We start from the raw sequence: 72,089 nt of genomic DNA on the forward strand, positions 1-72,089 counted from the left end.
TAGTGGCACAAATTGCTGGACCATTCCTTACATAATGCAATCGAACTCTTCCTAAATTCACGAATATTTTGGCCTTTCTGCCTTGTTGTTACATTCAAGATTTGCCAACAAAAACAAAAATAATATCAATTCTTTCTTCATTTAAAGGACTGTTGTAGAGGAAAGGATAAATTTGGCTTAAGTGTTGCAGGAATCCATGAGAGCTTCTGGTTGTGAACTGAATTCATTTTTACCGGCAGCCTAAACACTATCATATGTCTCTATTGCTTGTTTCTATAATCTCTAAATTGAAGCTCTGTGTGTTTAACAATATTTGTTATACAAGAGACAAAATATTTACAGATCAATAGCTGCATTCTTGAAGTTATGTCGACTTTGAATAATGCAGAGTTAAGACAAAAGTTTCTAGGTTTTATTCTTGGAATACATTGCCATAATACCTTAGCTGGACAAGCCTTCGTGCATATGTTATATATTATTGATTGATCATTGTGTCTAAAATGTTATCCTACTGTTATAAAACCTATGGTTTATTGCTTAAATTGGCCTATAAATGTAAACATGTCTGTGAAATTAATCTTAGGGTATTGTAATAAAAAGTATTTTCTTACCAAAATTTGGAATACAGTGAGAAATTCTCTTCATCCACAGTGCTGTAGAATTTCAGCCTAAGATATGCCAAATATGACAAATTATTTTAGAGTGGAGCTTTGTCCTCTCTCATCCCTATTGTTTTGGGAGTGATAAACAATTAATTGTAAACAATTGCTGAATAATCCAGTCCCTACTCAATTCTTCTGTTAAGTAATTTTCTTGCAACTTCTCTTCAATTATTTAAGGTAAAAAGCACTTTCAAGCTATGCACAGTGAGGGCAGGTACTTGCTCACTGACTGTTACTGAACTGCAATAATTTTGCTCAGATGGTGGCCATAACTCCTGCTAATTCCTGCTCCCACCAGAATAAGACTGTTGACTTCAGCAGATTCAAATGCTGCTCCCATTGCTCTTCTTATTGTTATCTCAAGGGGAAAGATATGTTTTTAACATGATTCATGGTAACAAAGAACATAAGGGAGTGAATTCAAACTGTATCCAGGAAAATCCCCAACTGTTTGACACTACATCATGTACCAAATAAATGGGTGTTCCAGTGATTTATTATTGCTTTTTCATTATTATTCCTTTGCTTGAGTCCTAAGGGACACGTTTTTTTAATGTGAACTTTTTTCTCTGTTCCAAACTTCTAGTACTTCCTACATGAAGAGAGAGAATTTAAAATTAAATTGGAAGTCATAGTCAATGTCAACACAACAGGCACAACTCAGTTAAGTTTGCTATTAAAATTTCTGACTGTAAATCAAGTATTTTGCTAAGTGAGATTTTATTGAAAATGAATCCTGCAAAGGAGTCACTAACTAGGGATGATGAGAGTCTGAATTTATTGACTTTATTTCCAAAGTTGAACCAGAACATAAAAAGTATAATTTTTCTTTATAAAACCTGTGCAACTAAGGTGTTGACGGTCCCACAGGCTTATGATACGACAAACTTAATCAAACTGATAATTAATTTAAGAGCCAGATTCTTCACTCAATTCATAATATAAATTAAGTGACTGCATGAATAGTCTCATTGAAACCCACAGGGGTTCTAGAGTAGGGAAGCACGGGTAACTTGTCAACAGTATGACTGCCTGATTTCAGTGTTTCATCTAGAGCACATGTGGATTGCCACCAGCCAGCCTGGAAAATCAAAAATCTCCCTTCTCATTACCAAACTTCTGTGGTAATACTGTCACTGTATTATCTTGTGTTAAATGAGTTGGATGTGGGATCAGATATGTTAGTTATTTAGATCACTTTTAGCTATTTAAACTTCATTCATTTTCTTCACAAATGAAACTCCTCTGTGAGTACAGGCGAAAATTTTCCATTCCAGCTGCAATAATATCTGTAAAGACTTTAAATATGGCACGTGCAATCAGCAAATGAGCAGCTGCATTAAGAAAGAAGCATTTGTGAATATATCAGGATAGCTGAGAAATATAAATTGAGAAGTCTGTATAACTCTTAATTCTCATTTATTTTAGTTTATTTATTCAGCAAGAATAAAAATTCTGGTCATGCATGGACTAATTCCTGATCTCATCAAATTCTGAGAAACCAAAATAATTCTTTTTTTTTTTTTTCCTTGATAGGGTGATGTAATTGGAAGCTGGGATTAATCCAGTCTTAGTATTGCTTTAGATATTTTTTTTTTCTTAGGATGGCAAGACTTTGCAGCCATTAGTAAATGAATGCAACAGCCCAGATACCCTAACAAATTATGCTGTTATTTCATGTCAGCTGTGGTGATTTTTCATGAATATTCATATATATTCATAGTTCTCAGAATCTGCAAGGCTTAGCTTAGTGTGCAATAAAAGAGGGTTAAATAAAACTATAATACTCTGTATCCTGTCAGGATAAGATCGTGGCTATGCACAGTTATCAAACGTCTGCTGATGCACACTAAGTCATTACTTGCTCGTGTGTTTCAGTTGCTCTGGGAGTTATGTCTTCTATTTTTGCTTCCTTCCTGAAGGCAACACAGTTAACTACATACTATATATGAAAAAATACTCTGAATTCCATTCCTTTTGTATGTACGAATGCTTCCAGGGAATGCTGAATATTAGAATGAACTTTCAGTGACTGTAGACACTACAGTAATACCTTTTTATGCTCCAAAGAATGGTCCCCAATTTTTATGCTTTGTCTTAATCAGCCCTCAGTTGTGCAGTCAGAAGGAATACTGCTACAACATTGATTTGTTACATTTTGCTCAAGTAAAATCAAACAATTCACTGAGATAATCCAATATTTGCCTCAGATGATGCCAAAATGATGAGACTGGTGTGTTCCATTTATCACAGATAAGAAGAGAGGAGTGTTCCTCTTCTCTGCAGAGATACGATTCAGGATGAATGGAAATAATACCTTTGCTCAAGTTAAAGTGTTGAAGGGACACATATGTGTATGTAGGGATGTGACATTAAGCTGATGAATATTTATAACTGTTCTTTTTTGTTCAAAAAAATATCTTCATGGAAGGTCATGCCTTTGAAATGTTACTTTGCAGTTTGAATGTGTTTTTAATTGGCTATGTAGTTTGCAGGGATTAAAAAAATATTTGGAAAATTTAATTCAAATTAAAAATGATAAAAACTACACTTTTTGTGGAGTTCTGCTGGTGTTTTCAAATTTAAATATTCTTGATATATAAATATAATACCAAAGCCAAATTGAAACAAGCTAATAAAGAGTGCAAAAATGTGAGCTCATTTTAGATTGTTCTGTTCAGATATTTCTGGTTTTGATTAAAGATGTTTCTGTTCTCCTCATTAAAACCCTAGCAAAGTAAGCTAAGAATTTCACATACTCAGCAGACTTGACTGATCCTACCTAGTCGAATTCAATCTATACCAGAGGTTTAGCCTACCAGACTGAAAGAATACTTTTTTGTCACTTCAAAGATACTATTACATCAGTAAATTTTCTGCCACCTCCCCATGTTTTTACAACTCTCTAAAACAGATCTGAAGATCATATAATTATTTCATGCACCTTTTATCATGACAGCGTTTCAGAGCAGGATTCTTCTTAGGTTTAGACTAATCTTGAAGTTAAGTAGTTCATCTTCACTTGGTACCTACATAGACAAAGAGGACACATTATCTGCGTAAGACTTCTGGTTCACATATGTACTCAGGAGCATACATATACATCAGGTCACTAGAGGCACATTCAGATGCCCTACATTATTTTTTCTCTAACAGACTGACAATCTGAAGTAGTGCAACTGACTAACTTAGACCAGATATCTAACTTCAGGGAAATAAACTAACTTCAGGGAAATAAACTTCCAAGAGCTAAGTCTGACTTTATGTATCTATTTTCAGTCAATAGCTATAAGCAGTAACAGATTCATAAATTTTGCCTTACAGGAATATAGGCAATAGGAATATAGGCAATTTTTCTGTTTAGTATTCCTCATGTATCTTTCCTCAAAGTTAGTTTCTATCTATATTAATTGATTCATACTCAGTCTTATATATAAATCAGCCACTCAGTTTTCTTATTTGGAATTATATTTACTGCTTGTCAGTGTAAGATCTTTTCTGGTGTCCAAATTGTGAGCCATTCTATTTGTTACATTTCTCCTCAGGAATAAAAAAACATGTTGAAAACGCATGAGTATCATCGGAGAATGCTGTCTTTTCTCATTTTGCCTCTTCGATATTAAGTGAAGTTAGGGTCGATTTGTGCCCAGCTTCAGATAGACACATGTTTGGGTTCTTGTACAGGTAGGCATTTTTATATCTGCCAGCTCCAGTTCTCAGTGGCAGACCAAGACTCTGTCTGGAACAACATTCACTCTGATGTAGGAGCTCTGTTAGTCAGTGTCTGGTTGTTGATGCTTTTTTTTTTTTTTTTTGCAATTTGGATTGTCCCAAGTGCTTAGGAGGAACCAGTGTGGTGGCAATTGATCACAACTTAGTTCTTAAAAGAGGCGGATTGAGAACAGCTAGTATTGCTAGCAAGATGTCACTAGGGAGCCACACTCTGACAAAGATGGAAAATACAAAATGTTGGAGCAAAGTTAGACATCCAGCTATATTGATAAGTCAGGAGAATTTTTCCAAATTTTATGTCAGGCTTAGATGTTACTCTGCTACCACAATAAGGAGCCACAGACCCCTTCTTTCCTTCCCCAATTTCTTCTGTCCCCATCTTCTCCTAGCCCTGTGTTGTAAATATAATCACTTTGCTCTCTGGAGCACAAGGACAAAGCAGCGCTGTCAGTCCCAGCTCCCACAGGGGAACTGTGCTACTTACCTTCAAGCAGCCATTAGCTGGAAACTTCAGAGTTCTCTCACCATGTACAAAATAAAAATTGTTTCCCTGAAAAATAAACAAATAAATAGTTTTGTCTATTTACTATGACTGGACAAAGTTGGCATCTTGATTTTTAATACTATAGAATTGATATATATATTACTGCTTCAGTCAGACAATATTTTGAATACATTATGGTACTTACAGTAGTCAGTATACTTACATTTAGCCAGATATTAGTGAATTTTAACTAGAACTGGATCTAAATTAATATGTGAACCTTTACACGTTACAAGGGAGACAATGCTAAGAAAAGAATTTTCAAACTTTAGAATACAAAGGCAAAAAACAAGTTCCCCATTGACCTCCAGTCTTTGCAGTGGAGTAAGCTGAGGTTGCCGATAATGTAAAGCCTGAAAGCTTCAGAATGTGAATCTGAACCTCGTGGCATATCTTTGGAGGGTTTTGTTACAGACACAGGAAGGAAAGAGGTTTGAAGAGTAGGCTTTGTCATGAGTAGGTGGGCTGGAAACATACTTTGTCCCCACTGCAAATGTGGAAACAGCATGTTTTTCACTTACATTGCTGTACTCCTTCCATTAATAAAAGGCATAAAAATCACAGTTTAAGTCTGTTTGTACCAGAAGAATATGTACAAGAGCAGCAATTCTTGAGGTAGCGAGAATTTAAGCACAGCAGAATAGGAATGTAGCACATCACATTGCAAGATTAATTACACTTTTCAGAGCACTTCCACCCATCATACAGTTTGCCAACAGATGGAGGTGAGGGACAGGTTACTTTTCATTTTGGTACCTCACAGTGGAGTACGTACAGCCAAGCAGCCTTCAGAGAGCTCTGAAGCATTGTACTCTGCAGTCATACCTGTGTGCTGGAGCACTACTCTGTGCCACCTCCATTTATAGTTTAATCATATTTAGTGGCACTGTCTAAAAAAAGTTTTTTGTTTGTTTGTTTGTTTGTTGTTTGTTTTTGTTTTTCCCCCACCCAGATAATTACCTCTAATTGATAGATTTGTACATAAGGAACTATAGGTTATTTGTTCTTCAGAATACAAAGATAAAAATAGCCTCTGTAGAAGTCTAAATGATTTTAATGTACGTGTGGTTAACAGACTCATGTAGTCAGAAAATATTTGCGTATAATTATCTTACAAATATACATGTGCACAGATAGAGGTGCAGAGAAAGTCAACCTGGATTTTCAAAAAGGTTTTTGCTATTTTGTCAGGCGATGAAGGAATGTGCTCCTCTCTTCAAGCCTCGTATTGGCTTCCAAAAAGGAAGAGAAGATCCATGGCTTTGCCATTTTTACTGACTCTATAGAAATCATTTGTCTACTCCCAACATCAGGTGGGGAATAGGGAATGACTGAACCTAATGGATTCGGTGTGGTCTGTAGAACAAGTCTAGGGAAAACATTATGTCCCTTCTTCATTCAGAAGAGCTTAAAAAGAGAAGGTGCTTCTTTTATTGGCTCCCCAGAGGTTTAACAAGGCTGTTCCACAAGGCTCCTGAGAGCTTAGATGGAGCAACACTTCTGGGATTAATGCCAGTAAGGCACTTACAATAGGGCCAGAGTACAAATACAGGGCTGTGTTCCTCCTGCCAGAGCAGAGTGAACCATTGCAACCTGTATGGCCAGCTCATCCAGCAATCCCTTTATAGAGAAACAAATGCTTGATTTTGAGTAAAAATATCTGAAGGGAACAGCAGTGAAATGCTCTCTTTTTGTGTGTGTGTGTTTTAGTGCAGTAACAAAGACTCTCCCCTTCTTGAATTTTGTAATGTATTGTTTCTTATAAAATATCTGCATAATAATTCTTAACAACCCAAGAGTGAGTACCTCCTTCAAGATGAATTAGTATGAGAAGGAAGCAGCACAGAGTTGAAAATATTAAGCTGTATGGAGAGTAGTTAGCCTGATAAAAACTTCCGAGAAGAGAAGTTGTGTTCAGATTTTTTACGTCATCTTCAGTTTTAATTTTGACTAATAAATTAAGTGCTGATTTTTATTTTTATTTTTTTCCCTTAAGCCAACCAAACCTGGCTGTGTTCTTTTCACTTATTAAGATGAGAAAAGTCTTACGTCATTTTTCTGAGATTTTCTTTATCTTTTACCCAAAGAAGGAAAAACAAAAAATATGTTGTTATGTCAATTTTGGCCAAAAAATAATCCTCAGTCCTAGCAAATTTATCAGGTCCTGTACATGAATTTACTAGATATTACCATTCCATTAAAAAAACGTACATGTTAAGAAGCAAAGAGGACTATTTAGGTCCATTATAATTGTGTAGTGCTATTTAGGGTACCATAGATCCTTGGAGCAACAGTCCCTGGCAGAAGTGTCAGAGATCCCTGGGGAGATTCCAGCCCTCTGTAAAGTTTTCTGCAGGCTAGGTAACTAGGCCAGGATATTCTAGGGTATCCAGACATCTCCAGTTGGGTGCTTGAGTCCCACCCAAGACATCCTTATCTTTGTGAAGACCATTTAAGAGATGAAGGTTCAGCTTTGCTAGACCAATAAAATAGATGCTAAATTAAATCTATATATTGACATTGGTACATAACCTTAATATTTGGGTTGGAAGAACTGCTGAATCTATAGTGTTTATCACATTTCATAGTAAGCTAAAAAGGTTCATTAACAATGAACATAAGTGCTAATTTTGCTTTAAAGGAAAGCAGTGCCAGCAGAAGATCAAGATTTGTGGTCTTTTCTTGTATTTAGGCTTCTAAGTTTTACCTTTCAAAAGAGAGGTCAGAGCTACTCTGCTTTGACAAAAGAGTGAGGACATTCTCCCTTGTATTCAGTAAATCACTGGGTATCTCATTTACTCGGGATGAATTTTTATACTTCAGGATGGTTTGCATACTCTCATGGGTTTCATGGTTCTTTAGCCTAAAGAGGATGCAAACTTGTGTTTTCTAACTACCTGAGGCATATGCAGCTGTTTCACAATAAAAGTGCCATTTATTCTGGTAATTCTGCTTTGCAAAAAGAAGCTGAGGTTTACCAGGCTGAGAGCACAAGCATCTGGCAATAACAAATAGCAAGACATGGATTCTAGCTTTTGTCATGAGGGCTACTCTGCTTTTTCTCCCCATATGCTATGCATAAGCAGTCTTTCAAATAGGGATCATAAGCCATAATTCCTTGGTCAGATTTTAAATTACCACACATTGCATTGGCAGGGTTTCTGCTCTGGGCACAGAATGTGTCATAGGATAATTTATTGGAGAATTTAATTGACTGGCCTTAAATTGACTTTAATAATTTTTAGGACTTCCTTTTAAAACTGTCGAGCATTTTTTATTTGGGCTTTTTGTCACATTAATAAATTCTAAAGATAGTCTTAATCTTATGTTGGATTCTACCATAGTATTTCATTTATTATTTCTTTCAAGATTAAAATAGAATAAAGAGTAAATGGACACAAACACATGGTGAAAATTAGACTGTTAATTGGTTTATATGACTCCTAGAAACATTGTAGAATATTGACTCTTAATGAGTTTTGAGGTGTAATTAGTTTTAATTGATGTTAGCTGCTATATATTTGCAGAAGTATAAAAAGATGGATAAAGATATACCACAGCTACAATACACCACTTCTGAATTAAATTATGATGGTTAAACAAATATATTTTTCATTTTATATTTTACGTAATATGTATAAATATATATAGATATATTCTTAAATAATATATTGATTTATTATCATGTATTTTATATATTATTATATTTCTCACTATAAGGGACCAATCTTTAGTCTATAATTCACACTTACTACCTTATCAAATTTCATCCATAAGTCAAGCTCATGAAGTTTTATCTTCATAACAAATGTTTATGGGACAATGTGACAGAGTTAACAAAACAATAAAATGTTTAAGTTAAGGTTATTTTTATGCCCATATAATTTTGTAAGAGTTTTATTTTTGACTTTATGGAACAATCAAGATATTTTAATTCTGTATGTTGTTTTTAAATATATTGCGTACTTGTAACTCTTTCTAACCACCTACTTAAGTTAACCACTCCCTCTGTGTTTGGAAAATTGTCCTCTGTACAAAAGCAGAAGTTAAGCTTAGTTTGGGTTTCCTTTGCTGGATCTTCTACACCTATAAACAAAGCTTTGTTCTGACTGCAGGTGATGGCACTGTTAGTGACGCCTGTACGTAACAGGATAAAACTTAACAGCATTGAAGTTTTCACTAAATTTAAGTTTCTGTGTTTGATTCTGCTTCATTAGAAAATCAGAACTGAGCACAAAGTGAGAAGACAGGAGAATCTTCTTAGTGACTTATGATGGCAATTGGGAGAAGGGGTGTAAAGAAGTATTTCCAGGGCAGTACTCTGAATTCACCTGTTCCCTCCTAAAAGAACACTTAAATGTTGTTTACGTGATTAAAGTTATGTCATACCCTTAGCAGGCAGTATGATGCTGAGCAAATGTCCAGATTTGTGGTCCTCGAACCTCTCACTTGGATGTTACATGATTCCTAGTATTGGAGGAAAAAGAAATCCTATATTGTATTAATTCTTCTAGTGAACTAGAATCATAGAATATCCCAAGTTGGAAGGGACCCACATCGAGTCTAACTCCTGGCTCCACACAGGTCTACCCAAAAATCAGAATTCAGACCATATGACAACAGCACAGTCCAAATGCTTCTTAAACTCTGACAGGCTTGGTGCTGTGACTACATCTCTGGGGAGCCTGTTCCAGAACTAATGCAGTTCTTCCTCTTTTCCGCATTAAATGGTGAATCAGATGTTGTTAATCAGCCAAGTATTGCTGACTTCCACTTAGCACTGCCAATTAACTCTAAGTGTAGATGCGATTTGTATTTTAGACCATTGTAATGTTTCCCTTCTTTAAGAGGGCTTCATTCCTAGTACTGCTATCTTTCGACAGCTGTGCTGAAGAATTACTGTGAGTCTTAAGCACTTGGACATATGCGCTTTCCCTCTTTATTCATATCATTTGGGCTCAACAAAAGCAGAACCAAATGCTGTTTATATCATCTGAGGATCACAGACAGTTTTGTCTTGAATCCTAAATAAAATTAATAAGGAAATACCAGAAATCTGTAAGTATGCTTTCACTTCCTTTTTTATGCTTGCACTTCCTGGAAGAAGAGCATCTCATAAGGGAATTCAGGTGTCCAGCCTAAAAAACCATCGTCAGTGGAGGGTGCTCTTTTGAAATTAATGCTCTCAAATTCGAAGTAGAGATTTCCATAAAGAATGCTGACTACAGCAGACTAATGCATCACAAAAAATAATCCCAATAAATGATTATATATGTACGTGTATATTCACATACAACATTTTCTTTCTTAACTCTGTCAAAATTTGTGTGGAACAAGTGTATTAGAAATCTTGCTCCTTTGCATGTATTTCTAACTTCAGATGAATTATTACCACTTTTTTTTTAAATATGTTTTTTGTTTAGGTGTGTTCCTTTCCAAGGAAATAAATTTGTATCCACAACCAATCTTGAAAAAAGACACCTGAATAAAGTAGATAACTGTAATTTAAATGAATAAGGATGACATTTTACGAGTCTTAGAAACTTAAGGAGAATGAGGATTAAATTTGATATAACTTCATAGAATCACAGAATGGTTGAGGTTGGAAGGGACCTCCAGAGATCATCTAGTCCAACCCCCCTGCTTAAGCAGGGTCACCTAGAGCATATTACACAGGATCACATCTGGAAGGGTTTTGAATATTGAATATCTCCAAAGAAGAGACTCCACAACCTCTCTGGGAAGCCTGTTCCACTGCTCTGTCACCCTCACTGTGAAGTTCTTCCTCATATGGCGACGAAATCTCCTGTGGTTCAATTTATACCCATTACCCCTTGTCCTATCACTGGCCACCACTGAGAGGAGTCTGACCCCATCCACTTTAAGTTGTCCCCTCAGATTGATAAGATCCCCTCTCAATCTCTTCTTCTCTAGGCTAAACAGGCCCAGCTTGCTTAGTCTTTCCTCGTAAGAGAGATGCTCCAATCCCTTTATCGTATTTGTGGCTCTATGCTGGACCCTCTCTAGAAGTTCTACATCCCTCATTTCTTGGCTTTTAATGAAATTTAAATGCAGTTCTATTGTTTAAAGTGACTTCTGCTTTTGATAATAACCATCCTCATAAGGATTTAGTAACACTAAGTCAGAATTTAGGTGGGCGATTAGTCTCTGCCCACATTTTACACCCTTCTCCAAGTTCTCAGCTCTGCATTAAGCTGACATCTGATCTCAGTCACACCAGTATCAAACAGAAATAGTTCCACTGATCTCAGGTGGGAGACACCAACCAACTGTAAACATCAGCTCAGCTTTGTGTGCTATTAGTTTAGATATAAACATCTCCACACCTAGTAACATCACAGAAAAACGTTTTCCACTTGCTTCTTCTCACTCTAGGGATATACCTACAAGTGAGCCAGGATGACTGATCCTGAGCTTGCTTTGCCCATGTTCCAGACCAGGAAGGTTAGCCAGGTCTGCGTGGCTGCATTAGTTCAGTGATGTGTCCATGCTGCTACTGACAGTGCCTGCTCTTACCTGACATGGTATGCTGCTTTCCATGGAGGCTTTCAGACCTAGAGTTTGCATACAGCTACCCCTATGGAAAGCTACTAAGGCTTTTTGAGTGCATCTCCATTCACAAATTAAACAGAGACAGGGCAGAGGTGTAAGAGCAGCAATTGGACCATTGCATTTTAACACTGATAGAGCAGTTCCTGAATAGTTTTGATATGAACAGTCTCCCAAATCACCCCTAGGTTCAACTTGGGAATTGGCAGAGACCAAAGACGATTCCTATAGGCAATTTGTGTTCAGTCACCCTGTCTTGGGGTCCAGAACAGTCAATATATGATCTGACCATGTCAGCTCTGCTCGCAGAATCAGGAAGCATAATCTATCACTTTACAAGAAGAGATTGAACTCTTGATATCACTCTGCCCATGAATTACAAGTCTTGAAGCAGCCAGCCACATTCAGAAGATTTCTCTATCCTTCCAAAGTTGCAACATGGTCCAAGAGTGACTCTGCCATGATCTGCTGGTTTTATGTGTGCTCAATTCACTTTGAGCCTCAGCAGTAGGCTGCTGCACTCAGCTCTGATTTAAGGAGGTGATGTAACACTCACTAACGTCAATGGCAAGATTCTCATGGATTTCTTAACAGTGGAATCATCTCCCAGATAGCACAGCAAGGTGTACAGCTTGAGGAACTCTCCAGAGGAAATACCTTTGCTGCTGATTCCAGCAGGAGAAAGCAAGTCCTAGTAATATATTTATAATAAAACAAGGTCTAAATTCATGCACAATGAATTGGATGCCTCAGGTCGACTTATTGGCAGAAGCTTTTATACCTCTAGTCTAGTTCAGAACATAGCCATAATAAACTTTTTTTTTTTTTTCCATTTTAAACTTTTCTGTCCTAGTCACAAATCATTCCAGCTGAGTAAAATGAACTGATAAATCTGTCTCTTTTGTTATTATACTCAATTGATTAGTTCTGCTTCATCTCACAGGGGATGTATATGAAGAAGTACCTTTTCAGTAACTAGGTGAAATATATTGTAGGTTGGAAATAATATTGAGTGCAAATGTAAATTTATTTTTTTATCGGATTCATTTCAAAAGTAAAATAAATGATATTTTCCAGGTGCAGATATAGTTATTACCATTAGAAAATGACTTCTCATCATTCAACATTTTTTAAATTTTCATGCATTTTCTGCGATGTTAAGGGCTGATTTTTTTTTTTTTTTTTTTTTTAGTGTACATCAAAGCCAATTGACTCATAACCACATTCTGGGTGGGATGATTATTAGGACTCTGCAAGAAACCTTCTGAAAATAATGAATTAAGCAACAGGGCAATTTGTTATCTGTAATAGAGACAAACCTGTGCTTTCCCACGATAACTTCTCACTGGATATTTGAAAAACTGAGGCATATGAGAAGCTGATGTCAGCAAAAACACTCATAGAACAGCTCTGTGGTATATGGCAGAAATTTCCTTGTAGGAATGCCACAGCCTTAGAATTTGCTTCTGTCCATGAAATCGAGTGCTGTGGATGCACTATTCTTCAAGACATGCTACAGAAATCATTTTTTCACCAGACATTTCTGGTGAGGAAGGTTTTGAAGGTACTAGAGAGGACTGTAATCATTAGAGTAAAGAATTACTGTTGGGGTGGGAAAAGGGAATGAGGTTTTTGATGGATTGCCTGAAATTCCTTCACTCTTGAGTATAATTGGATTTTCTTGTGGATGCATGAGCCCTTTAGGGGGCTTTTATAAAATCAAAGCAAACACAGAGAAATAAAACCAGGGATGGGCTAGTATTTTTTGCTCACAATATCATAGATTGCCAGCAGCAAATCTTAGAGAGATTTTCACTTGCAAAGCCAAAGTCCAAGCCAATGTCGTGTGTTGTGATGAATTTCATTCTCAAATTTCCACTTGCACTACTGACAGTACCACTTTTTGAAACCTCCCAAACACACAGTTTCAGAAGTAATTGCTTTTGCCAAACTAAAAGATTTTTAAACCTCAGCTGAAGCCCCTAAAAGAACCACTGAAAAGAAGGAACAAGTTACCAGACAAAGTAGGCCTCACATATTGCTGTCTTGGGGCTGCTCTGAATTACTCCAACCTTTAACCCTTCCAGGGTCCCTAGAAGTCAGAAAGTTTAAACTAATATTGCCAAACACAGGGACATCCCAAGCCTACTTTCTTCAGCAATATGGCTGTGTTTATGACAGACACCCTGTCCCATAATTAACAGTGACTGCTGTGCGGAAACCATAAATCAAGAATTAAATGAGAAATTTCCTTTTTGTCTTTGCTGCCGAAGCAGGGTGGTTGTAATGGACAGGGGAGGAAATCTCACGACAGGACATCATATGACTCTTCTGTAGATAAATGCTGTATCAGCACTGAACACACAAAATGAAATGAGTTTGTTTTGGGGCAGAAATCCTTTTTTTTTTTTCCTTTGTTGAATAAATATCACCACCCTCATGCATGAATCTAACATCTAACTAGGGCTAGAAGGAGGCTGTCAGCAGTGTCTATCTCTGCCCTCATGCACAACAGCAATCCCCATAAACAGTGTGGGGGAACTGACCTCCCAGTCCCAAGCACCACCTCCACTCCCTGCGGCCTGCTGCATGCATGGTCAAGGAGATAGGTGTGCAGCACTGGCACTCTGCTAGCAGCATTTTGTTCAGATCAGGAATGCATTTTTGAATAAAATTTCTCCATCCTCCCCATTTACTCAGAGAGGTTTGAAAGGATACAAGTTGGATTTCTTTCAGATTAAACCAGGCCAAAAAATGAGAAATATATCAAGACTACTCCAGACATGAATGGGCATTCGATGCAGGCAACCAGAGAGGGAGCTAGTCTGAAGGAAACCCAGATGCGCATATCAGCTCACCAGCATCATATCTCTCCAGATATACTCCCATTGCACTGTAATCCTTGACAATACCAGGAAACATTTGTTAGTAATAAGAATACCCCATTTTTTCTGTCCCCCTTTCTTCTCTCCTTATACATACCTACAAAGATAAGCCATAAAACATCCTCCTTTACCCCTTCTGTCATTCACAAAGTACCATTTCTTGTGATGAAATCCACCAATAAACACACATGGACATTTTTACTCTAAAACTGATTTCACCAAAATATATATTACCTCTCAAAATTGTTATGTTTAATAAGAAACATGTTATGTTTTACAAGACAAGCTTAATTCTGGTGATTATTTCTTTTTTTATCATTTGAATGGCAAACTTGAAAAAGTAGAAGGTATTCTGATGTCTTACTTCATTCATTTTTACATACCAAATCCCTATTTTTACAAGTAAGAGTTATGAAGAACACTAATAATAATAGTTTAAAATACACTTTAAAAAATGAAGAGAAATCCCACAGAATTAAAATAAATAAATAAAAACTTTTTAAAGTATTCCTTTCCTATTTTGTATAGGAAGACTTAGTTAAAACTGTATATTTCTTATCCCAAATACTGTATTTTCAGAAAATAGAAATTTGATTCCATTTAGTTAACACTAAATAAAAGCTTTAATATCACCTAATTTAGCCATTAATTTCATTTTATTTTTATTCCAACTACATTTAGAAATTTCAACTCTCACAACCTCTCTAAAGCATTTATTTTATCCTGCACACTTCCTACTGAGCAATTAATGCACCATTCAGTTTCCTTTATTGAGTCCTACAAATCCAACACGTTCATTTCATTCTCTTTTTACTAGTATTATTCAGGGGTACTACTGACACAACATGAAGTGATGTTCAACTGATAAAAAAAGATGAAACATTTAGATCTGAAAGGTAATTTATTTTTTTGAATGTCTAATAAAGATGTTTATTATTGTTTTTATTTTTCTGTCAGAATTATCATCAAACCCAAAGCAATTATACAAGGATAAATATAGTTTTAAACACTTCTTTTCCAAAATAAATTGTGCTTTAATGATAATTTTTCTTTATTCTCCAACCTTATATCAACTTTGTTGACTTTGCAACACTAAGTGAACTTCTCAAAATAAATATTCAAATAGAAGGAGTTCAGAAGACAGAATCCCTCCTATGAAGCAATAAAATAAGCATATGCTGACTGTTTTTGAACATCTGGCTTTTCTACAGCTGCCTGATTGGATGTTGAGACTTTTTGTGGATGCTGAAAAGAGCTGTCAGATAGAGGACAGTTTTATTTGCAACAACTTTCAAGGTTAGAACATTTGTTCTATTCTACATTAAAACTGACTGAAAACTGTTCATGCATTTATTTTTTAAAGTAAAACTGCTATTCAATATCTGTTTCCATGATGGAGATTTCAAATTTCCAGCCTTTTGGTGTTTGCAACTTGGCATTGATAGCACATTGATATTTCGCAGCTGAATGCAGCTAAGGAGCTCATTTTCACTACTAATATTTGGGCTATTACTCAAATATTAATTCTTTGATAATCAAGAAACAGTATCCTCCTTCTAACATGGAAGAAATTTGTCCATTTAAATGATATTTTCCTTTGAGATTCACCCAACTTCCAACAAAGTATTATGTTTGAGAGAGAAGAAACCAGAGTAAGAAATAACACATTTTATATCTCCCCCAAAAGTCTGTGACTCTTACTCATGTTGTCAGATCTAATGTAATTGCTCTCTCCCAGGCTTATTACTATTTTTCCACTGCTGAATCTGACTTTCTGTCATCTATTATCCAATCTTTGTGTTTATGAAAGAAAACAAAATTCCACTCACTAGAAAGACTGATATTTACATTTTGGGAAACTGTAGACATTTATATTGTGCTCAGTTATTAGTTTCTTATTCGTAAGAGTTTTCGGCAGAAACTTTGCCTAGGAGGAGAAATCCATCTAACACAAGGCTTTGAGTTTCATCCAGTGCAAATTTTCTTTGAGTCCTTTTCATTGTCACTCAACCTTATGTAGTGTACTATAACTTTCTAATGGTAAATAGAGATAAACCTGAACATTTGTGAAGACCTCTTAATGACTATTGAGATGTATATCATTGTACGTTAAGACCTTAAGAAGCTCTTTATGTTTTGACTGTATAGGAAATCAAGGGACCTTATTCATTGCCTCTAACTTTGGGCATTTCAAAGATGCACCTAGATCAGAAGCCCTGTCACCCTCAATAAAAGATAAAGAAGTAATACCATAGTATAGTGTAGACTTCAAATGGCCTGATACATGTTTATCAAACTTCACAGTCCTTATAACAATCCTTAAGGCTCCTAAATTAACCTCAAGTTAGGTCTAAACTGGTAGTGATGGTAATTTGCAGCTGGAGCCTTCTGAGAGTCAGTGGCTCAGTGCAGCTGCAGGGAACACACTGAGCAAGGAACTGCCACGGACTTCCCAACAGGAAAAATGTGTCTCAGATACTCCTGAACGGGCTTCCAAATCAGTGGCGGGAATACAGCTATGCTATGTTATGGATACATAATTTTACTGGTCTTAATATTCACAAAACATTGCATTTATATTTTTAGAAACTCGTCACTACCTTCAAGATTGTTCTCTTTCCAAATATCTTACTAGAAGTGAGAGATCTGGGTTCAGCTGGAGACATGTCACCTGTGGAGTTAAAACCAGGTTATTCTGCTATTGGACCGGCATTTTGGAAACAAAACAACAATGTGTGCATTTTTACTACAGTTGTGATTACCAGACCAGGACTCTCTGGGGACACAGGTTGAGTGTGGGTCTCTTTCCACCAAACTCTAGAATGTAGTGGAATTTAGGCAGGTGACTTCTCTCTCTAGGTAAGAGCTGTGCATAGCACACAGTTTTAGGTACAGAGACAAGTTTAAGACTGATAAAGCAGATACCCAACACATGTAGACAGCTGTGAAAGGAGAAGACCAGTAGCAGATGTCTGGCTAGTCTAAATCTAAGCCTCAGATTCAAGCACTTTTAGTACTAAAAGATCTTGTTTCTTTTGTCAACACTGTCCTCTTAAAACATAGATATTTAAACTGACAGGTCTTTAATTAACCTTAAGTCTTGTAGAACAAAATGTTTTGACCTCAGGTTCATTTTTCTTTTAGTTTATATTTTGTTCTGCAGAAAGATTCTTCAAACTGCCTGTTTAGTTCACCTTTTTAACCTTACATTGTGTTTGTCTTGTCATCTGGTCTTTTTCTTTTTCTTCTCCATAATTTCCCCTGCTTCTTTAGAGACTTTTTCTCAGGAGAATTTACAGATGAATATTGGATGGATGGAAGCTTGCATAAAGCCAATGTTCAGTGTTAAAAATTACATGTGAATCTACTCATGTCAGCTGCCTCCTCTTGCTACTGCTATTACTGCTATTTTGATTACTGCTTGTTATTTTGTTTCTTTATTTAATACTTTTTGCAAAAATATCTATACCCATACAATAGAGAAAACAATATGCTTCTTGTAGGCAAGAGTCAAAAAAAAAAAAAATTTATTCTCCAGTGGACTGTGGGTTAAAGACTTCTTCAGGTGGATTCTTTTCATTTGTAAGTGTTGGGAATTTTTAGAGGTGCTGCAGTTACAGTTTTGTGAAGTCAGCAGACCAAAATTTTATTGCAAAATATACAGATTTAATGCTGTTGAAGTAATTCATTATAGTGTTTATTTATATAAACGTTTATTCTATATTTCTGCTTTTATTGTTTGCCTAAGAAAACAGAAGAACACATACAATTCCTCCCCCCTCCTTTTTTTTTTCCCCTAATAATCACCATTGGGATTCAAAATATTTTTTTTGACTGGAAGTTACTTTTCTCTTGGGAAGATTTCCTTGTGCTTAAAAATCCATTGAATGACTAAAATAAAATAATGTAAAATAAAGTAAAATAATGTAAAATAAAATAAAATAAAAATAAATAAAATAAAATAAAATAAAATAATGTAAAATAAAATAAAATAAAATAAAATAATTAAAAAGTCAAATGACTTTTAACTCAGAGCTTGGATCTTTTGCCGTTATTCTCAAGCCTAGGATCAAGAGCCTTCAGTAAATAATGAACAATTATTTACAAAATGTCTTTTCATACTGAGCAGTAATTTGTCTATGCAATCATTTGTCATCATGTTTGCATGACTACTCTTAAGATGCATCCCACTCACAAAAATCAAGTATGCTATGTTATGGATACATAATCTTACTGGTCTTAGCATTCACAAAACATCGCATTTTTTCCTAGACTGGGGTAAATTTAGATTATGGATTTCAAAGGGAAAACAAGCTCGTCAATCATAGGAAAAAAAGCTTTCCTCATGGTGGCAGTTCTGGGTTGAAGTGGTCTCTCCCTTATCTCAGTGTCCTTATTTATTCACAGAATATGGTGGGAAATAACAATCCAAACTGTCACTTATGAATCTGCTCCATCTTTTGTCCCCTGCCAATGAGTCCAACTCTCTGTAACTCACCTCCATCACGTCACTGTTCTGAACTTCTCAATCACCTCCATTGTTTTCTCCACAAACTTACTCTCCCAATGCTTTTTTTTTTGTTTCACCCTCTACCAATCACTTCTTTTATCCATACATTCCTATTATATTTTTTCTTTCCCACATGCAGCATTAGTCTTTTTCCTCTCTGTGTTGTAGTGAGTGCCATTCAATTTTAGGGGAGCCAAACAGAACTTTCTATGAACCTTAGCCACTTTAGAAATCTGCAGTCTTCTGCACTCCACTTAAGCATTTCAGGGAAGACATAAGGGTGTGACAAGAAAGGGAACAAAGCAAAGCTAAAAAGGTGCCTCATATGGTATCCACAAACTTGGCTGTAGCTTTAGCTTTTGAAATGACATGTTTGTATTTGATTTGACTGTTTTTGATCCATCACAGTAATAGTAGAACAATTTTTATGTACTAGTAATTACGGAATTCTCCTTCCTTCCCCTCCCCAGTAGCATAGCTGTAGTTTATAGTCTGTCAGTATTTCCATTACAAACTCCATTTTTCAGAGGTCAATAACTCAGCCATTTAAGTCTGCATCAGCTCAAAACTTGATATACACGTTGTAAAAGACTCTTAATTCACTTTTTATCTCTGTGATGGAAGGGAAACTTTTTTTTTTTTCCCCTTGGGGGTGGTATAATTTATGAGATTTTTTTTTCATATTTGAATCAAAGCTTGGCTTTGTCTCTGAAACTGAAATGTTGCAGATTGTTGTCACTAATATGGGTTAAGCTTTCAAGATTTTTTAAAGTAGAATTAAACAGCCAAAATATCCAGAGAGAAAGCACAGCTACCAAGCAGCCAGTGCAGATAATTTTTATCCTTTTTTAGACTGCATAGTACATTAGTCTCAGCTGCCGACCCGCTAGTAAACAGAGTGTCATGAGTTTTCTAAGAGTGTGTTATGTAAACAAAGCAAAGAAAATAAAAAGCCTCAGATTCTCAGCTTAGGCCACTTGGTTCACTTCAATCCTAGTGCTGGACCTGTGCCAGTTCATGCCACTGGAGATTTAATTCTATGCAGTAAACAGAGGTGAAGATGCTTCTGTCAAATTTTCAACTGCAGCAACTCTTTCCAACTGCATTAATGACCTGCAAAGTCATGAACTCAAACAGAGACGTCATTGAGGCCTAAGCTGTCCTATTGCACAAAGGTGTACTTTGTATTGCCTTGCTTATGTTATTTGGTTTTGTTTTTGTTTTTACCATATCTGGAGAGTGTAGTCACAATTATTAGTTACTGTTATTAGTCACTTTTAATATGGGATTGTTAAGGACTCTCTGCAAGCCAGACTGTCTTGAATAAGCAAACATTTTAATCCAAAAATACTTTCAAACACAAGATGGGGACAGGGGATATAGCACAGAAGGGTGCTCTATGCTGATAAATAAAAACTTGAATACAAACAGACAGTCTTCTGTTTCTATGAAGTAATAACATCGACTGTCAAGTTCTGAAAAATAGGGCAGAAAAGGAGTGACCATCCAGTTTTCATAGCAAGAATAAAGTCTTCGGTCCATGTGAATGGCCCAGGTGGAGTTCTGTTCCCCACAAATCCACACCACAGCCTGACAATGAAAGATGAACAGGCACAGGCAAGGAGAAAACTGACTGAATAAACTACTCCATTTTGTCACAAAGTTGTCCTCAGTAATTAAATGTGTCTGTATACTGTATTTGTTGTTATAATAATGACATTAGACAATAACAAACTACTTAGCACCGTGAAACCATTAAATAGGTAATTATTTTGCATTTACTATTGCTTCCAGAAAAATAAAACTGAAGATAAAGCAACTCCTTGATAAATGAAATATAACAGCATGAAGTGCAAATAAACAGAGAATGCATTCATACTCACTAACTGCTAGGAAAAAGCTCATCTGCTCAATTCATAATCCAGTGTACTGAAGGCACATCTGGTTTTCTTTACCAAAAATTAGCTTGGATATACAAACACTGCAAGACCAGGTATTTCTTTCCCAGCTGATTTTAGCTATTTTGTTCATCCATGAAGGGCCAGTTTGCACATGCACCAATGCACCATTTTCCAGAGGAAGACCAACAAGCATAAGGAAGAGTGTGCATCTGCTTCATGAGCCAACCTGAATGTTTTGTATTCTACACCTCCTAATTGCAGTAATGTGCTGCCATACAAGCGCTATAGGACTTCAAGCAGCTGGCTGCCTTCCTCAGAGTCCAGCTGCATGTTCTGGAATAGAATATATTAATGCACTGTCAGCCAGCCTCACCCTGTGACATATGCTGTAACTCACAGCAGAGATGGAAGTGTATGTGAACAATTCACAACATTGTGCAGTATACAATGAGCAGTTACATTTTACCAAATCTTTGTAACCCCCATAGCAAAAGTAGACTATCAATACCAGATGTGATTTAGCCGTCATACAGCTTGATTTCAGAAACTGTGTAAAAATTTATACTCATGTTTACTTGTGGTTCTCATAAAATTTAACAAGAAATAATCTTTAAAGTGATCTCAGTGTAAATGACTTCACTTTTTTAGCACTTTTTTGGGAGAAAAAAAAAAAAAAAACCTTTCTTATAACACAGAGAAAACAAAATGCCAGTAAAACCAGTGAAACACTCACTTTTACAAAATACTACCAGAAAAATATCCTAACTAGCTAAAATACCATCAAAGTTCACATAAAACCTATAGATTTTGCCACAGAATGCAAACTATCAGTTTGTTCAGTTCAGTTCAGTTGCAAAATCCTAGTGACATGTCAGAGCAAATTTTCAAAACAGAAAATACTCTTTTTGTACAGAGTTAAAGAGGCAATTCATGTTAAAGCATTGTGGGCAAGAATTTCCATTCTTAATGGGATGTTATTAGTCTTTATAGTCCAGATTCATGCTGTGCAGAATATATCATTGTGGAAAGTATGGGCCTCCGCTAAAACTGCTAACCAAAACTATTTTCCACTTACAATAAATTCATCTCACTCATCACTAGCATCTGGAAATGTATCTATTTAATCTTAGGAGTTGTCTAGCCTTTTTATTTACTTCAGTGGACAAAAATTGAAATACTTAAGTGTTCTTTATTTTAGCTGAACAAGACCATTCCCTTATGAAAGAATGCATTTTCCTTTATTGGTATTCATGTTCACTACAATTCACAATTGGTATTCATATTCACTAAGGAGAGAGCTTAGATTCATGCTTAACCGTAAGAGGTGTAGTTAGGTGAAGTTAATCACAAGTGTCTAATTATCTTGGGTTTTCTTCACTTCACTCTTCTGATCACTACCTGGAATGAACCTGAAGAGCAAACACATCCCCCACATTAGCACCATAACACAGACTAGTGGTCAACAGGTAGAGATGTATTACTGCTGCTTCACCACTTTCATACCACCTTCATCACTCATGCAGGTAAACAACCGTATCTTATTTAAAAGCTTGTGGTAGACAAAACTTGAAGATGTCCAATGGCAGTGTCTCAGGTGTATCCCACACTACAGACTTATTCTGCCTGCACAAACAATCCTGTTCATTTGGTTCCTGGCAGTTCATGCTTCCTAGAAGCAAATTATTCTACACATGCAAATAAACAAATTATATATAATAAGTCCCAGACATCCAGGGTATGTTGGACTCACTGAATACAATGCTTTTGAGATGCTTTGCACATGCATTGTACTAATGATACGAAATTTTCATGTATCTAGCCCCAACTGTCAGAAACCAACCTAACAGAATCAACTACCAAAATGATATAGCAGTGATTTTTTTTTTTTTTAATTTTATTTTTTTTATCTCTAACAGAGATATTAACCAGCAGAAAGGACAGGGTGGGCAGTTCCATGTGTATACATATTCATTAGCTATATTTTCTTGCTCAAAAAGTACTAAGCCTATTAAGAATATATTGACTAATGCTGTTGCTCTAACGTGGGCCAAATTTTCATATACAGCTTTAAATAATATTTATTTCAACACAAACAAATTTATGTGACACTAAATATAAAGATTTATAAGATCCACCATTCCTCAAGTTGAAGATCATGTCTCTGAGCATGACCACCAATGTTTAACAAGCCATATGAAAGACAGGTCAATTAGATGGTGTAGCTTCACCATCGTGCTCTCCCACCTTCCAGCAAGTTGTGGCTCAGTGATTTTATCAGAGGCAATATCCCCATCTTTTAATGTACACTTCTTGGTCAAAGCGTGACATAAAAGATTCACAGAAGTTATGTTGGAGGATTGCTTTCTGCACTCACAATCCCTCTGGAGGGTTTTCACATTTTGCAAAACATGTAAGCTGTAGTTTCTGAGAGTTTGATAGCAAAGATCCCATCTGGGGCAAAGAATGCAATAGTGCAGCCTGGCTCCAGGGAGCACTTGCTGACTTATGGCATGTAAAATGCTGTCCCTGGGAGAGTGAGAGCATCCATTTCTGTAAATTCACATGAAACTTATTTCTTCTGTCCTAAGATAAAATATGGTTTCAGACCCCCTGAGACAGCAGAGGGTTTGCATGAACAAGTGTTCTGACCTTTGGGCTATTGGGAAAAAGAAAGAAGAGGATTCTTCCAGATTTTCAGAGAAGGAGAGATGAACGGCTGTGTTTAAGTAGCTGAGCAATACCCAACACTAAGATTAAAGCTTACAAAACAGTAGGAACTTCTTGTATAAATCTGTCAGTCCATTTTCAGCTCGTAATGCATTGTCTCTGCAACTTCAGCAGTCAAGAGCTGCTTTATACATCAGTCAAGGAAAAGCTTTGTTGTGTTTTTGTGGTTAGAGTCCAAGTACAAATTCTTGCTTTCATACTGACGTGCAAAACCCCTGTCAAGATTCTGAACCTATTGTACTCAAATCTATAAAAACACATATCAGGACCTTTCCTGTACCAAGGATATTACAAAACTCTTTGCTTTTGAGACCAAGGTTATATTTCAAGGCTTCTATACGCAAAAACATTCTTTCAAATTAACTCTTTTATGTCTCTCTTTATTCTGTGCTGAGCAGCAATTATCAACTTACCTCAGGTGCTGGCTGTTACTTTGCAAACATCGTGGATGCAGGAGGTACACGGAACAGAAATGAAAGTTTACTGAAATGGTCAATTGCTACTAGGAAGGGTAAGCGACTTGCCCCCTGGTATAGGAATATGGCTACCTATGGAGATCTGCAATATAAATCAAAGCAAGGTAGCAGGGCAAAGGTCAAAGGCCCTGTGTTCCTCAGCCTGTTGCTGCTGCTTCAGATCCTTCCTGAAAGGTCCTTTTTATCCTTAACCCCATTAAAAATTGTTTGCCTGGTGTATGGTAACTGTCATTTCTCATGCTACACATAATGTTCTTCTTGTTGCTTTTTGTCACAGCCATGGTTTCCTGCACTTCCCAAGGCTCAAATTGCAAACTCTGCAATGAGGGCAGTGCTTTTGTTACGAGCTAGTCCCTGTCACAGCAGGGCCCTGATTCTTATTCTGGCTCAGCAAAATCACTGACAGAAAGTTACATTTCGTGTTGGTCTAGCTGTACTTGAAATGCAGGCCTGATTTCACAAAGCAAACAACTTAACGCTACATTTTTTGACCCACACTTCTTTCACATCAGCTGTACCTTCAAATCCTGTTCTAAGGTCTCCGTAAGCCTAAAAGATTGCTTTGGTCCTTCTCCAATATATAACTGAGCAGCAGGCAGAGACAAATGTTCATTGCCTCCTTTTGTACATCTACTTGATATATTGACAGAGTTATCCCTGCATGTACTCGTATTACATAAATATTGATGGCAGCATTCACTGCTTCAGACTTTATTTACACATGTGTAAAAAGGTCTATGACTTCAATTTACTTGTGAGGCTCTTTCTGTTGTGTTTATTTAGTAAACATATAAATGGCAATGTTATAAGCAGGGGAAGATCTGTGCTTTCAAAGTTAAAGAGCAAAGGGAGGCTTGCTGCAGAATTAGCACCCCTGCACTTCACTGAATAGATGAATGTATGTGATAGATATAATAAACATATACATCTTTCTATATTAAAAGGGGATATCAATTCCATTTTAACATAATTTTCAGTACAACAGAACTCTAGCACTTCATCTAAGATAATGATAATATTGATCCCCGTTTTGCAGTAGGTCAGGGTTAAATGTTAAGTATTGATTGCATCCCCCAAGGAAAAAAAAAAAAAGTATAACAGTACTTTTCTTTGAAACATCTAAAGGAAAGAGGCCTTTGTAGTAATAATTATGTATATTTTTACATTTGCATAGTTTTCTAATTGTGCAATACTTGGCACTTTGAGAAAATATGCACTAAATAGTAACAGAGTAGCTGGAAAAATCATTGTGAACCAAACCCAATTAAACAAATAAATTTTAATTGAAAATCTGACATAAAAAAATGGAGATGGGATCAAAGCTGAAAATGAAACCACTTAAATTTCATTTCAAATAAACTTGCTAATTAAGTGCACATTTCAAATGCTTATCATTGTAATCATTTGTAAGGTACTGTAAAATTCATCTAGTGCAAACATTTGTGTTTGATACTTGCATCATATTTTTCTGGAATAATCATCTGGCTTTATGGCCTTTCATATAATATAGTTTTGTCTTTTTGTCAGAAAAAAGACAGAACTATATTATATAGCTATAGTCTACTTGTCCAGACCAGAATAATTATTGCTCAGGTATAATTTCTTGTTTTTAAAATGTACAAATCAGTGTTTGTGAGTAATATGCAGCCACAACATACGTATTTTTAAAAATAGCTATGAATAATAGAAAGAAGTTCTGGAACTCTATCGTTTTTAGTTTTGTGTTCCTTCATTTGATGTAATGAAGAATGGTAGCAGTTTTTCAGCTGTTCCTTTAATATCGATTACAGTCTTTTCTACTAAGAACCATCTTCTCTGTTCTTTTGATCTCTTGCTTCATGCAATGACTTTCTCTCTCTCTCTCTCATGGCCTACTGTACTTCTGATGTCATCCCTGTCTGGTATCTAAACCTTTTATGCTTCATTTTAAATTCTGGTATTGTATATTCAAATTCAAAACACTGTTTATTTTTCTGAACTTCCCTCCCCAGGGTACTTATCCATTCCTCGCTATCAAAAAGCAATATCCACTGAAATCACTGGAATAAAGAGAGATTCTGCAGATTTCTAAGAACTGTTTTACCTTGTAGAGCTAAGCAAGTTATTGATGTCAAACACATAAATGACAATGTCTTTTTATAAAATGACAGTGTTCTTTTAGCCATGTGGGGATCAATGGCAACTATCAATGGTCTTCAGATATTTAGGATTTCAGAAATAGTATTTTTCTTTTTTTGTCTACCATAGTTGCTGCATTTCAAACACCTAGGGCATTGAAAAGTAAATTTCCTACTTCATTATATAGAAAAAATAACCAGTTTTGCCCAAGGTGAGGTCAGAGCTATACTGCCAAAAGTATTTGACTGAAAATGGGGAGAGTCTGTAGATTTGCCATGCAGTCCCAGTCAGGGGCAGGGAGTTCCAGATGGAAAGAACTATTCTCAAAGTTATCCACAGGCAATATGATTCTTAAGATGAGAAGGCAGGAGCCGAAGAGCCAGAGGGCTGGAGACAATTTTTAACAGTGGGTCCAAATCCAATTTTGATTTCAACATCTGATTTTAGCAAAGGAGAAAAAATCACCTCAACTAGTGCTGATCAATAACGTCTTAAATGATATTTGCCAACAGAGAACATTATACTTCTTTTAGGGGAAAAACAAAAAGTATACGTGTGTGTGTATATATACAGATATATATATATGTGTGTATATATTTATATATTAATATTTAGCTGTAAAATGTCTCAGTCTTGATTACAGGCTGTGGTTGCTACTGCAGCGGAGATATCCCACCCTAATCATAATCACTGTTCCACTGGCAGCAGATGAATGCATCTTCAGTTCCTCCTTGATTACCAGACTTTCAGTTCATTGCTTCCTTTTCTAGAAAATACTGAGATACACAACCGGAATATTATTATTCTGCAGTGAATAGGCAAACTTATTATGCAGAGCATGAATGTAGTGAACATGATTTTTGCTGCTGCTCAGCAAACATCCTGTAGGACTATACAACTGGATATTAGAGAAAATGTTAAGTCAGCTCTTAGGAAACAAACTGAGGAATATTTGCAGACTTAGGAAGTTCAGTTTAGCAAGTACTTAGCACCTGCTAATAACAAATATGCTATGATGACCATTAGAAAATTACCAGTTGCCTTAGGGCAGTACCTTTGCTGTACTCAGATCCCAAATTTCAACATAATATTTTCTGCAACTTGTCTTAAAGGAAGACGATTTTTTTTAAATGTTTATTCATAAAGAAATGGAAGATAGCTGTAATTCTCTTCCCCCACATACCCAGAACTGTTAACCTTTGAGAGAGATAGTCATGTCTTAGAGAACTTTATCTACAGAAGAACTTGATAACTGTGTTAGATTTACCCTAACCATCTAGACTGAGAATAACAAAAAGCATTCAGCAGTGTACTATGTTACAGGGGACCCTGAATACTGATTCGGGATTCCGAGCTATACTAAAGTAACATAATTTCATTTTTATTGCTGTTATTACCAGTGCTTACAGAGTAAAACTAGTTCAGATATGTCTATACTAGGTACAGCCACAGCACAGAGTGCAGTACTGAGCAATGCAGAGTACTACATTATAACATATTCCTCTACTACTTTGTACCAGGTTCTGCTCATTGTAGTGGAGACTACAGCACTGATAGTATCTGCAGACATGCTATATTTAATAACACATAAAGGGTATGTAGGGAACTCTTGCCAAGATCACCATATCTTCTTCTAGTAAATAAAAAACACCGACAGTCTGTTCATCTTTCTTTTTCAGCCATGCTGTTAAATAATTATGTGATCCTATCCAACAAGATAGATCAATCTGGAGGGGAAGATGCAGCTGCTCAAACTAAAAAACAACTCATGGCTCCTTTGTGATCATTGTTGAAATTTTACATCCCCCAAAAAAGCTGTACTCATAGTGAAGACTATTCTTTGACGTAAGTGAATCAAGTGTTTGATATAGAAGTAACCTTAGCTTGCACAGACTTTTTTTTCTTTCTTTCTTTCTCCCCAGTAATGCATTTTTGGAGCTCACCTTTTACTTTCTTTCAGCAGAGCTTATTGTCAGTTACTGCACAATCTAGAATTATTTTGGAGGTATCTTCTTAAATGTTTTATATGATGTTGCATTTTTAATAGCATAGAATTTGTTCAGTTATGTACATTAGGAGTGGCATTTGTCTTTCTTGTCTTTAAAATTCCAAAAATGTTGCTAAAACATGTTGATTTGAAGCTTTTATAATATAACCTTCCTAAGGGAGTGTATCTGAAAAATGTGTATAAGATTGATGTGGATGATTTATTCCTGAGTCTGAGCCAGCCATAGCCATGAGAATGTTTTAATGTCAATCATCCTCTGCTTCCCTTGACCTTTAAGAACAGCTTCCACTTGAGCTTAGAGTTCTCTATCCCTCCTTTAGTGAGGCTGCCTAGCAGCAAACCTGCTTACCCACAGCTGCAATGTCAACACACAAGGATGAACCCTGATTATTCCCCTATCTTTTTGTTGGCATTCTCTTTTGCAGGTAAGAAACAAATCCAAAACTATAAATTGCTTGTTAAATTAAAAAAAAAAAACATTAAATACATAAAAGCACAGGCAGTTAAATAAATTATAGCTTGGAATCAATATCTCCAAGAGAAAAATGGCAAATTAAGAATTGCAGAATACGTGGAACCACTCACAGAACAATTACTGTGCACTAGTAGTACTGAACAAAGGAAATTATTTAGATATTTCCTGTAAAAATTCTCAGCCACTGCATTGCAGGAACAACTTTGAGTATTGCTAAAACATAACAACCCCTAATGCTTCCACAAATGAAATCCTGTAAAAGGCTGCTATCATTAATCATTAGCTGTAAAATGCTATCGAGCAATTTAACCTACAGAATCAGCCCACTGTAGCAACCACAGTATAGTTCAATCTCTGTATAATGCATATTCAATTATCTATCTCATCTTCTTCTGTCTTTATTATAATTGATAGTCAGGAACTGCTTAACTGCAGCTAAAAAAAAAAAAAAGAGGAAAATGAAAAGATTGGTACGTGATCGTTCCTGCTGCCCAGAGGGCATATAAAAATGTTAACATGTAATCTATATTTTTCATATCAACTTTGGTTTCAAAGTAGTTCTTAATGCACTGTCTTAGAATGAATCCATATACTTCAGTGGTAGCACCGTATTTCAAATTCCAGCCCTTACCAGATGTAGCAGACCTGCTGATGCCCATGAAACACGTCTGTAGAATTTCATTAAATGGCAACAGAGTACAGATACAAACACTGGAGCTAGCTCCCGGCACTGCCGTGTTGTTGGGTGGGCCTCAGTGTCCTTCTGACCAGGACCACCTATTTTCCTCCAAGCGAAGCTTGGGAACAGGTATGGGTTAGCATGGGCCAGGAATAATTGCCATAGGCAGTCTGAATTCAGCAGCTTTGTTTTGTAGCCCAAATCCGGCCACATCGTGCCAGTCCTGATACTGTTTGCTTTACCAGATGGTATAGAGGTTGCTACAATGCAATGAAATCTTCCAGCATTCATAGAAAGTTTGTGTTTTCAGGGACAGGATCAATATATTAAAAATCATGAGTCTAACTTGGAAGCTCAAAAATATGGGTTATTTTGGGCCCAACTTCACTGTTGGCTTCAGATTTTACAGGAACAATTAGCCCATGTGAAGATATGACCCAGACTTTCATGATTTCTAGACAACATTGATTCTAGATAAATTCTTGAGGTAACAACTCGCTACCAGTGTGCTTTTAACCTGATAGACAGAGGGAAAAAAAAAAAAAAAAAAAAAAACCACACCAAATCTACATGAAATTAACTACTACGATTTCATTGGTCTTGTTTTTTGGGATAAATTCCCAACAATATTACCTTGGCATAGCTAACATAAGAACACAAGAACACAAAACCGCTCTAGAAATCAACATTGAATGTACATCCAACTGAGAATCCTTGTACATCAATAATTTAGGCATGCCTAGACAGTGTAATAGACAATATTAGAGTAAGAACATATAGTAATTCTTCCTTCAATATTTACATTCCAGCTTCTAACAACTGTTTTGCTTTAACAATGGTAGGTAACGAAGCACCCAACTTCCCCTTCTAGAAAGGAAGAGAGGAGAAAATATGATGAAGGAAAAGCTCATGAGTTGAGATAAGGACAGGGAGATCACTCACCAGTTAACATCATGGCAAAATAGACTCAGCAGAGGGAGACTAATGTAATTTATTACCTATCACTAACACAGTAGAATAGTGAAAATTTAAAAGTAAACTAAAACACCCTAACCCCCATCCACCCTCTTCTACCTCCTCCACTGAGAAGCACAGGGGATCGGGGAATGGGGGTTGCATTAAGTCCCTAACACTTAATCTCTGCTGCTCCTTCACGGTCACTCTCTGCCCCTGCTCCACGTGGGGTCCCTCCCACGGGATGCCGTCCTTCCCGAACTGAGCCTGAGGGGGCTGCCCACAGGCAGCAGCTCTTCAAGAACTGCTCCCACACGGCTCCGTACCACGGGGTCCATCCCCCAGGAGCAAACTGCTCCAGCACGGGTCCCCCAGGGGCGGCAGCTCCCCCCAGCCCCCCTGCTCCTGCGTGGGCTCCTCTCCACGGGCTGCAGCTCCGGCCCGGGGCCTGCTCCTGCGGGGGCTCTCCATGGGCCGCAGCCTCCTCCAGGCCACATCCACCTGCTCCACCGGGGGCTCCTCCACGGGCTGCAGCGTGGAGATCTGCTCCGTGTGGGACCCATGGGCTGCAGGGGGACAGCCTGCTCCACCAGGGGCCTCTCCACAGGCCGCAGGGGAACTGCTGCTGCATTCCTGGCGCATCTCCTGCCCTCCTTCTGCACTGACCTTGGGGGCTGCAGGGCTGGCTCTCTCACATTTTCTCACTCCTCTCTCCCAGATGCTGTTGTGCAGCAGTTTTTGTTTGTTTGTTTTCCCCTTTCTTAAATCTGCTCTCCCAGCCAACCAGCACTGATCGCTCCCTGGCTCTGCTCTGGGCATCAGCAGGTCCCTTTTGGAGCCGTCTGGAGCTGGCTCTGATCTGACATGGGGCAGCTGCTGGGCTCTGCTCACAGAGTTTGTTCCAGCAGCCTCACCACTACCAAAAGCTTGTCACATAAACCCAATACTTCAACTGACAATTTAGGGGTTTCCTGAACTGGAGATGACACCAAGTTTGTGTTTGTTTGTTTTCCTCCTCTTTGAGTTCGTTTGATCTTTCTGCAGTGTTACACTTCCAGCTTCCATAAAATCCTACGGTAAACCCACACAATTCAATTTAGCACAGTGTGATAAGGGATGAATGACTAACTTACAAATATGAATTGACAAAGAATTAATGCATTCATTTTCAGTATCTCATGAACATTTGTCAGTGTTCTGGCATTTTAAAAATAAACAGATGACCAAACATTTGAACTCTACAGTTTGATTGTTACAGCTTTTAGATCTCTTTATGCTCTATATACCCAGGCTCAAGAAAATAACAGTATTTGCTGGTTTTGTTCCCTTTTATTATGTACCTATAATAATATCAGTGTTATCAACATGCCAGTAAAATATATTATCTATGCTGACAATTTTAATGTTATTGTTTTGTTCCATTTGTTGATGCAAACTTTTGATGATACTCTCCTGAAGAATTTCCCTCTGGGGATGTGCTGTATGTACTTGATTTATTTTTATGGTATGTTTTCCAATATTGAAAGAAATGTGATTTCTTTTTTATAATTCAGTAAGATGAGGACAATGTATTCATAGAATGCTTCTTGATCAGTTGTGCAAAGAGACAATTTTATTTTTGGATAATATGCTGATTTGTAAGCTTTTTTCCTTTCTCATATTTCTGATGTAAAGGCATCTTGTTGAAAGACAAATAGACTGTAAAAGAAGAAAATTTTAAAAGTGTAGTTGAAAGAGAAATCAGTGTTATTTTCCTGTTAGTGTCCTACAATGAAAAACGTTACATTGGGAAAATGAGCTCTCAGAACAGTTTTTATATCGTGAGTATGTCCTTGGACACTAAAGATTGTAAAATGTGCTTTCTGACATGTTGTATGGAACCTAGCAAGATTTTGGTTAATGAACTATCCCCTCAATGTGTTGTTAAATAGAACTTGACAGAGATCGCCTGATGTATACTTTTCAGGAAGAGCTTCCTGGTGTACTATTCCTAACTATTAACAACGTGCCAATGCTCAATGAAAACATGAACACAGATATCAAGAAAAATTAACTATCCTGAAAAGGCAGCTTCACCACTGAATTTATCCTTTCATGGCACTCAGATCAAATCCATTTGGTATCACAGGAAGAAAGCAAGGCAAGGCAAGGCAGGAAGTGTTCAAAGATATTTGTCTAAAACAGGTGAGATACCTTTTGAATGTGTACATTTTTCTTTACTGAAGATTAAAAAAAAAAAAGTTGATAAAGAGACGTTGTAAATTATATATTTTAGGGACTGTCTTCTGGCTTTGAGACATCCTGGTATAGATAGTTTGTACTTATATCATAGAATGGCTTGGGTTGGAAGGAAAATTAAAGAGCTAGTTCACCCCCCCCCCACCCGCCATGGGCAGGGATGCCACCCACTAGATCAGGTTGCCCAGGGCCTTGTCCAATCTGGCCCTGAATGCCTTCAGGGGGTAGGGCATCCACAGCTTCTCTGGGCAACCTGTTCCAGTGCCTCATCACCCTCTGAGTGAAGAATTTCCTCCTAACTTCTAACCTAAATCTCCCCTCTTTTAGTTTAAAACCTTTCTCCCTTGTCCTATCATTATCTGCCCAAGCAAAAAGTTGCTCTCCATCTTTTTTCTAAACCCCTTTTAAGTACTGAAAAGCTGCAATGAGGTCTCCCTGGAGCTTTTTCTTCCTCAGGCTGAACATCCCCAGCTCATTCAGCCTTTCTTCATAGGCAAGGTGCTCCGGCTCCAGCCCTCTTATATCTTATATATTACTTATATCACTAAACTCTTTTACCTTCTCAAGAAGTTGGCTGAACTGACTACCTTACCCTCAGACCATCCTAATCTCCAGACCGTACAGGAAGATAAGCCAAGGATAAGGCACAGACCAATCTGCTTTGAGCAGCAAATTGGTAAAGATGGCATCCAGAGGCCTCTTCCAACCTAAATAGTTCCACAAACCTGTGTTTGTCTGGAAGACTGCTAGTTCACATGGACCACAGACCTGTTAGTGCCCATGTTAATAGTTTAATACAATGAACTCATGGTATTAACCTCAGGCACTTTGGCTAGTGTAGAGCTACCAATACACTACATATACAACAGGGGAGCAGAATAATGAAAAAAACTTGTTGTTAAAACTGATTCTTTCTTGTTTGTAGTTTTGATTTCAATAATTTAATAATTTCTGATCAAATCTATTGCTCTGAATTTTCTGAGCATCCCTAGTAATAGAGCAATTTTTTTGTTCTTAAGTATTGTGACCATTTCTGACAAATGGAGAAGCTGTGACTCAGGTTTCTGAGTTATAACTGGCAAAAGATATATTATTAATAAAAAAAGTCTATAATCATTGATGTACTTCTGCAAGTTCAAATGAATATTGCACTGCTAATATTGCAGTTCTATGACTTGTACTACATTATGTTGCATAGCTAGGTCTGGCAGTATTCTGTCTGAAAGAAAGAAAGAAAGAAAGAAAGAAAGAAAGAAAGAAAGAAAGAAAGAAAGAAAGAAAAAAACTAAACTAAATGCATGAAAATATGTGAAAAAGTCAAGAATCTAATGTATATGCAGTTTTGCGAGACTGAAGGTGCAGAGACTTGTTCTTGATCTCATCCAAGACAGCTTGAAGCTCAAAATTGAGCCAAATATCACTTCAGGAGTAATTATCTTTATAATTGTGGTAGACTCACAAATATCGCCAATTACTATTTGCTATGAAGTGCAAGAAGTATACATTGTATTCTATGGAAGTTGTGCATGAAAACAAGTCATGATTCCACTCAGGGTAAAAGCAGTTTTTTTCGCTGAAGTTGTAAGTGTAAATTCATCACATGGGGCCATGTCCAGACCATCTAGCATGTTTGGGCTTTGATAGCAGCACATCCATGACAGGATGGATGTGCAAGAGCCATAGCAGACTCTCAAAATTTCAGGTGCGTTTTTGCAGCATATGATATACCTCTGTGGTTCTTCATACCTGAACTGATTATTCAAGTTAGGCATATATGAATGCAGTCACAGAGCTGGTATTAGTCTTGACATCTCTATTATTTTTGGTAGTACAAGATTGTGACCCACGACAAAACTCCATGGCACAGAATAGAAATCAATGCAGTAATGAGTTGTGAAGTGTTGTTGTTGTTGTTTGTTTGTATGTTTTGAGATTGACATCAGAAGAGAAAAATATTATAGGAAAAGTGAGTGCTGAGGCAGAGTTTGAGATGGATATAGGATTAGTTCAGAGAAAAAAAAATGTAAAGATGATCATAGGCTATCTTGGTAGTGTGAATTAATTTTAAAATACTGCTTTCCTAGATACGCACGGGCATTGTTATCTGTTGCTTACTTTTATAGAATTTTTTTTTTTAAGTAACAATAATATGAGCCTGAACAAGTTTTGTTCTCAAAACATCCATGAACTTTTGAGATATTTAACTTTTATTAAATCTTTATTGAAAAACATAGAGCCACAAAGACAATCTGGGGACAGAGCATTTGGCCTGTAAGGGAACTTTGGCCTGAGGGAACTGGGCTTATTCAACTTGGAGACAAGATGTCTTCAGGAGACCTAACTGCAGTTTATCAGTAAATATAATGGGGTTATGGAGGTGTAGCCAGACCAGTTACAGTGGTACACAGCAAAAAATCAAGAGACAGGTTTTCACGAGTTGAAGTTCAAGCTGGATATAAGGGGAAAAAAAATCCCCATGAGGACATCCAGGAGTTGGCATTAAAAATGTTGCTCATCTTTGGAGTTTTCCCAGACCCAGTGGGATAGATACCTGAAAAACAAAACCTGTTTTCACAGCTGACCCTGCTTTGAGAAGAAAGTTGAATTAGAGACCTCCCAAGGTGCCTCTCAATCTGCATTATCCTATATTCATATAATGTTGAAAATCAATTTAAAAAAAAAAATAAAAATATTAAAGGTAAAAAAACAAATGAGCAAACAAACAAACAAACAAAACTTGAAAAATGAAAAATTCTAAATGGCTTTCCACCTGAAACTCCTTACATTGCCACCCCCCTCCACCCCTCACCCCAAGAAGATATCTCAGTAGTTGAAATTACCTTCCTCCTGAAAACATCCTGAAAACACCATGGCACGTCACTTTATTAGAGAAAATGTGGATATGTTTTCCATTGCTTAGATACACTGCACTCCTACATCAAACCTTAAGAAAATCCTTAATTCCCCAATGTGGAAGGGAATTTTAAGGAGAAGATATTTAGTGAAATTAGCTGATAATGATTTCTCTAATTACATCTGTTAAAAGAATCTGATTGAAAATGCAAAACTATCTTAAAGAAGTATCTTGCCTTCTTGCTCTGGCAGCCAAGAAGGAAAACAGCAATTTAGGGTGCATTAAACACAGCATAGCCAGCTGGTCATAAGAGCTGATTCTCCTGCTACATCTACTGTTGGTGCAGCCTCACCTTGAATATTTTGTACAGTTCTGGGCTCCACAATATAAAAAGAATGTTAAGGCACTTGAAAGTTTCCAGAGGAAGGCAATAAAGCTGGTAAAAGGGATGGAAAAGGCATGTCCTATGAGGAGAGTCTGAGGATACTTGGGTTGTCCAGTCTGGAGAAAAGAAGTCTAAGAGGGGATCTCAGTGCTCTCTACAGCTTCCTGAGGAAGGGAAGTGGAGAGAGATTCTGGTCTCTGCTCCCTGGTAAGCAATGGTAGGACACATGGGAATGGCACAAAGCTGTGCCAGGAGAGCTTCAGACGGCGTTAGGAAAAATGTCTTTACCACGAGGAAGGGCAAACACTGGAAAAGGCTTCCTAGTGAGGTGGTTGATGCCCCATGGCTGTCAGTGTTCAAGAGACCTTTGAATAATGCCCTCAGTAACACACTAACTTTTGGCTAGCCCTGGAGTGGTCAGGCAGTTGGACAGGATGAGTCTTTTAGGGCACTTCCAACTGAGGCCCTAAATTCAGTTCTATTCCACTCCGCTGTGAAAAAACCAACTCTGCAGCTGGGCTCATTGTAGGTTTTGACTGGTATTTTTTTGTTTGTTTTCTTTAAATGAATGTTCTTTTATGAAGCCTTAAAACAAAGGCTTTTAACAGGTTTATGACAAAATCATTCCTCTTGAATTTCATAGTGTTTAATTTATAGAAAACTGGAAAGAAGTTTTAAGTTCTGCTGCACAAATAGAACAACTGAACCAGCAACTGTTTTATGCTCTCCATAACAACACAGACAAGAAAACACTCCATTTGACAAAAGAAAGCAAAATGCACAAACTGGTGTTGGGAGTGAGGGAGAATGATTAGAGTCCAAACATAAATAAAGTTAATTTAAAATCTCAATCCAAACAAATGCCCTTACTAGCAAAAATAATGGAAAAGCAACTCAGGTAAATGACACACAAATTGCAAAATGAAAGTTGCAAATGCAAAAGAATCAGAGAAGTTAAATATTTGTTATTATGCCTTTATGATACAGGAGTAGAAAAGTTGAAAGTATAGACATGTAGCTTGTATCAGAAAAGAAATGGATGCAAACATTTGGATACAAGATAAAAATATTGCCTGTGGTCAGCAGTGCCCATTAACAGGAGTCTCAAGACATAGGAAGCCTTTGGCTTACTCAAAGCTCACTCCCAGCCTCCAGCAATTTGTAACCACAGGGACTTACTTACATGGGAACTAGATCTTGAATCCTTATATCTGGTAATTTTCGTAGGCTTTTCTAGCTGTTTCATGAACCCCTGTAAAATTTAGCATCTATAATATCACATGACAATGAATTTTGCTTGTAAACTATACACCATACAAAGCAGTGTCATCTGTTGGTTTCATACCCATCACTGCCTAGCTTTAGCTGAATCTACTAAGCCTTTCTTAGTTTTCTCCATGACAATCAAGATCTATAAAATTTTAAAAGGCTTTATTATATCCTATCATTAAGGCTGACTTCCTTAGATACCTTTTTTCCAGTCTCAGTCTATGCTTTTATTCATCTTTATGGTCCTCTGTGCTTTTTTCTGGTTACACAATGTCTTTTCTGAGACTGGATAACCAGACTGTGTGTAGTATTTAAAAAGTGAGCACATCATGTGTTTACAGTGTTGTTTTCCTATTCTAAAATTCCTACTAATCCATGTATGTTGTTAACTCTTAATGAACATTAAACTGATGGTTTCACAAAGCTGTTATAAATTTTAAAAGTTGTCCTTATTGTTAACATTCAGCTTGCAGACCAAGCTTAGAGACCACCACTCTGTGTGTGTGTGTGTGTGTGTGTATATAAATTTTACAGGTGAATAACTTTTAAATTAAGCTTGGCCCCACTTTGCCTCTCTTATGATGTCTGCTCAACAGAAGTGATTATGAAGAAGCAGTGAAATTTCTTTATGCCAAGTTTAGTCTCAGGTTGTATTGGTAAGATATACTCCTTAGGCCTGTACAAGTAACGTACAAGCAATGTCAGAGAACAGGTTAACAGACAAATTGATTAAGAGCTGAAAGGTTTGAAAAACAGAAGATAGAGTTCAGAAAGTTCCAAGATAATAAAAACATAACCTTGTTTAAATCTGTTGTTATCAGGGAGGACTGGAGAACGGAAAGTGCTGTGATTGTTCTTAAGAATGATGTTGGCAATAAATAAAAACTGGAAACTAGTAAGTTTCAGCATTGAGCAAATTGAAAGGGAAATGGCAATTTGGTTTGAGAGTACGTAGAAGAACATATGATGCTAACAAATTTCCATTGCCTTCTATAAAGAAAACCACACTTCTTATGTATCTGATTTTTTAACGTAAGCCAGCAAAATTTAATTAAAAGAAAACAAGATGATTGGAATTATAATTTTTTTAAAGTTTTTCAGAAAATAATATTATTATTACTGGTATTAAGAAATTGTCTAGTATTTTACCAGAATTACTCAAAAGTTAAAAAATTTAAAAACAGTTATATGAGAGAGAATACAAAACTGATTTTTGTTGGCTTTTGCTCTCACCTGATTTTAGCACCCAAAGTTAGAAATTTAACTTAGTCATCTGCAGTCCCTCTCTACTCAACAGAAAGAAATGTGTACATTCTGGTAATGATTTATCATATCCTAAAACAGATCTCTGGTAGGTCAGAGTCTCTGGAAGTGTGTCTCTCACTATTGATAGTAGTCAGAGTTCAAGGGATTTATTCAGATCAATTAAATAAATTTTAGCTAGTCAAAACAAGAATCTCACTCTTTGTATAGATTCAGAGAAGCCACTGTGTAATACCACTAGCTCTGTACTGTATTTGTATTACATAGTCTCAAATACTGTATAGGGTTGTTAATCTTCTCTTTGTGTTAAACTTAGAATCCCACAAAAACCTATCTTGTCTGAGAAGTACAATTACTTAATGAGACAAGTTTATTTCTATAATCGTGGATTTGATCACTGGATCCATATGACTTTAGCATCTTTGACTATCAGAGCATCTTTTCTGGGATAGACTGACCTTAGCCTTATGAAATAGAAAGGCAGAAAAGGAAATTAGGAGGAAAAAAAAAATAAATCCATCCTGAATTGTGTGATCTTCTGGGGAACTTCTAGGCAATCAGCAGATCCTCTCTCTCAATGAGTTACACACTCACCAGGATTTTTTCTGCTTAGTTTTTGGCTTGGTTTATAAATTATATAACTAAATCAATGACTCTCGTTACTTGTAATGTGAGCTACTGATTTTTCCTTTACCTCTGGTGATTCAAGTGAAGGGATTCCCATAGGGACATGTTGGAGAAGAAGGAGGGGCTGGGGAGAGGGAGAGGGAGAGATGAAAGAAGGTAGAGTGAAGCAAAGGTGGCATACACCTTTTTCTGGCCAGAGTTTAATAATGGATATTGTATACTGACAAATCTAGGGGAAGAAGAACATACTTTTGTGTCATGAAATTGTAAGAAATATCATTTTTTGGATATCTGGATTTGGACTCTTGGGCACTCAGAGCTGTCCCAGGCTCCCTCGTCACCACTCACAAAGCTCAGGTTGGTGAATTTTATGCCAAGAATTGGTTACCTAAAATCTGGTTATTGGGAAGATACAATTCAGTTCCTTTCTGGTTTAAGTATTAAGTTTTTAGTGCTTATAAAACAGGCAGCCAAAAACTGTCTTTAGATTGATATTATAGAGAGAGTCAGCAGTTTACACTGATAGGGTTAATAGTATACCTAAAATAGTCCTTCACTAATATTGATAGGAGAACAACAGAGTCTCTCTAGGGCCTTTTGGCAGCAAGCCTGATGGCAATGACTTGCTTAGAGTAGTAAATTTCTTAGATAAAGATTCAAAAAGAAAAAAAAATCTAATTGTTTTTAACCAGCAAAGAAGGTTCTGTTACCACACAGTATTTAGCATTTAAAACTAAAGCCATCTAAAATATGTATTATACATTTTGTAATTTAGTCAGCAGGTGCTTTTCACTGTGTAATTGTAAATGGAATTAAACGTAACTAGATACATTTCTAGTGCTTTCCCATGAGGAGTGCATCTTGACCTAAGCTCATTACATATTTTCATCAGTAGCCTAGAAGAAATCAAATAATTACTGATAAGGTCTGTGAGATAGAGAGAGAAGTAAATAATGTAAAAGGCAGGTTGGCTGTTTCACAATCAGTTTTCAAAAGAGGCAAGTATAAGGTTGTAGGTGACAGCATCTATAATTAAACTTTGCTAACAGTAAGTATTGGGTGAGCCTTAACCCTTTGCCAGCGATGATAGCAAAAGGTCTAACACAGTCTTGCAAGTAAAAGCAGGAAAATATGAAGTGGAAGTAGCAAGCAGAGCATGTCCTGTTTTAGAGACTGGCACAGCTGTAATGGAAATACTTGCTTTACATCTTATACCTGCAATTTAAACAGAAGGTTGAGAAATCTGAGAATGTTCAAGAACGAGTCATTTATATACATGATTAATGCAAAGTCTAACATCTTTGACATGTAAAAATTCCATGGAAGGAAGCAGAGATGCTTACGGAGCAGCCTCCCTTCCCAAAATGACCTAGCAAAACCTGCTGAAGGTGTTCACCTGAGGCTGGGTAGGTTCAGGCATGATATTTTAGGAATGAGGATATTCAACTCACTCATTACTAGTGGACATGGAAGACTTATTTTACTGAAAATTAAATTAAAAACTGGTACAGTTTCCTAGATAAATTCCACTTCAATCACAGATTTTTATTTTTTAAAAAAAGGTTTTAGTAGATATTATAAAGAACGTGAGAGGTGATGGTCATAAAGTTTCTTTTATGTGTCTAAAACCCTACCATAATCTTCTTGAGGGAGGAGGGAAATATGCTCAGAAAGGAAGGAAGGAAGGAAGGAAGGAAGAGAGAGAGAGAGAGAGAGAGAAAGAAAGAAAGAGAGAAAGAAAGAAAGATAGAAAGAGAGAGAGAGAGAAAGAAAGAAAAGAAAGAAAAAGAAAGAAGAAAAAGAAAGAAAGAAAGAAAGAAAGAAAGAAAGAAAGGAAGACAGAAAGACAGAAAGACAGAAAGACAGACAGAAAGAAAGAAAGAAAGAAAGAAAGAAAGAAAGAAAGAAAGAAAGAAAGAAAGAAAAGAAAGAAAAAGAAAGAAAAGAAAGAAGGAAAGAAAAAGAGAAAGAAAGAAAGAAAGAAAGAAAGAAAGAAAGAAAGAAAGAAAGAAAGAAAGAAAGAAAGAAAGAAAGAAAAAGCAGACAAAGGAAATGGCAGAGAAATTAAATATTTTTAAAAACTCTTTCTGTTTATTACATATGGTTTAATAAAGCAAGTTGTTTTCTTGCAGAAATCATCAGCTAGGTTGCTTTAAAGGCTCACTTCATTTTGAACTGAATCAAGTTCCGGACGCTGAAGCTATTTGGTCCAAGACTCTCACATTCAAAGAGAGCACCTGAGCTGCTGAACCCATGTACCCCTGTTGGCATGACCTTCCCTTTCCTGCAGTACAACCAGATACTGCTGGGATGGGAAGGAAAGATTACACAGCCTCAGGGTCAAGCAGTGCCTTCTGAGTTGATAGCCTAGCAAAGCACAAAGAAAACAGAAAAGCAGAGATTGGTGAAGAAACATTCTGGAAGACTCAATACTTTGTGATGATACTTCTCGTAAGTTAGGAAGTGGGAAAACCCAGCTGAATGTCTGTTTCATCCTCTCCCCAGCAATGATTTTTAAGTCAAGTTTTCCAGCTACTAGGACATACTGGCAGGTGACAGCAGGCTAAATTAGCTGGTTCTGTGAGTTGCATTTACTCTGAAGATATGTATAGTAGCAGACCAAGAAGGTTATGGGGGTGCTGCTCTGGGGATTTCGCTTCAAGGGATTCTGAAGAGCTTTATACCTGAAAGGAAACTTTTGAGTTTTCTCAGCAATTTTTAGGGCTCGTCTGGTAGAAAGGGGCATTTATTGGCTATCTCAGCTATGCACTGGCAAAGTCTTATGCCTAACTGCATCATGTAGATGTTTCTGGTAATTTCCTGAAAATACTGAAGTGCTGAATGGAATATAAGAGCTGTTGGTTTCCACAGTCCAAGTATGTCTATATATTATACCAAAGAGAATAAGGCATGCTTCTTAACTGATTTCCTTTCCACTGAGAAATGCCATTCCTTCTTTGGAAGCTGAGAAGCTATGGTGTGACCTCTTTAGTTTTGGATTTGCAGAGTAACTTCCCTCTCCTATCAAGACAGACCTCAGCCTTGACACTGCCTAAGTAGAACGTTTTCGCCTTTCACTTGCCTTACTGAAATGAGTAACCATTTTGCAGCGTCTCACCTGCCCTTTGACACCAATCTCAAATACAACTGACCAAAACAAAGCTTATGTTCATCCTGCTTTGAACAGTGCATGTCATACATTCTTAGTACAACTGAAATTTCTAAGTAATACAACCTTAAAGCTCAAACAGAACTCACTAAAGCTGATCAGAAATTTATTTCTACACAAGGTATTCATCTTACAGTTATTCCTCATAATCAGTGACAAACAGAATATCAGAGAAATTAGAGGTAAAAAGAATGCATTTCTCTTTGGCATGATTGCAGCCAATAACTGATAACTTCACCTAAATTAGTTTACTGCTGCTTCTTTTTAACACTGGAGCTTCTTTTGTTTCTGCCTTTCATGTTCATTTTGATTGTTATCAGGAACGATTGCAGCATTCAGGATTGGCTTCTGATTATGGCAATTTGATTTTCCCTGTGCTTGGCTAATTGCATCTCTCATTTCTTGCAGATCATTATGAGAACAGATGAGAACGGAAATCAGCTCCTTCAGAAAAAAAAAAAAATGCAGTCCCAAGACTCCATACTCATGAAAATCTCCAACAAATTGCTGCATGCTAAATTGCTGCATGATTCTTTTTTCTTTTTTTTTCTTTTTTCTTTTTCTCTTTTTTTTCTCCAGAAGAATGTTTAAACATACATTTATTTAATTGAAAATTTTATCAAGAAGGGAAATTTTCAACAGGTTTAACAGCACACATCCTCTTAAAAGCATATGTGATTTTAGAAGATGAACATCCTCAAGCTTAAGCAAGCACTGTTCTGAACTGGAAAGCTTTTCTGAGAGGAGAGGAGAGGGAGAGGAGAGGGAGAGGAGAGGAGAGGAGAGGAGAGGAGAGGAGAGGAGAGGAGAGGAGAGGAGAGGAGAGGAGAGGAGAGGAGAGGAGAGGAGAGGAGAGGAGAGGAGAGGAGAGGAGAGGAGAGGAGAGGAGAGGAGAGGAGAGGAGAGGAGAGGAGAGGAAAAAGAAAAGAGAAAGGAAAAAAGAAAAAGAGAAAAGAAAGTCCTTGCTATAGATATACAATTGGTACTTGGAAACTGTCAGATGTAGTGCAATCTGCATTCTACTGAGGGTAATTACTTTGCCATAAGCAAGAAATGAATGATGCAATAGTCTATGTGAATCTTTAGTGAGATAATCATATGAAGGGCCTAAGTCCGCCAAAAGAATAGAAGGTGCTGCAGTTGCGTAATAAAATGTCATTATTCTTAATACATTAGACCACAGAAAGGATCTGCCATATAAAAAAGACACATTCTGTGATACCAAGCACATAGAAATTTTACGGTCCACAGTAAAACCTCACATTCATCCCCTCGCAGGGACAGCATCATTTAATACACTTTACTGACTGTATTGTTCTACATTGCGCAGCTGAAGATACTTATATTTTGCCATGATGTCTAATGCTCTGTGCTGCAGGATATTGGAGCCTAGTGGACCATGCAATTAGAATGCCAGAGAAATAGTAACTTATGTAATTTAGATATGAAATCTTGTATGGAATAACAAAATAATGCACTGTAGTTATGCTCCAGTGCAAAATCCATCACTAGAGGAAGTGTTCTATGAAACAAGATATATATGTGTATATATATATATAAAGTAGAACACAACAAAGTGCTATTATAGTGCTATATTGTTATCTATTGTTATCTATCAGTATCTCCTGATGAAAACGTAAAAATATAATCTTATATAAAAATATAATCTTCTAAAACACCTTTAATGTTCACTAATGACACAGCTACAGAGGAAATATATGCACATCCTCTGTTCATCAAGTGCTAATTTTCAAAAATTATTAGCTGAGGGAAATATATCATGCTCTGACTATATTCAACTTCTTCAGGTTCAGATACGCCCTCCTCCTGAATTCATGCTTACTGCCTTTAGCAAACTTGCCTGAGTCCAATATATCAGGCTGAAGGTGTTCTAGATTGTGCCAGTATCTAGTAACTAAGAATGTGACTCTTGATATTATTGCCTGACTGGCTATCTAACCAAATTTTGTATGCATGCTTTTCACCGGATATTGACTTCAGAGGCCAAGGTTGCACCAATGAAATATTAAAGATTAAATCAGATTGTGTGATTAAATTTAAGGTAGGAAGATAGGATCTCATTTGAGGTTTTCAAAGGAGTGTGCTTTTCTCCCTTTGCATACTATGAATTTACGCTTGTGTTAAATACCTAAACTAGACACCACATCAAATTACTATTTAGAAATTTTAGTTCCATAATTTACTGAAATTAAGGCTAGCTGCTGTGAAGCTGTCTGCATCTTAAAAGATGAAGTGCATCATTTTACATATATGCATTCTAATAATCAGGACTGCCCATCCTTTCCTTTGTTTCCTTCTATATTTGGTGAAAGATTATTTATTAATTGTTCTATACTTTTCAGATTATATTTTTTTCAAACTTTGTTACTTATGAAAACCAGGAAGAGATTCTGTAAAAGTTCCAGTACTATATCATGCAGCAGGACTGCAATTTCAATCTCTGCTAGAAGTTACTCATGTCCATACAAAGGTTCCTTTGATTTCAGACTGGAAAAAAAAAATAAATTCTAACTGGCATGGTGAAATCAATTGCAATATCAACTCTTTAACATTAAAGTTGTAAGTGGGTGGAGTAATAGGTCAAGAAAACACGGACTTTTTTATTTTAACCATTATGATAAATATTCTGGAGGGTTATCCTTTAACAAAAGCACTTATCAGTAGCTGCAGAATTTAATTTTAATTTGCCTAGTCATTAGAGATAGATCTGAAAAGCCAGATGTCAAGGCAGGCGCCATGGTATATTTGATAGCTAGTTAATGGTCCTTGAAATTCAGAAGCAGTATGTCAGCCCTAACAGCTCCCTCCACAACCAACCCCTGATCTTCCAGGCTTATGACTTCTTTTCTGTCTCCACTGCTTTTATTAAGACTAACAACTGAAAGTGGGAATTATGTTGGTTTTTTTTTTGTTTAGATGAGCTAGAATATCATGTTACATCATTTTAATGTTCATCATCTCTTTGACTTCATGACTGTGAAGCTTCAGTTCTATGGATATTTTTTCAAACAGAAAAAAATGATTTCTCTGCAAATAAACTGTATGCACTATAAAGTATAGTTATGCTGCTTCTATTCCTGGTTATAAAAATATTTCATTTATGCCAGATTAGTATAGCCTTCTACCTTTTCTACCTTATGAGATAAAAGGGGCTCTTTGGAATGCTCAAGAGAGCCAATTTACACTGTAGGATGCTGGACTGCGTGCTGGCTTGAACTCACAATATGCAATTGTAGGTGCGACTTGGCTTCTTAGCTTTTAAAACATCACTTTGGGTAAAACAATCATCCTCTTTTCAGACTCCCTCAAGCACTTCATCAGATGGAAGCGGGTTTTTTATAGCAGGTGGTTGAAAGAAATGGCACATACATTACAGGGAATGAAAAAGGTATTAACAAACTAGGCAGGATGTTTGAATTCTGTGCAGAATCATCACTTGCAGTGACATTCCCTTCATATTTGAACAATGAATATCACTGCATGTAGGATGATAGAATAAATCAAATCTTAGCAGAAAACAACAACAAGCAAGCAAGCAAACAAACAGCAACAACAACAACACAAAAACACCGTACATCCTCAGCAAGTAGAAGAACTTAGTTATTCATTGGTTGTTTTTTTTTGCAACCTGAGCATCAGTATTTTTTCATTTGGGGTGAAGGTAAATTAAATTTTGTACTTTTAGTATCTGCTAGAAAAGTTTTGCTTGGTATATATATATCAAACAAATTAAATCTTGGAGATGACCATAATGTAAATGTTTAAAATCTAAAGTCTCACCAAATTTGTGAGGCAATCAGAAATAACTGCTGTAACAAGCAATGTTTCCTACAGATTGCCCTGATGTAGTACTTGTAGACCCAGCTCTGAGACATGCTTGATCAGACTTTCTGCAGGCTGCGCATGATAAGGTCAATGTCTTCTCCAGCCTCTGCCACCTGTTCTTTTTCATTTCATTTTATCAGATTTAACAACTGTGTGAGCATTGACCAAACTAGCCCATTTGTTAGGTGACTTTGGCCATCATAAGGGGATTGTGAATACACGATCTGTGTGCTGAATCAGGCCAGCGTCCATCTAGTCAGAAACACTCTCTATAATGTCAGTAAAGACTGTCTACTACAGAGGAGGAATCATCACATGAAGTCTTTGTGCTCTAATGGTGTAGAATTCACCAGAACATATTTATCCTCCACAGATGTACACGCACATATGCTATTAGTCAAGGCTAAGCCTCCATTTTGAACACAGCCTCTGAGTCTTTCATGAAGGCCCAAAAAATGCAGTATAACACTTCATCTGATAGCATAGGCTTACCAGGTAAGATCTGTTTGTCTATAGAATTTGTGCATGGTTCCTTTTACCAACTCATTAACGTCAGCTGAATGCAATTAACTGTTGGCCCACTCACTAAATATATATATATATTATATATATATATTATATATATATAAGCACTATCATTTCCAGTCCTTTGAAGAGGACAAGGCTCCTGCCATTTATTTACTAATATATTTATTTTGAAAAAATAAATAATAATAATAATAACATATAAACTAAGCTGCTAAGGTGGAGGATTAACATTATAAGGAAAAAAAAAAACTAACAGTATTTTGATAGCATTCTGTACATTTTTCTAAATCCTTGGAACACTCAGAAGATGACGTTAAAGTTCTTGGAATTTGTTTCTTCACCATTTCGGATCACCTTTAAGGAATCTCAGCTGTACTTTAAAATACAACGAGCATCCAACAGCTGGGAGTCACAGGGGATTCCTCAGTGTGCCCAGGGAACTGACAGCAGTGGTCAGATTTTCTTCTAATTATAACTCTTCAATCATCCCCTTGGAAAACTGTTTATATAAACACTCCTCATGAAATTCTGTAATGTAGAAAAGATCTGGAAGTTTTATTTTAATTCAGTTGACTTGGAGTGGAGAATACACAAAGGGCTAAGGCTGGGTAATCCTTATTCATGCCAAAAAATCATTTACCCACATCAGTAATCCAAGCTGTACGTTCTCCAGGTGGAAGAGGTTTTGCACAGTCTGAGTTCATTAGGCACAGGGCTGTACAGCACCAAACTCTGCAGAGGCTCATACTTCAGAAAACTGACTCCACAGAAATCTCCAAAGTTACCTTTTATTCTACATCACAGCAAAAACATAAGAAGTTTAATGTACATTAAAATTTAATTTAAAAGTGTGATATACATATAAAATATTCATCATGGTAAAAAGAAATGAATTGTTCAGATCCAGGAAAAAATCGGTTCACATTTTAGTGGTATTAATTTTGAATGGAAACTCTTTAAAAGTTTAAATAATCTCCTTCATATATTTAAAGTAATTTTTCCCTTTTCACATTTGAACAAAATGAACATGCTTCCACGATAAGTTTAGATTTTGATAAGTTACTTTTTCTCACCAAAATGGTCCATTTGAATGTGTTTTTCCAGCTCTATTGTAATATTTTTAGCTACAGGATGAATCAAAATGACAGCCATAGACTTTCACTGTCATTGAAAGTTTATATAATTTTCCTTGAAGTCTACTCAGAAGGCAAGTGAGAAGAGGTTCATCTAAAAAAAAAATAAAAATCCATGACTGTGCAATATTTCTGCTTAGCAAGACAGAAATAAAAGGGGCCATAAAAATAAAATAAATAAAAGAATAAAATAAAATAAAATAAAATAAAATAAAATAAAGTAAAATAAAATAAAATAAAATAAAATAAAATAAAATAAAATAAAATAAAATAAAATAAAATAAAATAAAAAAGTAAAATAAAATAAAATGCCCTCCCACAACACCAGCCTCCCTATACTGCTTCCTAGTCAAAAATGAAATAAGTATAATATAGAGTGTTTTGGTGCCTGTTAAAAGATCTTTGTAGATTAATGACCTTCTGCTATGACAAGGTAGCAAGCAGAGCAGTTCCTCATCTAGTCCACATGTTACCAGAAGGGCTGGATAGTTCTCTTCTTTGGCAACTTAGAGATTTCAGGATTTGTCTTCCTGGCTGCTCTTTGAAAGACGGAGAAAAGCCCACACTAGTTCAGGCAGCTTATTTTGGAAACATTTGTTTCAGTTGTATTTCAAGTACTATAACACATTATTTTTCAGTCTACTGTGTTCCTAGAATACTTGTAATAACAACCCTTATAGCAATGATCACGATAATAGAACCAGCTCTGGTGGCTGTTCCTGTAGAAAAGCCCAATTGCTGCCTGATCTGAGTAAAACAGAATTATCCCATGCAATATCTGCTTTGGCAGCTATATTAGGGTACAATATATTGGTGTGTGACAGATAAAAGGGGAAATTCTAGAGATTTATTCTCACTTATACAGAGAGAGAACTATAAGTGCTCCCCCTTTTACCTGGCCTCTCCTGCTTTCCTCTTGAAAGTCGTATTTCCTGTGTGGAAAAAAAGTAAAGAAAAAAATTTACTTCAGCTGCTACTATCCTTTAAAGACTGTGTGATCAAGCCACAATACAGTTTCCCAGAATTTCTGTAGTGGCTTCACAAACTGACCCTTGCAAAAGAACAACACCAGGAAAAGCAAAAAAAAAAAAAAAAAAAAAAAAAGACACTATAAAAAGGGCAATAGAATCACATAACCCTTCCCAGAGTATACTAGAAAGGGAAAGAAGTGGCATAAAGAGGCTGGTCTTGGGACACACAAAGAGTTCACATCATGCTACAGTAACCCATCAGACTTGCTGTTACTAATGGGTCTATAATTCAGTGTCATCCTTCAGCAAGCAATTATTATTATTATTTTTAATAATAATATTATTTTTAAAAGTATTACTTAAGCAAGGACAGCCATTTAGGATAACACTACCATAAACATTGTTACTCTTGCAAAGCCTGTCTTCCACTTGTATTTCCAGACAAGGCACATGTGTATGTATTTTAAGTGCTGCATTTCCTTTGGAATTTGGGAGGGAGTTGTCTACCAACCTTGAAGATCTGGACTTAAGTGATATATTTTATTGTGTATGTAGTAGTAAATAAAATGTCATGTGCAGCAAGTCCAGTTGCTGGAACCCAGTAATCTGTATTATGAAATTGCTAGAGCAATCTTGTCACATATTAGGCCTACATCAAGAAACTCTACCCCATATAATTGTGGGAAGTAGTTTGGAAGCTTGCATTCATCAGGAAATATTCCCAAGAGGTAGTCTGGATGGAGCTCTATGCCCTTGGGTCTAGAAGAGCTTAATTATGTGTATGTGATCAAACTGCCAGTTCTCTTCTGTGCCAAAAATAGGCCCTGCTGCTGTTATTTTACAAGAATAGATGCAGCCAAAGAGAAATATGAATAAAATTAGTCTTCAACTACTTGGATAAAGTTGTTATCACTCAGATATCCATAAAAATTATAATCCTTTGAAGAGAAGGAAACGTAATATATACGTTCCACCCGGGATGGGGCAAATGGTCGAAGGTTATAGAATCATAGAATATCCTGAGTTGGAAGGGACCCACAAGGACCATTGAGTCCAACTCCTGGATCCACACAGGACTACCCACAAATCAGACCCTATGTCTGAGAGCGTTGTCCAAAGGCTTCTTGAAATCCAACAGGCTCAGTGATGTGACCACTTCCTTGGGGAGCCTGTCCCACTGCCCGACCACCTTCTCAGTGAAGTACCTTTTCCTAACACCCATCCTGACCCTCCCCTGTCCCAGCTCCATGCTGTTCCCGCAGGTCCTGTCGCTGTCCCCAGAGAGCAGAGCTCAGTGCCTGCCCTTCTCCGGTCCCCTCGTGAGAGAGCTGCAGGCCGCCATGAGGCCTCCCCTCAGGCTCTTCTTTTCTGGGCTGAATAATTCAAGTGACCTCAGCCTCTCCTCACGCACCTTGCCCTCTAAACTCTTCACCATCTTTGCAGCCCTTCTTTGGACACTCTCTAATATATTTATTTCTCTCTTACATTGTGGTGCCCAAAATTGCACATAGTACTTTAGGTGAGGCCACAACTGTGCAGAGCAGAACGGGAAAATCAACTCCCTTGGCCGGCTTGCAATGCCACACTTGATGCACCCCAGGATACAGTTGGACCCCCTGGCTGCCAAGGCACACTTTTGACTAATATTCAACCTACCATCAACAAAACCCCCAGATCCCTTTTTGCTGGGCTGATTTCCATCCTCTATTACCCCAGTCTGTACATATTGCCAGGGTTGCCCTGTCCAAGGTGCAGAATCTGGCACTTGATTTGTTAAATTTCATATTGTTGGGGATTGCCCAGCTCCTCTCAATTTAGTGTTGTCCTCAAACTTAGTATACATTCAAGTCCCTCATTAAGTACCGTGTGCAATTTTGGGCACCACAATGTAAGAAAGAAATAAATATATTAGAGAGTGTCCAAAGAAGGGCTGCAAAGATGGTGAAGAGTCTAGAGGGCAAGGCGTATGAAGAGCAGCGGAAGTCACGTAGATTGTTCAGCCCAGAAAAGAAGAGCCTTTTTAGCTTTTTTCAAATTGCCAAAATTATCTACAGTTTTTAACAAATACACACAGAAACTCAGCCCTTGTGGGCATATTCAGAATTTTTCTATTTTATTGTTGTGTTTTGTTGTTGTTGTCATTTTTTGTTTGGTTGGTTTCAGTGGCATTTTCAGATAAACTTTTGTCAGGAAAGCTGATGATTTAGGGAGCGAACAATAATATTTTTGAACTATATTACTTATGTGCCATTTTTAAATTTCAGAAGCCTTCAAGGACAGTTGCGGTTAAAAAAATAAAAAATAAAAAAAAATTAAAAAAACAGTATTAAGCAGGTGGAATTAGCCTTGAAACTTTTGGCTGGGGCTGTGGGATGTGCTTCAGAGTAGTATAGATTTCCCTTTAACAAATTATATAATATATATTTCTCTTTATAGTTCTGGTAGGAAAAAGGGAGATCCCTTGTCAGACAAAATAAAAAAAACGTAATGAGGAAGACCCCATGTATTTCTAATATTTTGATTGCATTAGAGATACATTGGAGATCAATCATGACTCTGTTTAAGTACACCAAATTTCCACCTGAGTAATTGATAATGACAACTTAAACTTAGCTGTGCTTGATTAAACAGGTTCTTGCTGGCACTTTGAGAGTCAATAATTCTCTGACATATACAGTTGCAATTACAAATACACACTGGCATTCACTTATCTGAAATGAAAACATTTACCTTCCCTGGGATTCAGCTGTCCCTTAGAGAAACTCTCATCTGTGTTTGATATTCGGTCTGATTTAGTGTTGTTCTGTATTTATCCAAGATAGGGATGGCTATTGCACACTTCTACGACTTAGTTAACTTAGAGCTGTCTTAAAAATAAATAAATAAATAAATAAATAAAATTACATTATTTAAAAATATGGTGCAGTGATTTAAAAAGGAATTGTGAGTTCTCTGAGAGTAAAAATAAATAAGTACAGTTGAAAAGTCCTAACTCAATATAAAAAGTTATAACTCTTTCTGTAATACATTATAAACTTGTAAAGTTGAGATAATAACATCCAGAATTTTCACCTGGAATCCATACAGAATAAAGGGTCTGGATATATCTTTTAATATTGGATCCCTTTCTTATACTGGATATACCTTTTAAGCCAAGCTTGTCCTGTACCATCATCCAGAGTTTAATCAAAGAATGTCCCCTGATATGAATCCCCTGACTGTTTACTGTCACGAGGGAAGGGATGTGCCTCCATGGATAAGTGACTTCCACTAGCAGTTTTTTATAACCGTGCTACGGAAACCAGAAGAGATGATTAAACTGAAGATGTAAATAACGTATTCTCAGCTGCCATTTCTCTAAGTATCTACATGGCCATAATGGGATTTCAACACCTCAGCATCTAATTTCAAGACACTTTGTTGCTATTAGATTCCTCAGCCTTTAGGTATCCTGCAGTCTTTTCAGTTCTGTCCCTGTACCACAGACTCTAGATGTGTAATGTAGCTTCTGTTCATTTTCTTTCTCACCTTTGCAACCCAACCTTTTCCCACTTGTAAGGAGTTGTAGTAGCATTGTGATAATTAATTTCTGGTCATGTCACAGCTGTATCCACGTGAAAGGCAAAGGTCAGCCTATGTCTTATTACATCCAGTATGAACTGGAGTAGTCTGTCCAGAACCTACCACTGAGTGTGAGGACACGCAGCACTCAGGACTTGTATGATAAACTCAACAGTTTCTCTAGGAATTCCACCAGTCAATACAAAACTGCATGATATAAATGTACAATCTTCATATAATGGAACAAATTAATATTCTTTTAGAGTCCGAGTTCAAGTATTATCCTCTGTAGCAGCCCTCAGCAGCACTCCTCATTAGTATCAGTGAGTATATTATCTTTCTTAATCAGAAACTCTTAAACTTTTTAGTCATGGGAATTCAAGGGTAACAAAAGAAGAAGAAATAGTGTGTGAATCAGTTTAATGGCACATTTACATGCTCTTGGCTGGAACAGGAATCTTGAAGTCACAGTCTTAGTCTTGCATTAAATAGGTAGGAGTATACTGTACACTATCCAGGAAACTCAGAACTAGATGAGGATAAACATGAAAGAAAAATTCAGAGTGCACAAGAATGGGTATTTAATCACCCATTGGGACTAATAATGATAGAGTTTGCTGAAACAATTGTGAATTTTCCTGTTCAAGTGCAGAGCTTTAGTAGGGAACAGAATTCCAAGTTGTGAGGTCATAGGGATGGCAAGAGGAGAAATACTCCAAACATGGGTTCTGGAGAAATCTTGAACCCCTTGTAGTCAACAGCATAGCTCACACTGACAGCTGGGTCATGGCCATGCCATGCTCAACACAGCAGAAGAAATCTGGCACATGCTGAAGGAAAGGAGATTCTTTTATTAATGTCCTCTACCTCCCCAATGCCCCATTAACGCTTTTAACATAGTAAAGGAATAGAGAAGCTATTGAAATAGTCAAAACTACAAATGTTTGCTAGAAAATGCAGCTAGTGATTTATATCATACTCCCAAATACATAAATAAATAAATACCAATAGATGGTTCAACTATAATGATTTGTGGTGCTACATTTTCTTGTGATGAGTATTGGTAAGTGTGTCTTAAATTTATTTCTCCTTATTTTAGGCAAGGTTTATTCTAGATATCTGAAGGTCAGGGTCCATCTCATCTAGCTCCAACCATCTAAAAATTGGACACTTGAAAGTCTTAACAATTCCTCTGAGCTCTCTCCACAATCTCAAGAGATAGAAAAACACCTTCAGAGTATCATTCATCCTACCCATATTAGGGGTCCAAGATAAAAGGCAGTGCCCTTTGGAGATATTTGTGTGCTTTTGCTAGCTGCAGAGGAAGCCAAGGCTCTTTGCATTGCCTGGGTTCATCATGTAGATGGTTATGGCTCACTGCCCTGTTGGCTTCACAATGCTTCCAGCAATGGAAGCGTGGGAGTGTACAGCTGGGAAGGAAAAGAACCGGATACTTCTCACAGCTTGATTTCAGGTGTCATGTGGCCACCTGATTATTTTCCTCTATGTGTGTTATGGGGAGTGTCACATAATCCAACCTTGGCAAAATGGCCTGTATAACACAGCTGTTGGGATAGGAGAGTGGGTGTAGGCAGTGGGTCATAACAAATCACCCAAATCTTTCTGAGGTGTTTGCCCCAAACTGATCATGTTAAAGAGGAAGACACCATCAGCTGTCTGAGAAGCAACTGGGTGCCACCTCAGAGGGGTTTTTCCCCTGTGCATCAGGGGTGCACCCGTACCTCCTGTGGGGGAGGGGTACACATAGGGACTGCAATCCCCAGAGAGGTGCATGTGCCTGAAACCCACCTGGCCCATGGGAGGACGTATGTGTGTCATTAAAGTATCCTTAAAATTTTCTATAGCAGGAAATTTCAAAATCTGTAGGTGTTTATTAACATTTTGTAAGTGTCTAGTGTTGTGATTTTACTGTTGTGTTGTTGATGTTAATCTTAAGTATACGGTTCACTGATTGGCAGTTAATTAGGTGTTGTTAATAAATCAGTAAAACCTTTTGATCATTGTTTGGTTTACCAAGTGAACTGAGTATTTTTTTCCCTGCATCATTATTAACACATTGTATTAAGTCATAGTTAATTGGAGGTCACTCGTGCATCTAACCTGTAACACAGAAAAGAGGATGTTCCCTCTCTTCCCAGCATGCAGCGTAGTTGCAGATGCTCAGCCGCTGCTTCTCAGTGTGATAAACTCTTTGTTGTCTAATGTTGAGAACTTCCCTCTAAAGACTGGAAAGACATTTATTAACTTTTTTTTTTTTTTCTGGTGACACCTAAAACTTAATAACAATTAATCATAAATTATTGTGTATTGGTAAAGTCAGTATATCATACAGAAATAATGATTTCATTAAGACAGACAGAAATAATCAGTCTTTTTGACATTTATTGTAAAAGACAAGAAGTTCTATCCATCAAAAATGCACCGGAAAAAAAAAATATTTTGTGCTAAATTTACCTTAAATTTTGGTCCACTTAATGTCTTTCATCAATTTCTATCTTCTCAGTTTAACAAATGGAATCATAAATAATGCAATCTACATCAATTGCACTTATTTGCAATTAGATTTTTTTTGGTGCTCTGTTTTATGAATATTTAATAAACTGTGTAACCTTGATGAAAGGAGTGCAATTTAGAGGGACATAATGAATATTTAGAAATTCTTGTTTTGTGATCTCAACTTCTGATTTTAAATTAACATCCAGTAAATCTTCCTGTACAATGCTCAGCTCAGCAAGGCTGACATTTCCTGATCTAGAAATACATGGATGATTTCAAGATATGTTTTCTACTTAAATGGGATTAGATTTTTTTTTAAAGTTTCTAATCATTATTGCCTGAAATTTTATATAGAGGAAGCCTAAAAGTACACATTATAGGGTTTCTATTAACAAAAACAAACTAGTCCTAATGCAAATTTAAGATGTGTGATGCAAAAAAGAAATATTACATGTAGTTATTAGAACAGAAACAATAATTCTCCGAGAATTCTGGCTTTGTTTTTTTAGGTATAAGAGTAACTAGCTGAAAGTTTTGTTTTATTTTCTCCAGTTAGCCACAATATCTTTATTCTAAAGTATATTATCACAGGGTTAATACAACCACACTGCTATCAATTTTCAACATTTACCAGTCTTTTAGAATAAAGCAAAATAACAGGAAGATAATTGACAAAAAAAAAAAAAAAAAAAAGAGAGAGAGAGAGAGAGAAATAGAGATTAGACATATTTTTCCAAGAATAAGAAAAATCTCATGACTCAGTGGCCACTATTCAAACTATGGCTTATACTTCTGAAATGCGCATGAGATACAGCAGAACAGAAGATCTTCATTGGATAAATTTCATTTGTAGAGTGCTGTGATACTTGGAGGTCTCTGAAAAGTGCTATGGATCAATGAGAGCTTGGATGTATCTCCCTTTCACTTTGCTTCAGAATTAGCTCAGGAAACTGCTGAACATACAGGAAATGTGTTAAAAATATGCCTCATTTCAGAGCCTAGACACCTGCAATTCAGGCATTGAAACAGACTGAAGGCAGGAGTCTAGCAAAAGCACAAAACAAACCTGATCAATACTTCTATTACAGAAAGAATAATAACGATTTTGTTCACACTACAGCTCTTGGAATAAATTGAGTGCAGAATGGGAAAGAAGTGATTCCCGGTGACCTCACTGAACATGGTACATTGTTCATCTCCAGGCAAAAAGTCTTCCCCGTTCTGCTGTGTTACCACTGTGAGCTTAGGTCTGGGAATCCTGCAGGTAGATGTTAACTGCCTAAGTATTATATAGTAGCAATCACCTTCCTCCACATCACCAGAACCAAAGGGAAGAAGGCAACATCAATTTGAATGAAAGTGCTGATCAAAAGTGAAACAGCTGGAGGATGGCCATTTCTAACTTACTCGATGGAAAGATGAATCTTTCTTGAAAAAAATAAAAAAATAAATAAAAACAAAAGATTTTCTGGCAGAATATTTAATGGGGGGGGGGGGAGAAAGGAAAAACAAACAAACAAACAAACAAAAAACTACTCACAACTGATGTAAAAGACCAGTGGCCACCCATAAAAGTAGTTTCCTTCTGCAGAACAGAGTGGGGAGCAGGGATGGAGCTGGGCTGTGCGTTGGGTGAGTTTGGTTTCTCCTGGGCTCTCTGTTTTCATGGTCAGGCTGTAACAATGTGGCCATGGGGGCAGATCCAGTGCTATCTGACAAGAGCAGGTTTAAACACTGCAGTGCTAAAGTCCCTTGTTCAACAGAGTCTCTCAGATCTGGTAATGTCTCTTCACAGAAGAGAGGTTGAATTCTGGAGTGGGCAGCAAAATGAGAAAGAACTCATTTCCTGACAGCCCTTCTTTTATGTTACAATAAAGCACAATTACCAGCATGGTTGATGGTTGCAGAGCCTAGAGTGAAATAACTGCTTCAAATACAGGCTCATTTGGAACCTAATTATTAAATTACTTGAGATTGGTATTTGATTACAAAATAGTTTTGAGCTTATTGGAATTTTATCTCCTAGTCTTATCAAAGATGACATAAGCAAATATTTATCTTTGATAGAAGAGTGTGAATTATCTTGTGGGATATGAATATTGCTGCTTATTACATGGGTTTCAATTTCTTCCTAAGCAAGCTATTACTTTGTTTATCTTTCATTTGAGAGTCAAGATAAAGCATAAACAGAAATGAGCTTGTTTCCCTAAAGCTGGAACTTTTTTTAAGAATGTTCTGACTGCAAAGATGGAAACAAGACTTAAAGTATTTGGATTGTAACTATCTTCAACTAGTGTTTGGTCAAAGAAAAAAAAATAATAAAAAGCTTGATTTGTCTGAATGCTGTTACGTACTCCTCGTTAAAAAGGAAAATTTTACATGGAGAAAGAAACAATTTTTCAAAGGATAAATAGACATGGTTGTATTGGGTTTATGGGGTTTTGGTAGTGGGAGGCTGCAGGGGTGGCTCTGTGAGCAGAGTCCAGCAGCTGCCCCAGGTCAGATCAGAGCCAGCTCCAGCTGCCTCCAAAAGGGACCTGCAAATGGCCACAGCCAAGCCAATAAGCGATATTGTTTGTGCCTGTGAAAGAGCAGATTTAAGAAAAAGAAATAAAGCTTCTGAACAGCAGCTGAAAGAGCAAGGAGTGAGACCCAGCCCTGCAGCTCCCAAGGTCAGTGCAGAAGGAGGGCAGGAGACGCGCCAGGAATGCAGCAGAAGTTCCCCTGTGACCTGTGGAGAGGCCCCCGGTGGAGCAGGCTGTCCCCCTGCAGCCCATGGGTCCCACACGGAGCAGATCTCCACGCTGCAGCCCGTGGAGGAGCCCCCGGTGGAGCAGGTGGATGTGGCCTGGAGGAGGCTGCGGCCCATGGAGAGCCCCCGCAGCAGCAGGCCCCGGGCCGGAGCTGCAGCCCGTGGAGAGGAGCCCACGCAGGAGCAGGGGGTCTGGGGGGAGCTGCCGCCCGTGGGGGACCCGTGCTGGAGCGGTTTGCTCCTGGGGGATGGACCCCGTGGTACGGAGCCGTGTGGGAGCAGTTCTTGAAGAGCTGCTGCCTGTGGGCAGCCCCCGCAGGCTCAGTTCGGGAAGGATGGCATCCCGTGGGAGGGACCCCACGGGGAGCAGGGGCAGAGAGGGACCGTGAAGGAGCGGTGGAGACGAAGCATCAGGGACTGGCTGCAACCCCCATTGCCTGTTCCCCTGTGCCACTCGGTGGAGGAAGTGGAAAAGGGTGGATGGGATTAAGGTGTTTTTAGTTAGTTTTCACTTTCTCACTGTTCTAGCTTGTTGGTAATAGGTAATACATTATATTAATCTCCTTATTCTGAGTATGTTTTGCTTGTGATGATAATTGTTGAGTGATCTCCCTGTCCTTGTCTCAACCCTTGAGCCCTTTTCATTGTATTTTCTCTCCCTTTCTCTTTGAGGAGGGGGAGTGAGAGACCAGGTGTGGTGGAGCTCAGCTGCCCCGCTCAGTAAAACCCCCACAATGGCTGAACCCACAAAGAACTCATGGAGAGAGGATGCTTTAAAAGATAAAGAGCAAGTTGTTAAAGCACAAGTTGAAAAACTTAAGGTCTGTGATTCATAGGTCCCAGGTTAGCATTCACTGTGAGTCTGCACATGCAGCTGTTGTTACTGAGGAGTGATGTGAAGAAGTTGCTGTTGCTGCATGTTTGGAACAGGATTTTTTTGCTTCTTTGATCTACTTTTAAAAGATAGAACACTTTTAACAAGGTAACCGACCCAGACCACCAGAGAAACCGTAAACAGAGTCTTCACCTATTTCCAGCATTCCTGTGTACAAAGAAGATGTTGGCCCTGAATGTACAAAATTTACATTGTCATTGTAATTTGGTGTTCCCTGCAAATTTCTGAAGGGCATATTTTCCTATCATTTTCATTTGGGGAAAACACTCAGCTTTCTAAATGAACTGTCTTTCAATGACAAGTTGTCTAAGCAGGAAGCAGCACGTATAAGCTCCCTTTTTTTTTTTTTTTCCAGTCCCATTCTCTCTATACGGATAACTGATATATAACAGTCTGTAAAAGATCAGTGCTTGAGACATTTGTTTTTCATAAAAATGAAACAACATTTCAGCTGATTAAAGCCTTGTGGGTTTTTTGTTTGTCTGTTTTTGCAAAGATATAACTACAAATTGTATTAGCTTATAAACTGTAAATTCTGTTCAAGAAATTCTCTCTCTTGTGTCTAATTTTACACTAGTTGTTGAAGAATCAGGTAATGAATTTTGGTTAGCTGTTTCTTTTATTGGAAAACTTCTAAAAGGAAAGAAAGCAAATACTTCCAAGTTACTTTATTAGAATATATAACTATATTCCCATAAGACATCAAGAATGACTCGCATAATTTAAAGAACACCAGAAAAATCAATACTGAAGAAATAAATAGTGCAGAGTGTTCAACTTAGTGCTGCAAACAGGGAGCTTCTCTTAGATTTTTTGCTTCTGTCACAGTTAGGAATAACTGACATTAACATCAACAGGGGCGAAACTATGAAGATTAGTGGCTATGAAGACATAAAGAAGTTAATAGCAATAACTCACTTATTCTAGATCTTCAAGCCTAGACACACTGGTGACATATATGATGCCATGAATGAAGCTTGTAGAGCTACGTATGTCTGAGCCAGCTTGGACCATCTCAGTGTTAGTTAAATGGCAGGAACTCAGGGTAAACAGGGTGGACTTTAGGCCCTTATGTGAATTAGTGCATGACTGAGTCAGAATAATTAAGGTTGGAAAAGAAGAGTTATGGAGCTCTCCAAGCAACCAGAATTTCAACATCTCCAGAACCCTGATCAGAACAAGAGACTTACTAGAAACACCAACCAGTTCTTTCCAGAACAAATCAAGACACACTGATGGATGGTGACACTCTTGGCTCATCCTCACAGACAGTTGGGTTGGTGCCAGGCTGCAAAGCTAGGGACCAGAGCTGATGGAAATACAATGAGGCATATTGGCCCAACTTTACTGACACAGCCAAAGGGCTCATACCATTGCTTGAGGTAAGAACTGTAATTTCTCTACAAAGGTTTGCAGCACCAACTTGAATTTCACTTATTGTTTCTACAGTTTTCATGTATCACAGTCTACTGCTGGTATTTTGTCTCACTTCAGCAATAATAGCCTATAGGATCCTGGATGGATCAAATGGATGTTAATCAGGTAAGTTAAAAAAAAAAAAAATAGAAGTCTAATAGTTGCCTAGAAATTGCTTGAAACTAAAGCAAGTGCATAAAACCTAATCTTGGCACAAAATTACTGTAATATTTACTCTGTAAGTAAGTTCTTTTAGGGCATGAACAGAATAGAAACAGCAGCAAAAGCAATACAGAAAAGACCAGCCAGTAAGGTAAGTCATGCTGACAGGGCTAATGCAATAACACTTTTCAAACTGTACAAACATTTAGAATACAAATGGTCTATTCCCTTCCTTCAAGCACAGCATCTACAAACATCTTGAGCTCTGATTTAGCAGAGCATTCAACCATGTGTTTGCCTCTGAACACATGGTTAAATTCTACTTGCCACATCCTAGATTTACTATACCGTACGTGTGGAAATTCATGTTGTTTAACAATGAAATAGAAAGCTTCCCTCTACACTTGAAAAATCTATCATTCATCCATCAGTCAATAAAGTTTCATATTTTCATTTTTTGCACTGATTGTGAATGACGCCCTTCTAGGGGAATAAATAACGATAATTAAATATATATATATACACCCCCTAGGCAGTAGGAGTCAGCAACTCCAATAATATAAAGTGAGTCATATACAAAGCTTATAGTAGCATGATGGGTTCACAAAACCTATTGCAGACTGGTGAAAATAGTACTCTTCTGTGCTCCTGTCTGTACAGAGGAGGTTGCAGTTTACCAGTTTGGTTTTATTGGAAAGAGCAAAGGTCTCTATACATAAACCTGTGGACCAAAGGGGAGCAGAGTCCACACAAGTCAAAATATTTCCCAGTCTGATGCAGCAAACACCAGAGAGAAATAAAGACAAAATCACAATCCGAACAAGACCTAGGAACTGGCTCTGAAAGAAAAAGAAGGGGAGTCTGGGGGACTATCCTTAACTAAAAAAATTCTGTAGCACTGAGTCCAGATGCTGTCTCTTGTTTCATTCATGATTCATTCAGAAGAAAAGGTACTTTGTGCTTTTTTCTTTTTTTTTTTTCCCAATCAGCATTATAAAATCATCCTGAACAACTGAAACCACCCTTAAGTTCCTGTACTTCTTGTTAAGTGCTTAGATCAAAAGCAATCACTTTAAAGATCTCTGACTATGTTTTTCTGTATCCTTGTCTGCCTCTGAGCTGACTGCACAATACCTTTGCATTTAGGTTTATAATCAACAGGCTTATGTTTAAAATACTTTTGCCCTTCCTACTCTCATTGCATTTTAATATTTTAAAGCTATAAAAAGACAGTGGTGAAATCTCTCATCATAAACTAGTCATCACTTTAAATACATGTGTTTCATTTAGCATTTTATATCATCCCCTGTCTCCTGATTTTTCATTGGTATCATTCCATTGTCTGCATCCCTTTTCCTGCAGGCTACAGTATAGCCTTCTAAAATATATTCAAAGTACAAGAATGTCTTAGGGTTGTTTTCACTCGCTTCTGTGAAGATAGTCATTAGATGTGCAATTTTTCCTTCAGTAAGCCTGTTTACCAAAGATCATAAACCAATAATACTCACCAATAATACTGACTAAAAGTTATGTTCTGTGCCATTCTGTGTCAAAATCCTTGTCTTATTTTGAACAGAAGAAGTGAAGCCTACTGAAGTTAATGACAGGTCAGAATTCTCTACTATTTCCATGCAATTTGTCTGCCTTCTGAGATGAATACTTTCTAAAACTGGCTGGATCAAATGTGCTACATAATGTAGCTCAGGATTGCAATTCCTGCAAGATTTAAAACTAGCATTTGCTCTAGAAAAAGCTGTCCTAGCTTGTGAGGCACAAAATATCTGAAAACTCTTGATCAGGGTGGCAGAGGTCAGTAACCAAAATAAGTTTAACATATGAAAGTAAAGCCAACACTGGTTTTAATGCCCCCTAGGATACCAAAGTTCAGTGTTTTCTGCAGTCTGGACACAAGCCCTGGCTTTAGATTTAAAGCTGAGCTACAGGATAATGCTTGACCTTTTGACCCTGTCTTTAGCCTAAGACTTACTCTATATATTTCCACCGTTGAAATGACAGTTCATCTCCACTGTTGCAGAAGGATGAGGAGTATTTGAATGGGAATCCTTCTGTCTACCTTAGCTACCTGAATTTAGAAATCTAGTCAAATCCAGTCATCAGATTCTCTCTAAAGTTACTATATGGAGCTCAGAAACTCCAAAGGACTACCCACACCTTCCCAATTCTCTTGTGCTTGTTGATAGACTTTGCTACTTACCTTGTGGAGGTACACACACAGCTTAGACTGAACACTTAAATGTAACTGTTTTATGTGCTATGAATCCCTTGTCTAATAGACACTGTCATCCTGTACTTCAAATGCTATAGCCATAATTTAGAGATATGTGAATCAGTTCTGTAAAAATCATAGAGTCATAGAGTGGTTTGGTTTGTAAGGGACCTTAAAGATAATCTAATTCCAACCCCCTGCCATGGGCAGGGACACCTCTCACTAGACCAGGTTGCCCAAAGCCCCATCCAGCCTGGCCTTGAACACTTCCAGGGATGGAGCATCCACAGCTTCTCTGGGCAACCTGTGCCAGTGCCTCACCACCTTCACAGTAAAGAATTCCCTCCTTATATCTGTTCTAAACGTTCATTCTTTCAGTTTAAAACTTAACCCCTGTCCTATCACCCTCTTACCTAGTAAAAAAAATCCTTCCCTGTCTTTCTTGTATGCCCTCTTTAGGTACAGAAAGGCTGCTATAACTTCTTCTCCAGGCTGAAAAACCCCAACTCCCTCAGCCTGTCTTCATAGGAGAGGTGCTACAGCCCTCTGATCATCTTTTTGGCCCTCCTCTGTACTTGTTCTAATATGTCCATGTCCTTCTTTTGCTGGGGGCCCCAGAGCTGAATGCAGTGCTCCAGGTGGGGTCTCACAAGAGCAGATTAGAAAGGGAGAGTCATCTTCCTTTACCTCTTGGCCATGCTTCTTTAGATGCAGCCCAGTGTGTGGTTGGCTTTCTGGGCTGCAGGCTCACACTGCAGCATCATGTTGAGCTTCTCATCAGCTAGCACCCCCCAAGTCCTTCTCCTCAAGGCTGCTCTCAATTTATTTTCTGCCCAGCCTGTATTTGCGCTTGAGATCGATTTGATCCAGGTGCACTTGTCCTTGTTGAACTTCTTGATGTTTATATGGGCCCACTTCTTGAGCCTGTCAAGATGTATGGCATCCCTTCCACACAGGAAATGTGTGGAAGGTGTGTCTTTCATGCTGTAAGATCAGCAATAGCAGTTAATGTTATAGAATTATTACATTGGGCTTTTGTTGTTGTTGTTTTTTAATTTTGTTTCAGTTAATATTCTCCAAACATTTATAAGAAATACCCACTCTATTATTTTTCTCCTTCTAGAAACAGATTTCAAATCAGGTCATTCAACTGGAATTTATTTCAGTCTGTCCTCTCTAAAATAGGTGGATTTAGTGTTCATGTAGGTACAAGATAGATGCTTTAGAATGCACTGAATGGACCAGGATGGCATAGTCCACTCACACACTTGTGAAAAGTGACTGATGGTGTTAAAAGCCACATTTGTCATCTACTAGCCTTGTTATTTAAATGATCTTTGCTCTTTCATATCAAGCAGATTGAAGATCTCATTGTAGCAAAATTAGTTGCTTTTTTCAAGGCCTGCAGATAGAGCACATAAGGACAAGGTTCTGTATCTGCAGTGCCTAATAAATGTCTTGGCAAATTTAAATTCCAGAAAAGATACAGATAAATGCAAATGAGTTCACAAAAGCTGGGTGCAATGTAATTTTACTGAGTGGGTCTCTCTGTAGAGAACTTTGAAGGAAGTTGTGATGTTATCTATTCCACAGGGACACTAAAAATCCAACAATACTTCCATTTCTAAGTTGATATTTGCCCTGAAAAACCCTGAGCATGTCATTCCTCCCCACCATCAACTCAACATACAGTGTATTTCTTGTGTTCTGATGGCAGCCCTGCCTCTGGCACAAATGCGTGTGTCCAGGCCTATCAAAAAAAAACAGGATCTGTCATTAAAGTAAAATATTAGTGTTTAATTAAAGCTCTAGGACTCCACTAAAGAGAAAGGTAAAAGGTATTTGTAACACACTTTAAAATAGCCCTTGCTTTCCAGCCCTCAAACATGCCCTTCTCCGTTATCTTCAGTCTAAAGTTTTCACCTAAAGTTTCTGCAGGCTGCTTGGACCTCTCTGTGGACCTAGGATGTGTGCAAGGAGGCAACCATTATGTGCCAGTCCTGCTTCACGCAGGTGTGCTTTGTCAAAGAGCAATCTTCTTCCATGTGGCAAGAGGCACACGGAAAAACACCTCCAGAGTATGCATGCACATAGTTCCCAGTATGCAAACTGTGCCTGCCACCAGAAACCCTGCCCTGCATTTCTTGCTGGAGTTCCCCACCTGGTTGGCACAGAATACATGCACCTGTCCCTTGTCTTCACCTGCATCACTGGACTGTAGGAACGTACTTACATTCCACTCCTATGAAGAACAGCTGAGAGAGCTGGGGATGTTCAACCTGAAGAAGAGAAAGCTCCAGGGAGACCTCATTGCAGCTTTTCAATGCTTAAAGGGCATTCGATGCTTAAAGGGCATAAATAGAGAGCAACCTTTTGCTTGGACGGATAATGATAGGACAAGGGGGAATGATTTTGAATTAATAGAGGGGAGATTAGATGTTAGGAGGAAATTCTTCACTCAGAGTGTGGTGAGGCACTGGAACAGGTTGCCCAGGGAAGCTGCGGATGCCCCACCCCTGGAGGTGTTGAAGACCAGGTTGGATGGGGCCCTGAGCAACCTGATCTAGTGGGAGGCATCCCTGCCAGTGGCAGGGGGGCTGTAACTAAACGGTCTTTAAGATCCCTTCCAACCCAAGCTATTCTATGATACCTTCTGCATGTCCCCATCGTCTGTGGAGCACCCTGCCTTCCCTGCACCAGGATCAAGTGTTGGTGGCTCACTGCAGCAAAGATTTGAGACTACAAGTGACCCCATGTGATTTACTGCCACTCTTTCCTTCCTGTTCCTTCCTTTTTTTTTTTTTTTTTTTTTTTTCCCCTTGGGAATGCTGAGATACCAAAAATTCAATGTAAACAAAATCATCTCGTTTTAGAGCAAACAAATTAATCAACCAGTAACTGCCACCAAGTACGTCAGTTTGGTATATATGTCTTTCATTAGCAGTAGGAACAAGTTTGACTATTTGAGAATGACTTTGCACTATGCCTGAAAAAAAAAAAAACAAAAAACAAAAAACAGCTACAGAGAAAAAGGATTGAAGAAAAAACCTGTACTCTCTAAATCACTAGTAAAGTATCCAAAGTTATAGCAATTGCTAGGGCATAAATGCAAGCCAAAAGGGTCAAACAAGAGAGTATCTTTCTGAACATCTTTCTGGGACAGGCTTCTAGTAGTTGTGCACACATCCAAAGCAGGCTGACTCCTGCTTTTGCAGCCTGAGAGGAATGTTTATGGAAACTAAAAGAGGCCAAAGTATGGGGAATAAGGGATGCTCAGAGTGAGAGAGTCTGTTAAGCACCAAAATATTTCCCTGCAGTTCTGTGGGAATGAACCAAAATGGCCTGTCTTGTCTTTGATATATGAGTATAAACAGGGAGCAAGAAAGAGTACATTTGGTGGAGATTTCAGATACTTCTGTCAGGAAGGAGAAAATTAAGAGTGGTACTCTATGACCCACTAAATAGCGCTGTATAACAGTTACTTCAGTTAAAGTCTCTACTTTTTCCTGTCCCTGGAAATCAGATTAAATCGGCAAAGAAAATAACGTTTAGAGGAAAAAAAAAAAAAAAAAAAAAAGAATGTATTAATAGTTGCCATAAAATGATTAGTGCTTTCTTCTAAGCATAAATATCTGGCATTTTAACTGCTTTCTTAGAAGCAGAAGTCACAATAAAGGTCACAGGTTTGCAAAATCTTAACAACCAGTAAATACATTCAATTTTTCAACCTAACTTCGCCTGTGCTCTCAGACTAGAACTGGGCTGACAACATGCAGGGAATGGAGAAGATGTACCTTGTGCTGACCAGAGGGACACTGGAGAGTCTTAGTATAGGAAAGGGTTGCTACACATTTTACCTCCTGACAGGCAGGGAAAGAAGCCAAAACAAACTAAAATAAAATGTTCTTGCATAAGCTGAGAGCTGTCTTCTGAGAAGGCTATGCTTTTATTAAATAGCGCTCCAAGCTGTGGATCAGTAGTAAGTGTTGTACCTGAAACCATGATGTAATTGTATACCGAAATATAATTAGATAAGACAGTCCCATTTTGCAATGAGTTGTAGTATCTTCTACTAGATCATATCTGGACTTCCATGTAAAACTAACATTTGTTAGATCATTGTCTCCACGGAGTTTTTCTCATGTCAAGAGACATTTAGGTTCCCAGCACAGCCACTTTGAATATGTTCATCTGACCAAAGATAAGGGTGAACATAGGTAAACATAGCTGAGTAGGCACTACAGGGGATCCAGGGGATGCAACCTCCAATAAGTCCTGTGTATTTCCTAGAATCATAGAATGGTTTGGGTTGGAAGGGACTTTAAAAATCATCTAGTTCCAGCCCCTCCCTGCCATAGGCAGGGATGCCACTCACTAGATCAGGTTTCCCAGGGCCCCATCCAACCTGGCCTTCAACACCTCCAGGGATGGGGCATCCACAGCTTCTCTGGGCAACCTGTGCCAGTGCCTCACCACCCTCAGAGTAAAGAATTTCCTCCTTATATCTAATCTAAACCTACCCTCTTTCTGTTCAAAGCCATTATTCCTTGTCCTATCATTACACTCCCTGACAAAGAGTCCCTCCCCAGCTTTCCTGTAGGCCCCCTTCAGGTACAGAAAGGCCGCTGTAAGGTCTCCCCGGAGCCTTCTCTACACTAGACTGAGAAACCCCAACTCTCTCAGCCTATCTTCGTAGGAAAGATGTTCTAGCCCCTTGATCATCTTTGTGGTCCTTCTCTGGACTCATTCTAATATGTCCATGTCCTTCTTGTACTGGGCCCTCCAGAGCTGAACGCAGTGCTCCAAGTGGGGTCTCACAAGAGCAGATTAGAGAGGAAGAATCACCTCCCTTTACCTGCCGGCCACGCTTCTTTCTATGTAGTTCTTTTATTAACTTAATCCTGCTGATGGCAACAAAAGGAGGAAATAATCCTTCACTAAGGTGGGAAAGAAACATGAACAGGCACTCATCTATTCACATGGCTGGGCTACCTGTGAAGTGATAACAGGGTCATCCTCCCCTACCATATCCCACAGCTGCCTCCATGGTTTGCTTGGAGTGAAGCTGAACTTTGGAGCCCATACTTGAACCTGAACACCAGCAAGGAGAGTGACGTTTCTGCTACTTCTGTAGTTTTCTTTACACAGTACCTGAGAATCCCAAAGTCTTTTTTTTTTTTTTTTTTAAACAAAATTACTCTCAGAGCCACCCTGCAAGAGAACGATACTGTTGTTATTGCTATTATTTCAGTTTTAGAGTTGGAAAGTGGGCTGCAGTGAGGCCATAATTTTAAGGTATCACTGTGACTGTAGACACGCATAGCCCTGAGTGAGATTTTTAAAGCACCTCAGACTCTAATTTCAGATGAAAAATTAGACACTTTGTGTCTAAGTGCTTTTGAAAATCCCACCAGGGTCCCATTTTCTGGTTCATTGCCTAACTGGCTTGTAAAATCTGCTGTGGCTTGCTCAAGGTGACACACAACTTTTGGATGCTACTTCACAGATCGTTTTTTCCTCGGCTTGCTTTGGTTCAGCCACTAATCCTTTTTCCTGCCTGACTCTAATCCCAAACTCACTCCTAAACTCCATCCAGCACAAACATACCATGGTGGGACAGGGCTCAGCTGGTCGCTTCATCTGCTGTTTTCTTCTGTATATAGCGAAACCTAAGGGGCTGTTGCTCTTAGCCCTGTAACTCATCTTGTATTTTTACTATTAAAAATCTTTCAACATGCAGACTTACTACAGTGCTATGGGTTGCTGATCCCACACATTTTTGTCAGTCACTTAAATCCATAGAGCAAAATGGGTAACATGACTTTTCTAAGTATCTGCTTTACCGCAGCTTCATAGAAAGGCTAAGGAAAAAAAGTAAGTTTATTAATATGTAACATAAATCTTATCTGATAATACAGCCAATTCATGTTTTCTTCTAGCAAGAGGAGACATGGAAAATAATCTGTCATTGTTTCCTTTGCAAGCACTTTATTCCAGACAGGGAAACTGTGAAGAACATTCTTTTTACTAAAGAAAATAAATCTGTTTTCCCATGGTTTATATTTTTAAAGGGCTCATAATACCATTATGTCCTCTATATTCTTTGATTTTTCAATACCTGTTTCAAATGGATTTCTCTGCAATTAGTGAAGTTGCTGTTATTTGAATCCCTCCTGTGCAAACTAAAAATAATGTAGTTAAATTGGTGCAGTTAAAACTAGTCAAAAAGTTTATTGAGATACTTTTATTTTCATGTAGTTTAAGTTAGAAAAATGTTTGAGCTATCCATCAAACTGCCTTTAATGTAAAATTATATTATTAAATGTAAAAACTGAAAAAAATCCTTTTATTTTCAGACTAATTCACTTTCCTTTATGACACAAACTGACATGCAAATTTGAGAACATGTAATTGAAGATGGCACTAATAAATATGAAGAGGCTTCATCCGCCAATTAGATAACTGTTCCTCTCAGGTTATCTCAGGAGAGATTGGCCTGTTGCCTGTAAGCTACTTCTCAAACACCTTATACGCCTACAACAATATATACCAAATGACAAAGCTTTTGAGAGAGATCTGTTCTGAATGTCAGAATTGACTAATTTCTTCGATATCTTATATGATTTTCCAAAGCTATGAAGTACTGTACAGGAGAATTAGCTTATAGCTGTGCTGTGATTTCCCTAGCTAGTAAATTTAAGGTCTATCTCTGCATTTAAATATGTTTTATATTAGGAAGTGAACATTATAATTCTCTATTTGAGTTTAAAATTCAACTCCTGATATGGGTGATCTAGGTAAGCAACATTGAAGTTAAATGTGAAAGAGGATTTTGTACTATATATAAGAATGTTATATCCTTAGAAAAAATATCCCCCCCAAAAGGAAAAAAAAATAAAAATCATGTGTGCTACAAATAGTTTAGAAATCACAATGCAAAAGAAAAGTGGTATACCATATATGTGATAAATGTCTGTGAGAAACTAATAAGGCCAATGCAAGCACACCAACAAGATGCAAACAACAACAAACAAAAAAACATAGCCAAAGATTTGCTTGCTTGAAGGACTTGAAAGAAGTTATAGACACGTGATTCAGATAGCTTCCTTTACTATATCGATAACGCTGAGTTGCTTTCTGTCCATGTTAAGCTTTAACATCTCTTTTTAGCACGTATGCAGCATTACATAATTTAATAGTAGGTATATCCTTTCTCTTTGTCATGAATATGTAGGGCTTTGGTCTTAAAAACATATATTTTATCTATTTTTTAAGCTTAGCAAAAGATTTGCGAACAACGATAACCAAGACAACTAAAAGGAACAGTAAATATTTTGTAACTCAAGGGACCTCCCCACAAGGTCTGCTTTTGGGAAAATAAAATGCTACAAGAATAAAATAAATCATATAGCTCAAATTCATGCAAGTGCATTTTTTATCATAAAACACTTCTATTTTATCCTGCAAATTTATGTCAAGACATTTTTGAAATGGAAGAATTCTAGTGGAAGGGAGAAAACAGGTGTTCCGGTTTCCTGTAGAGAAAAGCTTTTTGTGCAAACCTGTTTTTCTCCCAGCCCTTCACTCCTAGCAGTGAAACATCAAGATCACGACCTTTTTTTGGAAATTCTTATGAAAATTGGCAGTGAGGAACAAAGATAAGACATGACAATATTGGTCCTGAAGAAGTAAAATGCTATCAAATCATTTTTCCTTTTTGCAAGTGCAAAGTTTATGTTATTGCTGTTAATAACAGCTTAGTAGGTCCCAATGAGTGGACTAGCTTGTATTTGAAATCTACAGAATATGGACAAAAATAAAAAGTGTGAACCTGAAAAATACTCTTCAATATATGTAAATAATGTAACTCTAGTAACTTTGAAGAATTTATGAATTTGCATCATCACATCCGTCAACCAGCTGATCCATAAGGTTTACCCATAAGATGTATAAATCTTCTAAACAGAAAAAGATGATGGTTGACATGCAAAGAAATGCACTAAGCAGTTAATAACTTTCATTCCTTGACAGAAGTTTTCTTCTTGTACATAACATCCAAATAAATAGCCTAAATAGTATGAGTTTTATTTTCTCCAGGATTTTCCATGAAAACTTAATACCTGTGTTTCATTTGCATTCAGAACATCTGACAGTTCTGCAGCATGTGAGCTAAGCCCAGCTCACATAGCTGATTCAATGAGCATCAATATTCATTAAAAGCAATAATTAAGTGATATTGCCCTGATTTAGAGCACTGACAGGAGGCTGGTGGCAACAGTCAGTGTTGGACCAGAATGCCCTGCCTCACTCTCAACTCAAGCGTGCATGAGCACTGGCCCATGGCTTATTAGGTTCTGCTGTTAATCCAGTGCTATCCAACTGAGAACAATGAAGAGTGAATTTCCACTTCAGATCCAATGCCTTTGCTCTATAACACAAAGTTGTGGCTTGCCATGGAATAGTTGAACTGCTTCATTGGCACACTGGGGCCAAAGTCTTAAAAAATCAGTGCTTAAATGTATATTTGAATTGTAAGTAAATATCCTAATATTCTGGGATGGTATTGCATCAAAAAGCTTCAACCAAGTCAAAGGACATCTAAAGATTTGTTAGTATATTTTGGTATCCAAAACTAGAAATGGTCTTTCCAGCTATTTCAGAGTACTTCAGTCATTAATTAAGATGATGTTAAAATGGATTTCATGCATCTGGAACTGGCAGGGGGCCCAAGAAGACCCAACCAGATCCTTTCCACTCAAAACTGATAACAAAAGCAAGTTAGGATGATCAATGCTGATTTTATGAAAAAAATAAAATAAAAAAATGTATCTGTTACTGTGGCAATCAGGGACCCAGGGTGAAGAAAAGTAGCATTTAATAGTTTTATGAAGCAACAAATGCACAGAGCAAGAGTTTCCAGTCCAAGAGATGGCTTGTACCTTTGTGAATGATACGTGTAGTTTGCTTCACAGATGCCTCCCCCCCCATTTCCTTCTGTTGAAAGTTTTCCTCCTCTTTGATTGCAAAGAAGCTCCTGAGAGGCCACATGCTGAACTGTGCTGGCTTGCCTCACTGCATAGTGTTGTCAGCTGCTGCATCCAACCCACGATCCATGAATAGCAGAGCTATCCCTCTAGAGACCACCAAGGGCCACTGCCTGCAGCAGCAAGAGCCCCAGCTATCACTTAGCATTAATAAACACAGATTAGTAAAAGGGCAAGATGCTTCCTGCTTGACTTTGATGGATCAATTTGGCTATGTTTAAAAGAATGAATTAAACAGCACAAGGGAATGTTTCCAAGCACAAGAGCTTGACTTTACAGACCTAAACTGTTAGAATGACCCAAACTGGCACTAGAGTCTTCCAGATGGTTCCTGGACAGCTGTTGAAAGCCAACGTGGGCAAATGGCCATTCCCAATGGGCAGTTTAGCTGTAGGCACCATATTCTGAAAAGCAGAAGAACTCAAAAGTGATAAGGCAGGCACTATTCTGACCATTGGCCTCCCTGCCAGAGAATAGCCCTGCCTACACTTAAAGCCAAATGTAGATGTCAGTATTGGCACCCAGGAGGGAATGCATCCTTGGCTCTCCGTAAGCAAGGCTCAGCCCTTGAACTGGGCACACAACCCCCTTATAATACACCAGGGGAGAGTTATCAGCCTGGGATGTTACCAAATCACCCATTTCCCAGAAGAGTCTTGGACAGCAACCTAAAATTATTTATGTTTGATGGTGTCCTGAATTTCTGCGGAAAAGTGCCTACAATTAGCTAGGTCAGGGAGAGATGGCAAAGCTCTGTCTTGGAGATTAAGCACCAGGTTCCAGTCCCAGCTCTGAAGCATGTTTGTTTATTTTATTCACTGACTGTTTAACATTTAATACATAAACACTGTCGGGGACAAGAAAAAGAATCCACAACTCACCCTTTTTAGGCAAGTTTCCTGATAACAGGATTAAAGACTTGTGCTTGTCCTTACATTTTCTGCTTTGTCCACTCGCTCTCCAGTTCTTTGCTGCACAGCAAGAAAGCTTC

This window comes from Anser anser (genome assembly GCF_964211835.1).
Source record: "Anser anser genome assembly, chromosome: 3".
Classification (NCBI taxonomy): domain Eukaryota; kingdom Metazoa; phylum Chordata; class Aves; order Anseriformes; family Anatidae; genus Anser; species Anser anser.